Source organism: Lottia gigantea (assembly GCF_000327385.1).
Source record: "Lottia gigantea unplaced genomic scaffold LOTGIsca_31, whole genome shotgun sequence".
Lineage (NCBI taxonomy): Eukaryota > Metazoa > Mollusca > Gastropoda > Lottiidae > Lottia > Lottia gigantea.
Genome location: NW_008709027.1, coordinates 2,343,541 through 2,415,629, shown reverse-complemented (window position 1 = coordinate 2,415,629; position 72,089 = coordinate 2,343,541). Strand labels below are relative to the sequence as shown.

The 72,089-nt window shown below is 31.7% G+C and overlaps 4 protein-coding genes across 4 annotated transcripts; 2 read left to right on the top strand and 2 right to left on the bottom strand.

Annotated features, from left to right (window-relative positions):
• Nucleotides 1-23,536: 23,536 nt before the first annotated feature.
• Nucleotides 23,537-32,069, bottom strand: LOTGIDRAFT_119422 (hypothetical protein; the record flags this gene model as incomplete). Its single annotated transcript, XM_009057830.1, has 3 exons — nucleotides 23,537-23,733; nucleotides 30,255-30,453; nucleotides 31,959-32,069. Coding segments are annotated over 3 exons (507 nt in total), but the record flags the coding sequence as incomplete, so codon positions are not given.
• A 17,195-nt stretch (nucleotides 32,070-49,264) lies between these two features.
• LOTGIDRAFT_79703 (hypothetical protein) lies at nucleotides 49,265-49,465 on the top strand (the record flags this gene model as incomplete). The annotated part of the gene is made up of 1 exon (XM_009057657.1): nucleotides 49,265-49,465. A coding segment is annotated over one exon (201 nt), but the record flags the coding sequence as incomplete, so codon positions are not given.
• Nucleotides 49,466-51,204: 1,739 nt separating this feature from the next.
• Nucleotides 51,205-55,381, bottom strand: LOTGIDRAFT_232784 (hypothetical protein). The gene is made up of 7 exons (XM_009057829.1): nucleotides 55,238-55,381; nucleotides 54,119-54,208; nucleotides 53,580-53,889; nucleotides 53,242-53,315; nucleotides 52,578-52,663; nucleotides 51,822-51,910; nucleotides 51,205-51,649 (listed from the first exon to the last, which is right to left on the bottom strand). Exons 1-7 carry the CDS (start codon nucleotides 55,330-55,332, stop codon nucleotides 51,440-51,442), a joined length of 954 nt encoding a protein of 317 aa, XP_009056077.1. The 5' UTR covers nucleotides 55,333-55,381; the 3' UTR covers nucleotides 51,205-51,439.
• A 616-nt stretch (nucleotides 55,382-55,997) lies between these two features.
• LOTGIDRAFT_232783 (hypothetical protein) lies at nucleotides 55,998-65,519 on the top strand. The gene is made up of 7 exons (XM_009057828.1): nucleotides 55,998-56,545; nucleotides 59,675-59,932; nucleotides 63,601-63,698; nucleotides 63,847-63,899; nucleotides 64,110-64,187; nucleotides 64,463-64,547; nucleotides 64,907-65,519. The coding sequence occupies exons 1-7, from the start codon at nucleotides 56,491-56,493 to the stop codon at nucleotides 65,138-65,140; spliced, it is 861 nt and encodes a 286-aa protein (XP_009056076.1). The 5' UTR covers nucleotides 55,998-56,490; the 3' UTR covers nucleotides 65,141-65,519.
• Nucleotides 65,520-72,089: the final 6,570 nt, after the last annotated feature.

Here is a 72,089-nt window from a genome sequence, read left to right as displayed (position 1 = left end):
GTACAAGCCACTAAAAATTAATATAAAATAAAAACAGTATGACTTGAGAAAACAAAATTCTATAAATTTCTAGCAGATTTTAGATTATAAATGGCTAAATTAACTAGAATATCAAAAGTCAAAAAAGTGATTTACATTTAGTTGCTTATCTTGATTTTGAACTGGTGTATTAAAAAAAGGAAATAACTTCATCAACTAAATTTAGTTAGCATTAAAATATATTTTTGCTTACAGCAATAGTTGTTCTTAAAGATGTGACCATCTGGACATTTATCACCATGTACAGCATCAGCAGGGGGTAATAGAGTTGAGTTACCACAAGATTCAGTGGACACAACAAAATCTGTCGAGTTATTGATCATTTCTATGATCTTCAAACCACAAGATTTAGCAATAGTTGGTGATGTATTGCCAGAGTTTGAAATTGCAATATTTACATACATCTTTAACCTAATCTGAAATATTAAAAAATATTTTATCAGAAATAAGTTAATGTTGGTTAGCAATAGTTAGCAATTGCCAGAGTGTAATATCTCTTTATGTACAGTAGAAACTGTATTAAGAGATCAATCATGGGAATAATCCAAATCAGTCTCTTAAGGATGGTGGTCTCTAAGAAGAGTATTGGGTGAGAATAAGCGCTAAATCACTAAAATTGATTTAAAATATTGGCTATATTATCCATTTAGATTAGACTTCCTCAAAACTTTAGACTGGTATGGTTAATCAACAAGACAGTTTAATATTACAATTAATCATTGATGATTAGAAATTGTTGATAAACTATAATCCCTTTTCATCTCACCTGTATGTAAAATCAAGTGATGAGAAAAAGAGTCCCTTAATTGACTTATTTTAATTTGAAGGGAATGTAAATACATGGTAATTGGTTGTTTATCAGTAGTTAATGATATTGAAAAGTTGTACTTAATTGTGATCACAGCCGTTTTTACATTTACTGAGTTATACAATGTGTTCTAATTCAATTATTGTAAACTAAGCCTTCAAGTGTATAAATTCTGTCTAGATCTAAATATATTAGAAACTTACATGAACCTGTGATCCCAATGAACTGTTGATGTAAACAGTAATGTTTAAATCATTATTAGAACAACTTTTATTGATGGATTTCTTCAGTTCATCAAATATATCATGTAAAGTAGAATTCCAGCATCCACCATGACCATCATAGGTAAAGTTGAATGCTAGCATTAATTCATAGCTGGGGTAGATTTGTTCTGAAATAGAAATTATTTTCATGTAGATCAGATTACATCTTACTAACAGTCTAAAAAGAGGAATCATAGCCAGATATCCACAGAAATATTAAAAAAAATGTACACAGTATGTTCATATATCAAGTATCAAATATATTTAGTGGAGTGATACAGTAATTATATTATTTAACAGTTTTTAATATCATATATATAATACTCTAAAGCAACACATACCTGTACAATCAGGAACATAATTATGTGGACTCCAATTGCCCCCATAAATACAGATATATTGGTTTGGTTTATTAACAGCAAAATCATATCCAGGAGCACATCTAACATTACAACTATACCCTGTAGCATTAACACCACCAATATTACCACTACATGCTTTATCACCGTTAGTTGGTGTTTCTAAACTCCAATCAGGACAACTCTTAGCTGCAATTAGTTCATATGCAATTTAAGCATTATTTACAAAAATATTATGGAATATAAGAGTAAGAAAATGCCATGAAAATTAAAAGGCCAAAAAAACAGCAGATATAGCACCAATTAACGGCTATTAGGCCTACTCATATCATTCTGTTTTTTGCACTACTATTGTCAAGATATCTCTTTACTTAAAAAAATACAGGTTTTTGCAATAGTGAAGTCAAAATTTTTCTATACAATATATGATTCTATAACAATCACTAGTATGAAATATTCAACCTTAAGTCATACACTTCTTTTAAAATCTTTAGGGTGATACTGAATAATATTGAGTATGAGCTATTGACTGTGTTTTTGAAAACTTGTTTTAGCTCGTGAAAACTCTAGATGGCAAATATTCAATCTTCAGGGCAGTACTGAATAATAAAACCATGTTTTTAAGAACGAGGTCAAAAAGATAAAGTTTTGTCAAAATCCGTCAAGAATTGTGTCTTGTAGAATGTTTACGAGCAATTGTGGATGGACCGATGGATGGATGGACAGACTGACGGACGGACTGACACTGGTGATAGCAATATAAAAACCTCTTTCTTTAATTGCTTAAACTTACATTGTGCTTGATATTTAAAATAGCAGGTAGAATTTAAGTTATTATTATCAATTACTATAGCTTTTACTGTAATAACATCCATCATATTGATAGTAGTATTTGGTGCTGGTTGATATTTAACATGTGATATACCACTATAATCACTAGCTGTTATATTAACATCACTATAATCTAAAGCAACACTTATATCATCACCATCATAGTATACTGTATGTATATATTCTGGACATTGAACCCTTGGTGGTGTTGCATCTGAAATGTATATTAATTGGTTAGAAATGTAGCAGATTTCAACCAAAAATCAACAGTCAATCTCTTTATTTGTTAAAGTGAGAGTATAAACCAATACACAAAGATTATTTACCATTTTATCAAAACTGTGTTTAGTCCCATGATCAAGAATATAATGCAATGTTAAATTTAAGGTTTAGAACTACAAGATAGTAAGAATAACTCACCTATCAAATATATCTGTTTCTTACAAACTGCCTCATTACCAGCATCATCAGTAGCAATAACATATAGTACTGATATCTACAATATAAATTAAATTATTGGAAATAATAAAACATTTAATTTTCTCGATATAAAAAATCACATGATCAATTGTATTCATGGTAACCATGCTATATCAATCAAGGTCATTAAAATCAATCTTTAAGAATATTTCGATTTTGATTTTTCAGAATAATGAATGTTTCAGAGATAGTGCCTTCATAGGGTTTTCTACTAACATGTCAAGACTCCTTAACTGGAGCGGGTTGGAGATATTTGTCTCAGACTCGAATCTTGAGTAAAATTCAGTGTGTTTATTCAAGATTATCGTGTCACCAACAGAATTTAAAATATCAAACAAGTTTGGAAAGTTTGACAAGGTGGAAAACGACCGACTGGAGATTTTTGTCTCCTCGTGTACCCGTGCCAATCGTTGAAACTCAAGACAAGACTTGACCAAGTTTCCGACCAAGACCGCTTGTGTGACCACACCTAAGTAGACAATTGGAGATTTGATTGTATTTTCATAATCACAAATAACAAATCTGTTAAGGCTGCCATTTCTGTACCACTGAAGAGAACTGTATAAAAGTGACTTACTGGTATATCTCTAAAGGTATATGGTAATCTAAAATCAGAAGGTATAAAATGAATAGCTGGTAAATAGCCTGAATTATCATGTATTTGAGGTAAACTGACATTGACAGGTACTGGTCCATGTTCACCTAGACTGAACATTAACAATGGCACACAATTTCTCATCTCAGGTTTCATGGTATCTGAAACATAAGAGTTTTACTGGTAATACAATACTACAAAATATCATAATATCAAATCTGTATGATATGCATGTTGCTAAAGCTGTGTAGATGATATAAATCTTCAAAGGACACCCTAGATTAACAACTATTTTCCTTTTCCTTAACTGATAATTTAGACTTTTTAAATACAACAAATATCAATTGAATACTTACCAAGACATTGTGGAACAGATGAATTCCAATATGGTTTATTATTATTGAATATGACAGGTACTGATCTTTTTCCTCTCCCTTTAACTTCTGAAATTACATAAGAAACATCAACAAGAATTCAGACAGTTACTGGCAGATCCGCCCCAATTGTGAACTTGTGACTCAATTCCAAAGTGCTTCTTACCAGAGATTTGTAGGTGACCATAAGACTTTGAAACTCTTATCCATTTTAAATCTAATTTAAGATAACAATAGCTTAAAAAACAAACCAGAGTCAAAATAATCAGACACAAAAACATTACTTACTTTTAGTGTCAACCTTTTTATTGCAGGTTAAAGTAAGACTGTTAAAAACATATCCTGAGTTACACTTCCATTTTGTTGCAGGTTCTACAGAATCTGTAGATAATTTTTGACACTTTTGCTTTAAGTTTGCCAATAAAAGTCTAGCATGTGTTGCTATGGTAACATCAATATCATTAGTTATTTTATTATAACATTCAACTGTATCATTCTGTTTACTATCAACACTTTTTAACACAATTGGGAATTTCACTGTCACCTGAAATATGATACACAACAGATTCAATTTTCATATTTGTAACTGTTAGAGCTGATTGATATTGGTCCAAGTGGACATCATGATATTAAGCATTAATATATGGTTTTATCCCAATATTTCCTATTGTGGGCAAAGTCCCAGTTTGTTATCGATGCTTATTTACCGCTCGATTTTCATAGAATTTTTTTGCATTGTATTGCATAAACGTAACGTCATACTATTGCACATTCAATTATGCAAATTTGCTATATTGTTTGCAAGTTATAATAGCAAAGCCTCTCTAGCACTGTACTAAAACGTTTGCTATGAAGTCAATCGATCTGAAATTTATATGGGAAAATATTGTCATGTTGATAAACACAAATGTGTTTTCAGAAGTTTTGCATCATATCCAGTTTTTGCAAAAATTGCCTTCAAAGTCAGTTTTGCAACTTTTTACTTTTCAAAGCTACGCCTAAAAACACATATGCATATCATTATAAATGTTATTCAAAGTAAAATGAGCGAAAAAAATTTGACCGGAAGCGTCAATAAAACCGCCATTTTGATTAGCGTAATATTTCTTAAAATCGATATTTCTCTCTCATTTCTTATCAAATTTGCATGTTTTTAAGGTCATTGGAAACTTAAGACTTTTGTCAACAATTCTCTGCAAGCCAAATTTTGAATTTTGATTTTGCTTTTTTTTCATTCTTTAATGAAAATTTTCTAATTTGTTCAATATTTGAGGCTTTTTATCTCGTGACCTTGAAGTCTTATGACTTTGAGTTTTATATGGCTTAATGTCCCCGACAATACCTATCCGATGGTATTTTCATTTTTTGTTTCCGACTATAACTTCTGAAGTTATGGGCGTTTGAAAATAGCGAAATTTTCTTTCAAAGAGCTCTAGCAACCATTCTATTAATGTTATAACCATAATTTTTACAGAAACGTAATCTACGCATCGAGAGCTTTCCAGTGATATATAACATGCATATCTTACATGCAAATTCAAAACCCCATTCACTTAACATGAGGCTATTATTGTACAATCCCTGTAAACAACCTGTTGACACTTGTTAGAACTAATTAAAATCAAAAAGTCTATGTTCATTTTAAAGAAACCTTCCCTTATATATTTGTTTAATATGTATTATGTGCAGTTATGGTATATAAATAAGCCCTAGGGTAGATTGAACACTGTTATAAGGTAAGTTGAGCTTACAGCTTGAGCTTACATTAAAGGGATACCCCCACTTAATTTACCAACTTTCTTTTTTATTATCCGATTTTCATCAAACTTGGAATGTATGGGTATAATCAAATTCTAAATTTGATGGAATAATCGAATTTGAGTAGTGCGCATGCGCATTGCCAACTTTCCTATTTCTTATCCGAATTTCTTCAAACTTGGTATGTATGTGTATAATCAAATTCTAAATTGATGGATATATCGACTTTGAGTACTGCGCATGCGCGTTGCCAACTTTCTTATTTATTATCCGATTTTCATCAAACTTGGTATGTATGTGTATAATCAAATTCTAAATTTGATGGAATTATCGAATTTGCGTTGTGCGCATGCGCATTACCAACTTTCTTATTCATTATCCGATTTTCATCAAACTTGGTATGTATGTGTATAATCAAATTCTAAATTTGATGGAATTATCGAATTTGCGTAGTGCGCATGCGCATTACCAACTTTCTTATTCATTATCCGATTTTCATCAAACTTGGTATGTATGTGTATAATCAAATTCTAAATTTGATGGAATTATCGAATTTGCGTAGTGCGCATGCGCATTACCAACTTTCTTATTCATTATCCGAATTTCACCAAACTTGGTATGTATGTGTATAATCAAATTCTAAATTTGATGGAAATATTGAATTTTTGTTGTAAGCATGCGCATTACAAAATTTCTTATTTATTATCTGAATTTGGCCAAACTTGGTATGTATGTGTATAATCAAACTCTAAATTTGATGGAAATATTGAATTTTTGTTTTGCGCATGCGCATTGCCAACTTTCTTATTTCTTATCCGAATTTCACCAAACTTGGTATGTATGTGTATAATTCAATTCTAAATTTGATGGAAATATTGAATTTTTGTTGTGAGCATGCGCATTACCAACTTTATTATTTCTTATCCGGATTTCATCAAACTTAGTCTTTATCAATTGACAAATATTCTTTTATTCCTAGTAAATATACTTTAAACTCCAGGCAATTTTGGATATTTGCATTTAGAGATGCAGAAAGGTATTTACATAAAGTAATTGCAATAGATCATGTATGTACCTGAATGTCGTAACCCGCCCTGCATCAGTACTGTTATTATTTTTTCTCCGTATTCTACACACCTTCCTGAGCATAGACTGCATTAGCTGCAGCAACATTTCAACTTCTGTAGACCTTCTGTAGTGGCAACGTTGCTAATGAATATGTTTTCGAACATTTTTGCAAAACCGTAAGTGCCACAGTGCAACATATGCAAAAACTCTTAAATTGGCTCTAGAAGGCGCATTTTTGCATCGATTTTCTTCGGGTTTTCATTTTTAAAATCTGGCTGTAATTTCTGATCAGATAGCACTTGAAAAATTACGAAATTCGAAAATTTGTCGCAAACTTTTTTCGTTTGAATTTTGCAATTTTTTTCAACTTTTTTGTTTTTGCATCGATTGATCTGAAATTTAAAATGCAAAGAGACATCAATAAAATCAATGATATGATACAGTCAGAGTTTTGAAGTCACTTCCGGTTTTGAAGGTGGAATGAATTGAAAGTACAATCTACTTCCGGTCGAATAACTTACGGTGTAAATGAAATAGGTCAACGGAATTTATGCAGGTCGTAAGTAAATGGTAATACAAAAAAACGAAGAATATAAAATCCAGACTGGAAGTGATACTTTGGCCGCCATCTTGATTTTCTAATTTTCTTAAAATCGAAATAAGTCCTTAGGGATAAGGATAAGGATAAGGATAAATCTGCATAAATTTGGTGTCGATGTAATCTGCTGTCTAATGTTCACAAAACGTTGCGAGCCAATTTTTGAATTTTGCTTTTGCATTTTCGCAACTTCCGGTTGAACTTTTTTAAACTTTGAAAGCTTATTTCTTGTGACCTTGACCTTTGATGACCTTGACCTTCATACATTCAATGGTCATTGACCTTGGCTATCATTTGATACTTTGACCTTTGATCTCCGACATGTACTTCTGGTTTTATAGCTATCCGTAAAAGGCCAAATTCGCAACTTTGGACTGCTCTAGCACGTGACCTAATTAACCTAGAGGGTTAATTTTTTCGGTTTCCTAATGTGCTTCTCATGCACTTTACATAAATATATAACAATCGTTTTTTAAAGCAAAATTGAAATTCGTGATTTTTTCAAATTTGAGGGGTTTTTTTTACCATATTTGCGTCTTTTTGATCTTGGTGTATGTATATCTTATGATCTATTTTATGTAGAACCTTGATTTTTGGAATACAAATAGACACTTTGAATATGAATTCACCTATGACCTAAAAATTGGGGTGGGCGTGGCACATCCAGGTTGAATTACTAATTGTTTACATTTTGGGGCTTCGGCATAACTCGCATAGGATACGTTTGTTAAAAAAGGGACTTTGCACACAATTAACTCATCCTTTTTGCCAGTTTGTGTTAACAGCTCAGTTGTTTCAGCTTTATAGTTCCAAAAAAGGAACGGGTTTTAACATTTGGATATTTTCATTCTTCGATTTTGACCTTTGTTGACATTTGGTGACCTATATCTTTTGACCTGAATAATGTAGAAACTTGAAATTTGAAACACAATGTAACATTTGGAATATCATTTACCCCATGCAAAAACAATTAAGGTGGGCGTGGCACATCATGGTTATATTACTCATTATTGATATTTTTGGCCAGATACGTTTGTTCAAAATGGAACTTTACATACAATCATCTCATGTTTTGACCCACTTTGTCTTAGAAGTATGGTTGTTTCCGCTTCATAGTTCAAAAAAAGGAACAGGTTTTGGAAATTTCAAATTTTCAATTTTTGACCTTGACCTTTGTTGACCTTGACCTTTGTAGGATCAAACGTCATTGGCATTGGCTATCTATTTATACTTTTATATTTGCTGTCCTATGTCAACTTCCGGTTTTATAGTCGTGTGCAATTAGAAATTTTGATGACGTATATCTCTTGATCTTGACCTTTTTAAACCTTCTCCTTTACAAGATCAAAGGTCATTGACCTTGGCTATCTGCTGATACTTTCATTTGTGAGGTCTGAAGTCTACTTCCGGTATTAGAATCTTCTAAAAAATGAAATTTTCTCAACTTTAGACTGTTCTTGCACTTGATCTAATTATCGTGGAAGGTTGATTTTTTCGGGGTCTTTTGCAATTTGCTACATTTGCAAAGTCCCACTCTGTGCCACGTGTGGCTCTAGTTTTAATTGGACTAAAAATTTTGTATATGGTATTTTTCAATCAACCGATATTACTAACAATATAAATTCCTATACTGGTATTTATCCTGATACTGGTATATCACCCCTCCCAAACCACTGTTACAACTGATAAAATCAATTACAAAGCTCTCAAGAAATATTATAACAAAATAATATACTATTGCTGATTTGCTATTGATATGGGATTCTCCTTGCAAGATGTATAATGTACATTTTACAGTTGCTCAGCTGGATACTGGATAAGCTTGTTTGATATTCATTGTTAAATAAAACATATCATTGAAATTAAAATACAGCTAACTGGATTATAACAACATGGAAGAATGGAATACCTACGGAGCCCCTAAGGCGCAATTGTAAACATATTTATTTATTATTTCGTTTAAACGAAATAATTATTTCGTTTAAACGAAATATTATTTCTTTTAAACGAAATAAACGAAATATTATTTCGTTTAAACGAAATAAATGATGTTATTTCGTTTAAACGAAATAATAAATAAATATGTTTACAATTGCGCCTTAGGGGCTCTGTAAATACCACATGACTAATCACATGATTAGTTTTCACTGACACTTAAAACTATTTTATCATCATCATTTCAAGAAAGTTGCCATTGAAAGTTTGGATCATCTAAAACAAGCTCAATTTGTAGTTGTTTGTGAGTATTGTTGGCTGACAACTGTACACTTACAATCAACTGATTATCTTGTTTAGATTGTATATATTTATTTGAGACAGCTTTTTACCCTTATAGAACACCATACTAGTTTTAAAAAAATATTGCCAACAAGCACACCTATTTTATGTTGGTGGTGCTAAATCCACAGAACAGACTAAATTTGTTGAAATCATCAAAAAGAAGATATAAGTACGGAGTGCAATTTTCAACACTTTTTATTATTATTTCGTTTAAGCGAAATAATATCACATATTTCGTTTTACCTATGTAAAATATACCCTATGTTTATTTCGTTAAACGAAATAATTAATTCGTTTAAACAAAATAATTAATTCGTTTAAACAAAATAAAAAGATGGGTTAATTATTTCCTTTTAAACGAATTAGACGAAAAAATTAATTCGTTTAAACGAAATAATAATTTATTTTGTTTTAACGAAATAACTATTTCGTTTAAACGAACTAATAATAAAAAGTGTTGAAAATTGCGCTTAAGGGGCTCCGTATATAAGCAATTAGATTTATTAAGTTATTTTTGTATAAACATATTAGCACAGATGTAATTCAAAAGTGAAAACTGCGTCTATTTGGCCTTAAAGAACTTAATCATCAGATCATTATGTATATTAGATATTTGGCTAAAATAAAAAAACCTAGCCTGTTACCATTCCTTTTCCATAATATCTATATTTGAAATTTTAAAACTGCTTAGAATAGTTGTATCAGCTTGTTGCACTAGATCAATTATTATTATTCATTTGTTGATTTTGAATTTTACATGAGTAGTGGCTTTTGAAGAAACAATTAAAGGAATACTACTTCTTAGTATGACCAAATAATTCAACATTTCAAACTTGAGTATACATCCATCAGTGGACTTCCATGATGTCATAACTATACAACAGAATCCCTCTATCCCTCCAATAATAAATCTATACCCTTATTGGACAAGTTTGAGACATTGTAGTATTCCTATAAACCCAGTAATATCAACAAAACCATACTGTTACAATTTGAACAATACAATACAACCAGTTTTAACAATAAGATGCTTTTACAAAAGTTCATGAAAAGAGATTGTTGGCTAAAGAACGGTATTTATTTATTTTCTTTACTGAAGATCATGCAGAATAATAAGGACTGGTTGTTAACACAGGGGTCAAAACTTCAAATTCTGTTGGTTTTTTTTATCAAACTTACTATATACATTCCAAATTTTCTTGCATTCTGCTGTATAGTTTAAGAGCGACAGCATGTTCAATATATGCTCCTTCACTAGGGATAATATTCTGAAAGTTTTATCTTGATCTTTACTTTATACGTATGTATACACATATTAAGTTTTATCTTGACTCTTGAAAAGAAATGAAGAGTAATTGTAAAGGGACAGACAGACGAACACAGACTCCCACAGTATAAATATTGTATTTCAAAATACAAAATACATAAAAACTTACAAAATCACTTCCAGTGACCAACTGTACACTTGAAATTGGATCCAGAATAACTGAGTGAGATTGACAAAGTTGGTTGACTTTAGTTACTATCTTCTTATAAAAGCTAAGTAAACTGATTTTAGTAGACACCTCCAATGATTTACTACAAATGTTTCTATCAAAAGCTCCAGTAAATCTAACAGTATAGAAACTTTCATAGCTCGGGATACTTTCTACAAAGACAACAAGATCTTTAATTTATGAATTGTTACTTGAATATAATCTTCATTTATTTGCCAGGGAAGGTAATATACGCCCACTGGCAGCTTTTATTTTGAACATAAATATTTAGCAGTACAGTAACAATCACCAGTATGAAATATTCAACCTTCAGTCATACACTTCTTTTGAACTCTTTAGCACAACACTGAATAATATTGAGTATGAGTTATTGCCATAGTTCTTGAAAACGTGTTCAATCTTTAGCTCGTGAAAACTCTAGAAGGCAAATATTCAATCTTCAGGACTGAATATTAAAACCAAGTTTTGTCAAAATCCAGAAAGAATCATGTCCTTTAGTGTTTAAGAGCTAAATTTGAAAGCGGTTTCAAGAAAAAGGGCAATAGCTAATACTAAATATTTTTCAATTCTTCTGATTTTCAATAGGGTTCATCCTTGGGTAATTACGAGCATTCACACCATGTTTCATAAAAATCTGTCAAGAATTGTGCCTTCTAGAATGATTATGAGCTAAAAATTAAACGTGTTTTCATGAGCAAGGGCAATAACTAAATATTTTTCGATTTTTCTGATTTCCAATAGGGTTTATCCTTTGATGATAACAAACACTCATGCCAAGTTTCGTTAAAATCCGTCTAGAATTGTTCCTTCTAGACTCTTTACAAGTTTAAAATTTGAACGTGTTTTCAAGAATAAGAGCAATAACTCATACTAAATATTTTTCAATTTTTCTGATTTTCAATACGGTTTATCCTTGGTTGATACCAAACACTCATGCCCAGTTTCGTAGAAATCCATCAAGAATTGTGCCTTCAAGAGTGTTTACGAGCTAAAAATTTAACGCGTTTTCAAGAACAAGGGCAATAACTCATGCTAAATATTTTTTGATTCATCTGATTTTCAATAGGGTTCATCCTTGGGTGATTATGAACACTCATGCCAAGTTTCATTAAAATCCATCAAGAATTGTCCCATCTAGAGTGTTTACGAGCTAAAAATTGAATGCGTTTTTAAGAACAAGGGCAATAACTTATACTTAATATTTTTCGATTCATCTGATTTTCAATAGGGTTCATCCTTGGGTGATTAAGAACACTCATACCAAGTTTTGTCAAAATCCGTCAAGAATTGTGTCTTGTAGAGTGTTTACGAGTAATTGTGGACCGACGGACATGGGTGACGGCAATATACGCCCCCATTTTATGTGGGCGTATAAAAATTAACACCGGAAACCAGATCAACCAGATGATTATATTATTTGGCAAAGATTTGTTTCATAAGTTTGTGAGGTGTTTAAATTTAAATAAATTGGGTACATAGTTCATAAATGATACTTTATATAACGAAAGCATTGGAAGATCTAAAAAAAACAAAACATAGGAAAAAGTTTCAGAACTTCATATTTTAGACTCAAGACTTTTTAAATGTTTCAAAATTGCTCCATGGGTTAAAAAATATACTGTTAAATCATTGATTAAAATTTTTCCTGTACGTTTTTAATATTTCGTAGATTGATATACAGTTCAAACATATACACAATTCATCCATAACAACAACAAAACTAATTCTTACCATGTATACATTTATAATTAGTGGAATCCAAAACACAGTCCATACAACATGATACACTGGCATCATATTTATCACCTTTTAACTTTAAAGATGCTGGTGACAATACTAGGGAACTACATTGTTCATTGAAATTCAAAGGTTTGATCAAGGATAAAGAATGGGGGTCAGGATTGTTGAAAACTGACAGTACAAATAATTTACAGGTCTCCATCCTTTGACTGTTGACAGAATTAGATTGTGGATATAAATAAATATGAGCGGAGGTGTCCACCTGGAAAATAATAATTCTGAATGTGATTTTTAAATACAGCCTACATGTATGCCCTTATCTCATTCCAATTATAGTTTGTCCTCTATCAGTTACAAGCATCTTTATAATTCACATGCATGATGTAAAATTCATAAAAATTTATGACAGAAAAAACAAAAACAAATTTCATCTGTATTTAAATCATTATGTAAAATTTCAGTATGACTGTTTGAAAACAGTGTTAATTTAATCTAATTTAGTTGGAAAATATTCTTTGATTGTCCAATCCTCAGTGCTCATAGAATAGAAATATTGTCTACCTTCTTTCCATGTATCTGGACACTGATATGGTCAGCCACAGAGATGTATATATCTTTACAATTTTCGGAGGACCTTGAATTCATTACTGGTTCCAAGTTTTCAAAGATTTTCTGTAATCCTTGTTCATAATAATCACGGCAGTTATTTGGTATTGCATTGCGATTCTGTAAACCACCATTAAACTTTATTATAACAGTTGGTACTGTGTCAACTTTCCTGTATGTTGATGATGCATCTACTTCTGATCTTACAGACAGATCTGCTGCATTAGGATCTTCACAAATCCAATCCACATCATTTAATATGTAATCATCCATACAACCCCAATAGCTATCAGTAATATTAAACATGTCTCGAGTATAGTTGAGGCTAGCACAGTAAGTAGGTACCAAATTTGTCTGTAATTCTGATAGCAAGTTAGGTAATGTTACTGTCAAAAATCCAAGGAATTCCCTTGAACAACTTTGAATTCCATCACTATTTGCTGTTGATATTCCAAATATTATATCTATATCAACCTGAATATAGAAGTAGAAACAGGTAGCAGTCAACAATGTGACAGCATTTAGTGATATAGATGTACTCAATAACATCAAAATGAGATCAAAATTGTCTGCTCTATTGCATTGATGGACTTTGACAAAAGCCACAACTTCAAGTTAATTGAGATGTTATCAATACATTTGTACATTTGTATATCAATTTTCATCTAAACCAGACCTGAACTAGTCTCCACATAATTTTGAGGACAACAAAAGGATCCAAGAAAGATATATAACCAAATATATACTTACATATGTATTTCTGAAACCAGCATTTCCTGTTTGTAAAAGTAAGGTCACATCAGAAGAATTTCCACAACCAATAGTTGTTTGGAAACTGGTTAAAATAGAGTTGACTATATTGTTTAAATCACTGTGAACACGGTCAATGCACAAATTATCATCAAAAGATCCAGATAATTTATCATAAACAGCAACCAAACAAACAGGCAAACTTGCTGCAAAAAGAAAATTTCAAAAAATAATCTTATACAAAAATGTTTGCTGAAAAAAGTTGTTTTTCATTAGACATTTACATTTGGAACTGAAATCCTAACTTAAATACCATGTAAGTAGCATCCATTTATTGAATAACTTACCATTAAATGGGGTTGGTAATGTTGTTTCGGGATATATTGTAGTTTCTAAACCTTCAGTAATAAGGGGACTAGATTGATCATTTGGGATAGTTGATGTGCCTTGTGGCGGTTTTGGGGAGATTGGTGGTCCATGAGAATTTGATGTACTTTCTGAACTTGATGGATGTGGAGTAATAGGAGGTCCTTGTGTACTTGATAGATGTGGAGTAACATGAGGTCCTTGTGTACTTGATGGATGTTGAGTAACAGGAGGTCCCTGTGTACTTGATGGATGTTGAGTAACAAGAGGTCCCTGTGTACTTGATGGATGTGGAGTAACAGCAGGTCCCTGTGTACTTGATGGATGTGGAGTAACAGGAGGTCCATGTGAAGATGATGGCTCTTGTGTACTTGATGGTCCTGGAGTAATTGGTTGTCCTTGTGTAGAAGATGGTTCTTGTGCTCCATGGGTAGTTGATACCTCTGGTGTACTTAGTTGTGTTGTACTTATTGGTCTTGTAGTAGCTTCTGGTTGAAGAGTGCTTGGAGGTCCTTGAGATGTTATTGATTCATCTGTGCTTGATGGCTCCTTTGAACTTGACTCTTGAGCACTTGTTGAAACTGTTGAGGTTCTAGTTTGTGTTATTTCAGTACTTATAGGTCCTTCCGAGGATATGTCACCAGTTCTTTCAGTACTGTCTTGAGTGCTGCTAGAATATTGCAAACTTGAGTCTGTTGTGCTGAACAAATAGTCTGTGCTAAAATCTTCTACTGTGGTTGATGTAGATGATTCAGATGTTGATGAGAAGCCAGAAGTAAAATCAGTTTCAGATGTGTCTTCTGGTATCATATCTGTAGTGGTGGAACCACTGGTTGAGCTTGTTAATAAATCTTCTTCTGTTATTGATACTGATGAAGTAGGTGTAGTAGTGGAATCTTGTGTGGTATCAGTAGCTTCATCAGTTATTAAAGATGGAGATGGAGATCTGGTTGCTGTATCGGTCTTGCCAGGAGTAGTTTCACTTGTTGTTATACCTGTTAAAGGTCTATCAGTTGTTTTATCACCGGAAATTGTTGTATCAAGAGAAATTGTGGTTGTTTCCCAATCAGATGTTGTTACAAATGTTGTAATTTCAGGTTCCAATGTTGTAATTTCCAAATAACTAGTAGTTGTATCAATCTCAGGAGTAGTTGTTATATCTATACCTATACTTGATGTGGATATTGTGGTCTCTATTGGTTCAATCAAGTCTGGAAATCTTTCAATGCATCCTGAAATTTTGCAAAAAAAAACATATCTTGTGTAATTTCTAAAATCTATTTTCTGATACTCATAGATAGCTTCATGTTAGTGCAGAGTAACCCAGAAAACCTATTAATAAAAAAAACAGAACTCCTCTCACCCTGAATACAAATTGGATTTATCTCTTCGTTACAAACTTCAGAATCATTATCAAGTTGTTGACCTGGTAAACATGTCCATTTAGAATCAGAATACTTTTCAATATCTTGAAGCAATGAAGCTGTGGGACAAGATAGTTCCTTTGATTGAAGAGTTACTATATGTGGGTCATTAATTTGTTGAGCAAGTTTAGTCTTTATTACATTGCCACAAGTACAAGCTACAGATGTATCAGAATCATCTAATATTGATATCTCCAGATCTATTACCAGGAACATCTGAAGTTAAAATATCAAAGCAACATCAAGAATTTGTTAACAAGTCCCTAGCCAAACCCATCAAATACTACTAATTTTTGATGGCAACATTAACAGAGATTTTATTCTTTAGTCAGGCCACCTGGTAAATCCATCTGATGAATATATACACTTGTTGACCAAGTTTGAGACTTTAAATCTTATGTCCATTCTAAGAGGTAGTATCCTTTTAAATCATTGGATTCACAGACGTCATATATCTACATCATATTTGTGAACAATTTCAGAAGTATCAGGTATTGCACTTTGTAAACAATAGAAATAGAAAATGTCTTTACAACTGCTTCAGATAGAAAATAAATGATGATGATCACCATTACCTCAGTATCATTAATCGATGGTTTAGTTTCACCATGAAGTACTGTAATAGAAATGTGTCCAAAAGTATTACAAAATATGCCATTATCTATATACTCTTGAAGAATTAATTCTAGTTGATCTTGATAAAATATTTTACACTGGTTCAGTGGTAGGACACTATCTAGTGTATAGTGAAATTGTATTGATAGATGGTAGTTAGGTTTATGTGTGGATGGTTGATAGTTCTTCTCTGATATACACTGTAGTGGAGATGAATCTGAAATGTCAACACAAGAATAGTCTTTATGTATTGTTGAAACATGAAGTTTATTATATATACCTTAACACTTGTTGATCAAAAGAATAGTATCTGAGCAAATTAAAATGGATTTAAAAAGGGAAGACTTATATTTAAGAGTCATATCTAATTGTAGTGCTGCACAATTTGTCTTCCACCTCTCTTTGTTGAAGCTATTATAAATCAGATTTAATCAGTCTGAATTATATCACAATATATTGTACATGTGAGTACTGAGGATTTTGGTATACCAACAACAAGAGTTGAAATTCTTTGAAAAAAAACCTTTGTCGACAAGAAAGTATAAAAGTTTTACCAACCTGATAATGTATAGCCTGGTCTATCACATTGATACTGTATTATACTACCAACAGGATAAGTGTCTTGTTCATTGATAATAGAACCATATACAGGTACTTCTGGTTTTCTACATCCTACACCTTTAATTACAGTTCATGGTTAACATTGTTTGATACCCTTTTCAGTTCTGTGTCTACTGAAGTTTGACACATGGAATTTGGTCAATTGTTTGCAATTTGAGATAAACCAAGATCTTAGTTCAATGAAGAGTCTTTTGAGTCAATTATAATAGAAAGCTCACTATTTAAACTCAGATAACAAAATAGCAATTAATAGTTGCTGAAAGCAGCAAGCAGTTATAACTAGCGAATGAATTGTGTTTACAAAATCATGGATCTATTTCTTAGTATCTTGGTCTCAAATCTACTATCTAGATATCACATGGGTTGAAGAGAAATATGCATCAAAAGTTCAAAACAAGAAAAAAATTACATACTGTTACATTGTGTATTGATTCCACTCCAAGTACCATTTGCAGAACAATGTCTGATTCTAGATCCTTCTAATTCAAATCCACAATAACAATTAAAAGTAGCAACATCTCCATATTTATTTCCTGTTACTGTTACTAAACCATTAGAAGGATTGGGTAAGGTGCTACACTCCATAGCTATAAGATAAATTCAATAACAACATTAGTTATCACACAACAGTACTGTTTCCCAGTTCATGTGTGTTTGGAAAAACAGATATAACTATGCAAATAAGGTAATGTAGTCATCCACCTAAACAAAACAACATTATATCCTTAGAAGTTGGTGACTCAGTTAAAATTAAAGGTTAAGAGCATGTCATTATCACCAAAAATGTTACAAATAACATAGCTTTGATTAAAGTTTCCAGTTAGTTATCACATGAATGTAGATCTTATTTGTTACGCTCAAGGATATTTTGCAGAAGGTGAAAAGGTTGACCTCAAATTAAATAACTCCTTTCTAGAAACAGTGCATGAAATTTAAGAAAGATAGCTTGCCAGGCAAGCCCACTACCAGCTGCCAGAAATGATAACTAAGTCTTTATAAAGCAGCTAAATAATGAATTTTCAAATAATCTTCAAAATATTTGTAAGTCAACGCAAAACCTCAAAAAGAGTTCATCAAATTATCATCAAATTAAAACATGAACAAGGTCTCATCGACGTACACACAACAACTTTGAAACCGTTCATGCGCTTATTATCTATTTTGAACTTGACTGAGACCTCATCAGTATCTACATGCTTACCAAGTTTCATGCAGATCGGATATCTACTGTGCCTACAAGCAAAATTTGACTCGTTTCTTATAGAAAAAAGGGCAATAACTGCGAAACTGTTCATCTTATTTTAAGCTTTACTAAAATCTCATCAATAGGTACATGCATACTAAGTTTCATCAAGGTCCGACAAAAACTGTAGCCTCTATCGTGACTACAAGCCAAATTTGACGCATTTTTACTAAGTCAAGGGCAATAACTCTGAAACCCTTCATCTGATTTGTACCAATTTCGAAAATGAATACCAAGTTTGTTTCATCAAGTTTAGATAAAAGCTGTAGCCTCTATCGTGCAGACAAGAAATGTGAATGGATGGACGGACGATTGATGGACTGACGGACCGACGGACAGGGGCGACGGCAATATACGTCCACATTTCCAAATCAATTAAGAACTCATTTGATACTTAGTCGACTAGGGCATTATGTTGATAGGAAGTGCACTCTTTTTTTCTTAAATTTCTTGCCATTTAACCAATTTTGATAAAATATAAATCTACATCAATATTCCATTTATCCATAATGGCCAGCATCTGCTGAAATAATCTAGTGAAAAAATAATATATAGTACTTACGAAAGCAAGATGGTTTGGTACCAGTCCATCTGTATTCCAATCTATCAGAGGTGTCTATAGATGTTAACTGACAGAATCGTCTATCAATACCAAATAGTTTATAACCAGTATAACAATAATATTCTACAATACTACCAGGACTAGTTTCATATTCACGCATACCACCATTAGACATTCTATCTAGTTTAACACAGTCACTATCTGTAATCATAATAATATATCATCATATTACTCAAGCCACCATTTGATATTCTATGTAGTTGAACACAGTCACTATCTGTAATCATAATAATATATTATTATATCATTTATACCACCATTAGATATTCTATCTAGTTTAACACAGTCACTATCTGTAATCATAATAATATATCATCATATTACTCAAGCCACCATTTGATATTCTATGTAGTTAAACACAGTCACTATCTGTAATCATAATAATATATTATCATATCATTTATACCACCATTAGATATTCTATCTAGTTTAACACAGTCACTATCTGTAATCATAATAATATATCATCATATTACTCAAGCCACCATTTGATATTCTATGTAGTTAAACACAGTCACTATCTGTAATCATAATAATATATTATTATATCATTTATACCACCATTAGATATTCTATCTAGTTTAACACAGTCACTATCTGTAATCATAATAATATATCATCATATTACTCAAGCCACCATTTGATATTCTATCTAGTTAAACACAGTCACTATCTGTAATCATAATAATATATTATTATATCATTTATACCACCATTAGATATTCTATATAGTTTAACACAGTCACTAGCTGTAATCAAAATAATATATCATTATATCACTCATGCCACCATTAGATATTCTATCTAGTTTAACACAGTCACTAGCTGTAATCAAAATAATATATCATTATATCACTCATGCCACCATTAGATATTCTATCTAGTTTAACAGTCACTATCTGTAATCAAAATAATATATTATTATATTATTCATACCACCATTAGATATTCTATCTAGTTTAACACAGTCACTATCTGTAATCAAAATAATATATCATTATATCTCCCATGCCACCATTAGATATTCTATCTAGTTTAAAACAGTCACTAGCTGTAATCAAAATAATATATCATATCACTCATACCACTATTAGATATTCTATGTAGTTTAACACAGTCACTATCTGTAATCAAAATAATATATCATTATATTACTCATACCACCATTAGATATTCTATCTAGTTTAACAGTCACTATCTGTAATCAAAATAATATATTATTATATTATTCATACCACCATTAGATATTCTATCTAGTTTAACACAGTCACTAGCTGTAATCAAAATAATATATCATTATATCACTCATGCCACCATTAGATATTCTATCTAGTTTAACAGTCACTATCTGTAATCAAAATAATATATCATTATATCTCCCATGCCACCATTAGATATTCTATCTAGTTTAAAACAGTCACTAGCTGTAATCAAAATAATATATCATATCACTCATACCACTATTAGATATTCTATGTAGTTTAACACAGTCACTATCTGTAATCAAAATAATATATCATTATATTACTCATACCACCATTAGATATTCTATCTAGTTTAACAGTCACTATCTGTAATCAAAATAATATATTATTATATTATTCATACCACCATTAGATATTCTATCTAGTTTAACACAGTCACTAGCTGTAGGCAATAAAAGTTATAATTAATCGTATAACCATTTCTACCTCCTTTACAAAGCACTAAGTTACTTTGAAGAAATAACAATGAACATTACTTACATACTCAAGCACAATGAAATAATTTAGGTTTACCTCGACATTGTTTAACAATATCTGTCCATCCTCCAGAAGATTGACATTGTATTTTACTATCTCCATCAGGAATAGTATTTTTAGGACAGGTGATATAAGCTATAGTAGGGTATATATATCTTCCATCAGGTAATACAGTACCATGATAAAACACTTCACCATCTGACACATCTAGTGGTTTGCATGGAGCTAAAAGCACAAGATTTCATATGAAGATCTCTCAAGAACTTAAACCAACTTCATTTAGAACAACAAAACAACTTTGATTTGCATTGACTTATACAGCATTAGGGTATTGCCCAGTCTTAATAGAAATTCCATTGTCTTTTTAGCTATACTGAAAATTTTACAATGATTCAACAGTTGGATTGCAGTTTCGAGAGGTGCCATTCTAATAATGTTTTTCTACAGATTATATATATTGATTTGGAAAGGAAGTAGGATAAGTGGGGTTTTATTGTGTAACCACTTTTATTCCTTAGATCTTATCCTTGATGTCTTGACCTCTGTATTTCTATTCCCCTCCTTGATGTGGAAAGCTTAAGTAAAGAAAGAAAGACCCTGAAATATATGTACTTACCAATACATGTGTGTCTTGGTTTTAATAAATAACCATCTACAACAATTTCTGGTCCATCGTATAATTCATAAACAGAGGAATTACATGAACAGTAATAACTTCCCAAAGTATTATTACATACTTGATTACAATTACCATTATTTCTTGAACACTCATTTATATCTACAATATCAGGTTTAAAAAATTCAATCAAATATATAATTCTGCATCAAACAGGCAGAAAGCTATCAGAAATCAAGAAATCAAAGCAATCGAAACTAGATCATATAAAAGTGAGAAAAGGGCTATTCAAGTCTATTTTCTAATATTCAAAATTCTATAGCCTGGATTATCTTGAAACTTGCGGTATATAGCTGTACACAACAGATTCTAATCTGAGTTGAGGTCAAAAATATATATCACATTTTTTTTGCACTTTGAGTGGAGATATCCTGAGGGATATTCATTTTCTTCAAATTACTATCAAGTAGGAACCCTATATCTAAAGTGAAATGCACACACCTCTTTTCCATCCCCAATGGAAAATAAGTATTGGCTTGTGGTTTCCAAGTTTCATTTTGCTTAAAATTGAAAGTTTTTACCTTGACAAGTTGTATTTGTGACAATAGAATGTTGATATCCTGGTTTACATGAACATTGATAACTACCAATAGTATTCTGACATTCATGTTCATTACAATCATTATTATCATCATCTAAACATTCATTAATATCTAAAATATCAAACATTACAAAATCTTCATAACATATTCCATCTTAATTCACATTAAGTTATTCACATATAATTACAACTGCATAATTGGTAAAGGCATACAACGCAAAATATAAGCATAAGCATGCCCTTTTATAAGAGACAACATTGGTCATGGAATCTCGCAAAGATAGTTTGCCAGGCAAGGTAACATACGCCCACTACCAGCTGTCAAAAATTTTTAGTGGCTTAATAATGAATTTTCAAATAATATTAAAATCAAAAGTCAAGGCAAAAATCTGAAACAGTTCATCAAGTTATCATCAAATTCAAACATGAACAATGTCTCATCGCTGTATACACAAGGGCAATAACTCGGAAACTGTTCATCCGATTATTACCAATTTCTAACTTGACCGAGATCTTATCATGCATATATAGTTTCATCAAGATTGGAATAAAACTGTAGTCTCTAACATGCCTGCAAGCCGAATTTGACAAGTTTGTACTAAGTCAAGGGGAATAACTCCGAAACCCTTCATTCGATTGTTACCAATTACAAACTCGAGCGAGATATCAAGATATACATGCATACCTAGTTTCAGGAAGATCAGATAAAAACTGCAGTTCTATCATGCCTACAATCCAAATTTGATTCATTTTTACTAAGTCAAGGGCAATAACTCTGAAACCCTTCATCCGATTGTTACCAATTTTAAACTTGAGTGAGATCTTATCAATATATACATGCATACCTAGTTTCATGAAGATCTGATAAAAACTCTAGCCTTTAACGTGCAAACAAGCCGAATTTTACGCATTTTTATTAAGTCAAGGGCAATAATTCAGACACCATTCATCCGATTACCATTTTCGAACTTAACCAGGATCTCATCAATACATACTAGCATACTAAGTTTCATCAAGATAGTATAAATATTGTAGCCTCTATCGTGCATACAAGAAACAGACAGACCGATGGACAGGGGCGACGGCAATATACGCCCACATGGAAATGGCTAGTAGAAAGCACATTACATCTAAATATTTTGGCTTACCATCACATGAAGGAATAGGTTTATCATATCTTTCATTTTCCATACAAATTAATACAGGATCAGAGGAAGGTTGATAACCATTATTACATATTATCTTGACAGCTTGATTTATATATACCCAATCTGTTATATTAACATCACCATTCACTATACCTTTTATAATAGGACAGTGATAGGCTGAAATACCACAATAAAATATATGAAAATGATACATATAAACAACACACAGGATATCTTCTTTATTGATCAGATAATTATAAACAATGACACAAGCTCATTCAAAAAGTTTTATGATCTATATGATTATTGAAATCAAACAATTACACAGTTTTGCATTAATACTAGAGGACTTTAACTCTGCTAAAATAAGAATGAAAACTGTTTAAATTAAAGAATCTCTGTAGAAAGTGGAGAACAAAGAGGAATTCCTCAACAGGATTTGTATCAACACCTTACAGTGTTTCCAAGGTAATACCATTGATAATGGTGCTAATCATTGAGGTTTAGGTGTCATACCTTGACAAGTTGGTGTTGGACTAGACCAAGTTTTATCAGCTTGACAATGAGCTTCAGCAGATCCTACCAATCTATAACCTACTTTGCATTTATATATTAAACTAGCACCATATCTATTGTCTTCAGCAAAAACTATACCATTGACTGGTGGTAAGACTTTAGGACAGTAGATTGCTGTAATAATAATTAATATAGAATAGAATTGACAAAAGACAATGTACTTATACTGACACTGTGTTGTTTTGGGAGAAATACTATTATTGTAACCTTATTAAAAAAAAAAATGACAACACTATCACCATAACATTATATCTGGCACAGTATACTTAGGTATGTTACTTACTCTAATAGCTGTGGTAGGATACAAAATTGAATGTGGTAGTAACCTAATGTCATCAGATTGCTTCATGGCATAATGGCAGTTTTAAAAGCTGTTTACGCAATTGAGTATATAACTTACCATCACAAGTTGGGATTGTAGACCAGCCATTTTGATAACAGATACTATATCTATCTCCTAGTAATTCATAGCCTTCTATACAGTCATATTGCACTATACCACCATAAGTTATTGTATTTAATTTAACTATCATACCATTCTCTGGTATTCTTGGTGGGCCACAATTTATTACTAAAAAAAAATATGAAAAACAGATTAATTTCTCTTTTCAATCAAAAGACATTCCAAGAAGATAGGTCTGTAAATAGAGTTAAAATGATTTCTGCTCTCAAAATTTCAGTCGAATGATGTCTTATAATGACATACAGACATCTTTCATCAATGACACTGAAAGAAGCTCATATAAAATATTGTTTTGACTACTTAACTGTATTGTATCAAGCTAATTTTTTCGAACACATTCTAATAATGTGAAACATTGGACATATCTATACGACAACTAATTTAATCTCTTTTCCCAATTGATAATCCAACTTAGTAGCTTTAACTAAGAACATAACTTACATGAACAAGTTGGTATTTGATTTGGTCTCCATTGACCATTAATATCACAGATAGTTATAGATGGTCCATCTAATATATATCCTTTATCACAGCTAAATTGTATAATACTACCATAATAATTACTAGTAGAATTAATAATCACCGGTTTATTAACTACCAATTCATTACAATCTATAATATACAATAGCAAGATGAATTATACATCTTATCAGAGTATGACAGTCCTCGACCAGAGCAATTGAGACAAGTCAAACCACAGTTTGTTGTAATCCTGATGCATATAAATACATGTGTGTTGTATGTCTTAGGGATTGTACCAATTACAGTATGCTACCTATTTCTAATGCAGTTTTAAAACACAGATCTTTCAAAGTCAATATACTTTGATCTATTTAACATACTTTCAATTTTTTTTTCTGTCTGATGCGCCAAATTCACTATCATCTCTACATTCATTAAATTTTGGTTAATCAAATATGAAAGTAAAGTTATTACCATATGAAACAGATGCTGTCCATCCTAATCTCTGAATACGTTTATCAGATGTAAAATGAACTTGAAATTTTCCATTTTTAGAATAAGTAGGTAGAGGAGTTATCTTTCCTGAGAATACTTGGACTGGTTGACTAGAGCCATTGTATACCTGTAAAAAAGTTTTTCAGTTTCTCTCTGCACTTAAGTTTGCTTATCATAGAGATTACTATAAGTCAATGTTTATTCCATAATGGATAGATTAGACTACAACATAGCCTTATACTGTCCTATCAAGAAGACTAGTAGCTTTTTTCAATGTTTTATGTCAGAGAATGGGCATATTATATTTCATCAAGATATGCTCAAATCTATGGACAAGAGTCAAGGACAATGACTCACAAAAAGTTGATTGAAAATTTGAGATCTCTAATTCAAGACGGATGTTGTCAGTGCCATCAAGGGGAATTACTCCTAACTGTTAATCTAAAACATTGAGAAATTCAAATTCAGCAATGTATATACACATTCAAATCAAGTTTTATTCAAATCAGATCAAAACTGTAGTCTATTATTCATTTTCGTAAGCATATTATGATCAAACAGACTCAAGTTCAGTTCCAAACTCACAAAAAGTCCCTGACAATGAACATAATCTTCATTGCAGAATACTGATTTGTCAATAATTAACACATTTCAAACATACATAATGGAATATGTCTACATGTCAGATACACCAACTTCCATATCCAGTTGTAAAATACTTTTATTCTAAATATTGTTGCCAACTGCATTTTCAATGTTTAGAGACAATTAACACTCACAAAATCATTGACAAGTGGTTGCCTAGCAAGATACGCCCACTTTCCTGATACATTTTCAGTATATCAAGGGCAGTCACCTATCTGTGTCAAATCATACCAAACATCTAATTTTGATGCATTTTTACTAAGTCATGGGCAATAACTCAAATTCCGTTTATCAAAAAATTGTCAAATTTAATCTTGACTAAGATCTCATCATTATAAATGATCATACCAAATTTCTTTTCAATCAGATGACAAGATGACATAAGTCAAGGGAAATAACTCAAAAACCGTTCATCAAAAGATTGTCAAATTCGAATTTATCCAAGATCTCATGAATATATATGATCACAACAAATTTTATTCAAATCAGATAAAAACTCTATTCTATATTGTGTTCACAAGCCAATTGTGGATGACAGTATACGAAAACATAATGTGGGCGTATAAAAATAGACAATTTTAACAAAGGCTCGAAGCATTTTCAGTAAGGTTTAGGTGTGACTAAATGTTAAGAGCCAAAATGTTTTCTTTGTCAAACTTTTGAATACAGATTTCCAAAAATATCAATAAATTTAATCAAAACTTGTGTATGCTAGAAGAAGAAAATCACTTAAACTAAGAAATCACTTGATTTACAAAGTTTCTACAAAACTTGTGCCTTCTAGGCTGTTGATTAAACATGGGCAACTGAAATATGCACTCCACATATAACAAGTGGTTGACTAGCAAGATACGCCCACTTTCCTGAAACATTTTCAGTATATCAAGGGCAGTCACCTATCTATGTTAAATTATACCAAAAATTTAATTTGTGCAAGATATTGTTGATTTAAACAAAAACCACATCATTTTACAAAATTCTGACATAAACTGTCACCTCTATCACCAAAAATTTTGATGAGTTTTTACTAAGTCAAGGGAAATGACTAAAATTCCGTTGATCGAAAAATTGTCAGATTCAATGTTGATTAAGATCTCATCATTAAAAATAATCATATCAAATTTCATTGAAATAGGATGAAAATTGTACTCTCTATTGTGTTCAAAAAAAAATTTTGACTCGTTTTTCATAAATCAAGGGCAATAACTCAAAAACCGTTCATCGAAAAATCCTGAATATTGAACTTGTCCAAGATCTCATCAATATAAATGATCACACCAAATTTCATTCTAATCAGATGAAAACTGTAGTCTCTATTGCAATCACAAGCCAATTGTGGACAGACGGACGGACGGACATGGGTGACGACAATATACGTCCACATTATAATGTGGGCATATAAAAACACTTTAAAGCCATCATCACAAAGGCCACAATTTCAATTTTTATTGAGTATATAGTTTTTAGGTGATCTATGGCCTTGCCTAAATTTCATTATAGGCATAAGTTTAGTTCTTTGAACTTAGTAGTTCAATAAAAACAACAAGATCCATATCTTTTTAATTCTAATTATATACACAATAAACAAATAATAAAGATCTTCATTGGTTTGTTTAGATTAAAATAACAGTCTTCCCTCTTCTTATCACTATTACCATTTCAACTGCATCAACATCTACAAAAAATAAAATCATTTTAATCTTAAAATCAACAGAACCACACCTTAAAGGGACATTCTGCTTTTTTTGTAGGTTAAAATCTTTTTTTGCTTTAATTTGTAAACACTATATACCAAAATCTAGAGAATTGTGCCCTTTAATGTATCTGAAAGTCTTTACCCAAAAAATCTGGCTGTTAGGTTTTAAATGGCAAAAATATTTAAAAACATTTCATTTTGTTTGTTATGCTATTTGGAAGTTGTTAGAAAACTGATGTACAGATCAGAGTAAATTAAACACCTAATTGTAAACAATATGTTTCCTATGTATTCTTAAGATTTTAACTAATAATATCAAGCCATTTTAAAGCCAAACATCAAAACTAGGCTAAACTGTTAAAGAACTATCTGTTTTTAATCAACCCTTTTAAAACAAATTCTGTTTGATCAAGAAGATACATAAATATAAATAGCATACTTTAGAAATATTTACAATATAATTTACAACGTTTTTGACAATGTAAAACTTTTTACAAAAAATAAAATCAGAAAAATCAAACCTAGACTAAAAAATATTTAAAATATTTAAAATTTTCAAAATATTGATCGTCAACATTGGTTTTTGACATTTTGGAAAACAATCTCCCATTTTGGTTACCTAATTCCAAATTAAGGTTTTAGACATTATAAAATCTAGGAATCTCAGTGTAAGTATGTTAGATGTTAGTGTAGGACTAGTGAATGTTACAGGTGAATATCAAATAGAATTTCTAAATTTCACACACCAAAGATTTACATATTGTTTTATATTTCTTAAATAATTCTGAATGTAACCATGCTAGGGAGAATAAAATACTAATAAACATATTTCTTTTGAAAAAAGTTTCAACCCTATTTGCCAGCTGTGTCTGCCTCTAATTGGGGTTGTGAAATGTCTGAATGCTAAGTCAAAACACATTTTTGAAAATGAAGCCAGGACTGGCATGATTCTGTCATATAAACTGATCTTTGGAAGGTTCAAATCGACCACAGATTCAATAATTGCAGTCAAATGTCACCATCAAAATAGTTTTTAGTTGCAATCAAAATTTTCAAACTTGTTTAGTGGGTCATTTACTTTATTCCACATATTGTAATTTCAAAAATCCTATGCCAGAAGTGCCAGCTAAAAGCAAAAAATGAGCTTTTGTTTATTACATTTCTCTTTCAAATAATATTGAAATTTGTTTATCAATAGAAGTTATCAAGGCTGATCGGAAACTATGTTTCTAGTGCTATAGCACAGCACTAATTAAGGAGAAACATTTTCAAATAATTTTTATCATTATCTTATTTGATTATATATCATTTCCTATAAGCACATAATCTTTACCCATAGTTAATTTATACCTAGTAGTTTGTATAATTATACCTTACTTTATCTCTAATAATACACAGTGTCTTAAGAACTTTAAACTAAATTTACCTACCTCATATAAAAACTATTTCACTCAATCTATGTCTCAGTGAATTTAAATCTTCCTTTTCTTAAAACCAGAAACTGGAAGAATAAAAACAATGTGTAGCATACAATGTAAGGATGGCACATATCTCTTAAATAAAAATCGTTTTTTCACTCAACAACAAAATCAAGGAAGTGAATGCAAAAATCTAAAATAGTCAGAGCACTTTGATAAAACTTCATATTATGAAAATGAACAATTGCTCTAAAACACATGAAAGCTTACCTGGAAAAAATTGAAATGAATCTGAAAAATTTCAAATTCTGTTTCCAATAAAAAATTTCTTCTGTTAATTTTCAGACATGACAACAAGACGTGGTGAACTCTGGGATGTCTGCAGTCACAATGAACAAACAATACAGGTGTAGGGAGGTCTCTACCCTACACTGATTTCAGCTCACTGAAAAGCTGTGAATGTTACCTTTGTCTACATTTCCAGAAAACTCCTTTATACTCTTGAACAAAATTCATCCTTAACCCCTTAACAAAATTCATTCTAAATCAAGAATTATCAAACATGGTGAAAGTTGAAGTAACTCAAATAGATTCTTAGTTGTGAAAGGTGGATAATCTGTCTTTTTCTGAACTGTTTTCTGAGACTTTCAAATTGTTCATAGACCTACTTATCAACCTGTTTTCCATATTGACTCAGATAGCTAGTCAGCCCCAGAGCAATAGTCTTGCAAGACAACATACACCATCTATATGTCTGCTATCAACAAGTAAATTAGTTAGGGATATTATAACTTTTTATGGTGTAGTCTCTAGTTTCAGAAAGACATATAAACCCTTTTTTGGTTTTATTGAATACAAACAAAATACTAAAGAAATAATGACATCAACTTACAGAAACTATATCAGACTTTTTCTCTGTATTAAAATCTGTGTTAAAACTTAAAGTAAGATGTCGTTGGTTAGGATCAGCTATTCTCCAAATACAATTCAGATTATTTGGGTATTTAGTCACACCATAACCAGGAGATTCAATCTTACCAAAACCATTCATAATATCTATATCACAGCCTACAAATCACAAATAACGACAGGAATGAGAATTTCATGTCCTATTTCTCTGCACCTGATAAGGAAAATGAAGTCAGGCAATGCCATGCAGTTTGCAATGAGGGAACTTTCACCAGGACAGACACATTAGCCTAATCTTTTTCCATTTCCAACTGTTGCGGGGTCTTTAAGTTGCTCAGTCTGTAGCACACAAAGCCTCAGTACCAACTGAATGACTATACACTTTTTCCATGCTTTACAAATCACAAAATAATTTGTTCATGGTAATTTTACCAATTTACCAAGTATCCAATGCAAATAATGTCATCATAACCCAAATTGGCAGAAACCTGAAAACACCATCAAAAATTGTACCTTAACATAATATTCATAACAATACTTTACTTACCTATCTTATATGTAGCATTAAAACCTTTCATACCATACGAAAAATCAGAATTCATCTTCACAAATAATTCAGATTCAGATGAAATAATAACTTTAGGTAAATTATCACCACTAAATCTCTCAAATAACTCAGAGGAACTGGAATCACCATTTCTTACTTCTATCCAATCATAGGGATTTTCAAATTCAAAATCTCCAAACTGTATATACAGAAAGTAAAATAAATCCTTAAATATGTTATAGATAATGATCAATGTTAAAAATCATTTATAAGACGAACCGTAACATTTGAGCTGACACAACACATAATTTGCTAAAAAAATCAAATTCACAGTTTCACAGTATAAATATATCTCTTTTACACTTTGGATAAATAGATATCTCTATTCCACTATTTTACACTTTTGTGGTCTAATGAAGATGAACAATCAAGGTTATAGCATAATGGCAAATGTCTCACTTTTAAAACAACAACGAAGTGTATGTATTTTTAATCCACCAAACCTTCTCTGCCTCATTTGAACTTGGACTGTGCTACAGCCTTGACAATATCATGCAATTTACAATAAGAGAAACAAGAGGGCCTCAACATGGAAAGCTCAAGAAGCTTAAAAGAACTGTTGCATGCAGGGTTAAGGGCCTTAACTTAACATCAAGCTGTTTAAATGCTTTAAGGATGTACCTGTAAAGTTATAATATCATTTTTATTTTGAGCCGTAATGATCCAATCACAGACTAAGTTATCAGGATAATACTGTGGATATCTTGGGGATGTGAACCATCTTGTATGATCATCAGCTGTTAAACTTCCACCACAACTATCTTTATCACCATCAAATAATACTAAAAAACATAAAGATACAAATGTATCAAGCCAATCCACAACCAGTATTATGTTACAAAACTAGAATTTGGGATTCATTTGATGGCACATGCATTCAGCTAAACTACATTTGTCAATGGAATCATTTTACGCTCGTATTATTATGAAATGGCTTCTTATATTAGATTCACACAACAGAAAAGGAGGTTCTGTTTTACTAAACCTAAGTTAATTATTTTAAGCATTACTATCACATGTTTATATATCACAGTGGAACATTATCTTACAATATAATATTTAGTATTGGCTGTAAAAGATCTGTTAAAGTCTTATACATTACCTGTATGAAATGCTGCCTGAAATCCTTTTTTCTGTTTGGAATGGTCAGATTTCATATGAATAATAAGAACATTAGATGATGAGAGAGGTACTGTAGGTAGATCATTACCAGTATAATGTCCCAGTTTAGTAGAATCTGTGTTGCTACCATCAAATATTGTAATATAATCATACTTAGACTCCAAGTTGAATTCATTAAACTGTAAATAAACATCAAACTTGTTTTTAACAATTTGTCCACTAAAAGATAGGATATTTGAAAATATTTTCAATTCAGTGCATAAACTTTTTACTGAGATCTTGTTTCAGTCAATTACATATCACAAGTTAATTAAATATACATTAAGAAAAACAAATATTTGTCACATAATAATGTAGTATTAAATTGATGATTATGCATCTGGCCTCATATTTTTGAAACAATCTAAGAGCTAAGATGTCCTAAGGTCTTAACTGCAAACACTGTTCCTGGGATATTCTAGTGCTAAGATCATTGCTGAAATATATGGGGCTGAGATATTGGTTTATAATATCAAAACTTACTGTCAGCTGTATTTTTGATCCCACAACAGTTTCAATTCTCCACTGACAATCTGTATATTTGAGATATTTTTTAGGATAATTAGGAGAATTAAAAATGCCAGTTAATCCTGATACTATTCCACCACACTGTACATCTAAAATACAGAGCAAAGAACAACTTCTTAATGAGTTGGAATCCCAAAATGAGTCATTTTGAATGTGATTTTTTATATCTTTCTGGTGTATTAGACAATTACAGCATCAATTTGCACCATTCCAAATTCTATAGTGGCCACAAACCAATTTTGACGCGATTTTACTAAGTCTAGGGCAATAACTAAACCGTTCATCGAAAAATCGTCAAGATCTTATCAATTCCAATGCTCACACCAAGTTTCATCAAAATCCATTGAAAATTCTAGCTTCTATTGTGGCCACAAACAAATTTTGACCCGATGTTACGTATTCAACGGCAAAAACTCAAAATCCGTTTTATTGAAAAGTCCTTGCTCACACAGAGTTTCATCAAAATCCATTGAAAATTGTAGTTTCGGACAAGAACGACGGCAATATACAACCACATTTTCATGTGGATGTATAAAAACTCAAACAGACAAAAAAAACAGAAAAAAACAGAAGGTCTGACATCACTATATGTTGCGTCTAAGTGGTGTATAAGTTATAAATTATAATATAACTGCAAAACAAAAGTTTCTTTCACTTTCTAAGCCAGATAAAATAGAGGCATCAAATAAAATCTCCTTATTGACTATTTCAGGACAAACTGTAAAGATCTTTGGTACATCAGTCTGCAATAATGAAATATACTTCCAGAATATAAAGAGAAAAAAATATATATTCACAAATTATGTGTTTAATTTCCACATACCTGTATTACAATCTCTTTCATCAGATCCATCTAAACAATCTTTCATACCATCACAAATCCAATTTTTACAAATACACCCTCTTCCATCAGCACATCTTTTCTCATGACGTTCACATGTTCTTATTTCACATACAAAAGGTCGCTTCTGTTCACATCCATGTAATATCCATCTATATTTACCATATTTTGTTTCATTTAAACCAATATCACAACATTTCTTTTCTTTAATACCTGTTACCAAAATACATATTATATTAAACAATGGCTAGAGATTTTGAAAAAAGAACAGTGACAAGGATATCATTTAACTGAAATTCCTCATAAACATTAGTAACTTAGGTTTTATAGTACTACTAAGATACCCACAAATATCACTTTCATCACAATATAGGCTGATTCAGACATCACAAAAATAAAGATGTAGTGTGGTACCAGGTTTACAACACATATCACAAGCTAAAAGTATATTCTAGACTATCAAGAATGAAACTTACTTGAAATAAAAGGGGGATTATTTGGTGACCAAAAGCCTTCCTGTTCTGTACCCGTATCACCATTAGACCAGTAAAATTTACCATCTATTTCTTGGTTGAAGCCTTAAAAAATTGAAGAAGAGGTCTTACCATGATGATTGATATCACAATCATAATTGGATATTAAGTTTCAAAATCAAGGGAATCCTTCATTTTCAATTATTCAGATTTTAATTCTGAAATATAGCTTGCCAGGCAAGGTAACATACGCCCACAGATAGCTTTGATTGTAAGTATTATGAAATTCAATATATTTACCATCTTCATAATGATATTGACACACAAAATCAAAATCAAAAGAATCTAAGAATGTACAGAATTGTAGCTTGTAGAGTGAGCACAAGTTGCACAATATAGCTAATAGAGTAAAATTTCAAGTCAGACAGGATATTTTGGTGAAAAACTATCTGATTATCACAAAAATCGATAGGGATCATCTTCATAATGACATTGACACACAAAATAAAAATCAAAAGAATCCGTATAGAATTGTAGCCTGTAGAGTGAGCACGAGTTGCACAATATAGCTAATAGAGTAAAATTTCAAGTCAGACAGGATATTTTGGTGAAAAACTATCCGATCATCACAAAAATCGATAGGGATCATCTTCATAATGACATTGACACACAAAATCAAAATCAAAAGAATCTGTAAAAAAGTGTAGCTTGTAGAGTGAGCACGAATTGCACAATATAGCTAATAGAGTAAAACGTCAAGTCAGACAGGATATTTCCGTGAAAAATTATCCGATTATCACGAAAATCAATAGGGATCATCTTCATAACAACATTGACACACAAAATAAAAATCAAAAGAATCCATAAAGAACTGTAGCCTGTAGAGTGAGCACGAGCCAAATGTGAACAGACGGACGGACCGACGGGGTGATTACAATATACGCCCATCTTACGTGTGGGCGTATAAAAATACTACAGGTAGCTGAATTTGAACTGTGCTCAACCAACTATTTAGACGATTATACCTCTTTCTGAATGGTTTCAACTGTTCTTCTACAGAGGTGGTTTCTTTTAGCTACAGGTGTAGATAGATGTAGAGAAAATTGTCCAAATTTTCGAATGGTCAAAATCAGTGTAGCTATAAAAACATGGTGAACTTTAAAAATGGTGAAATTAAGAGCTTACCAATCCATGAAAATAACTGTGACTGTTTACCCACAGGAATTTTAACATTTTTATCATTTGAGGTATCTTTAACAAAAAATTCTTGTATAATTTTCCCTAGACCTCGATTACTGTTAAAACCATTAATGTGTGCTAAACTTCCTCCAAAGCTGAAAAACAAAGATAGTTAAACTTGAATATACATGTATATAACTGTATCCTCTATTTTATATACAGAGATTAGTATTAGTCTAAATGTATAGAGAAATAGCTTCTATCCTATTTAGGTTATAAATGGAATAGATATATCAACCTTCACTAAGGGCATTTGTTTAAGTATTTGTTTTAAGAATATTTTATAGCTAAGATAAACTGGATAATTGCATTCAAAAACACACAAGAATGATTGGTTTTTAGCTTTGGGTAACTATGCTGTTGATTGTTGGCCTTTGAGGACAGATGTAATCCAGATAGAGCCGAAACTTATGTGAAGAAGATGTGTTTTGCTAGGGATATTGACATCTTGAATTCTTTGCACTGTATTCATGGCTACATTTGACAGTGAGTATGATGTGGTCCTGACAACACATAGTTATGTCAAGAACTGTTCAGGATCGAACATGCTGCACTAAATATTCAATTTTCAATTCAATTCAATTTGGTCTATTCCCACTTTTTTAACAGTGAAACTATTTTGTTATTCTACATGATTATATATGGATGTAAGCAATATAACATTTTTATAAACATTTGACCTATCTAATATGTAAAACAGGTGGAGAACAAATTATTTCTTTACATTTTTTCTTGGCCAATTAAAATAATAAAAAGTATTAGATAATTAGAATAAGACTGTAGTGGTAAAGTAACACCTGTTTTTATTCTTTCATTAATTTTATCAGAAAATGTACATTGGCAACGCCCTAATTTTCTAATATAATCTTAATTTTTAAAGCATAGATGTAGATAGAGCTGTAATTTAAAGAGTATGTTATATGAACATATGTTTTACACACTAGCTATATCATCAACTTTGAGACTTGAGACTATACTTGGCAATAAATTCAAACTCTAAAAAATAAATCTAACAAAACTTGACAACTTTATCACATTTCAAATTCTTCTTGATATTTTCATAAAAATTACAGTATAGTATCTATCAACTTTCAACGGAAAAATAGACTGTTTAATCATAATTTTAAGACAGACAACATTTACTAAATTGAACAAATTTATGTCATTTTATAGGTATCGAGCAATTGATTACCAAACGCATTTCATGGATAACAAACACCTTCACACATTTCCACAAAATATTCAAAATTCTAATATTTTCTAATCATATCTATTACATACCAAATTATTATGATTATTTGGGAAATATCATGCCTAAGTAGAAAAGATCATTTGTGAACTAAAGTATTTATCTTATAGTTGTTTTCTTTTCATTCTTTCTTTAAAATGTTGCTTTTGGTGGATGTTTTCACTTTTATTGAAAGACAGAAATTATATGAAAATGAACTAATGAGGACAGACAATGCGGTTCAGTGTGCGGTGAATAAAATTAAGCTGCATTCGATATCTGCTTTGAAAATAGTGTTTACGACTCGCAACTCTGAAATTTGTGTGCAAAGGTAGAGACTGTACGCGCCTTGATTAATCGTCCCATCAAACAACTAGGCCCTTTTGTTTGAGGGGAAAACATGGTTGAAAAATCAACTGACTTTTTAGGTAGCAAGCAAACTCAATGAGCCATTGCTACTCCCAGAAAATATATAATTAAAATTAACCATCTTAATTGGTATTTTCATCAAATTGAATTGAAATATGCAGATTTATTTGAATAACATCTTAATTTGACTTGCACATTAGCTAAAGGCTAAAGGTTGATGATATCTGACTATGATCAGGGTGTGGTAGTGGAAAGACTATAAAAATATAACCATATAACCATATAATTCATATATATCATCATAAAATAGTAATTTTGCCCTCAGGTACTGTCAATCTCAAAACTTGATAACAATTGAATCAAGATAAAGTTTAATATGAGACTACATGTACAATATATGAATATCAAATTCAATAAACAATCACATATGTTTATTATTGGGTGTATATCTTGGGTTTTAAAATAAATTCCTCATCTCTTCATTACAGAAGCAAAATAACTCTTTTAATCAGAAAAATATCTTATCTTCATTTAGATTAGCATTTATAGGTTTAAAGGAGCAGTATGCAAAATTTTTCATTATCAAAAACATTGAAAGTTAAACTTAATAAATATTATTAAAACTATTTAAATAAAATTATTTTAATATTTTTAAATATTTTTTATATACTGTATTCTATAGTCTACAGTCTTTATTGACAATTAGTAGGGCTGCAACGATTCGATACGCTGTACGCTACACATCCAACGATACCATTTATTGCGATAACTATCAAGATTCATGAAAGAGAAAAAATAGTAGAAATTTGTAAAATTATTAACAAGTTTATCACTATTAAGCACTTGAGAACATTTAGAAGTAAGGAATTGTGAAAAAGATTTCAATTTTTTAAGTCAGAAATAAATTTTCGCAAATTTTGATGTGAAAATCATACTTGGAAAATGAAAACATGACACAATTTCTTATACACACAAAAATTCTGTGTCATTTGTTATTAAAGGGGGCTAAGAATTACGATTATTTTTATCCAAAGCAATGCATCAATGAGATGGAAAGAATCGTGATTTATCGATTCATTGGTGAATCGTTGCAGCCTTCACAATTAGGCATTTATTTTGCTTAAATCAGCACAATATACTTTTCTAACACATCCCCAAAAGCATATCAAAATCTTACATAAACTTTTTAAATAGATTTGGCATTAAAATGATAACCTATTAGCTAATACCTAGTATATATGACATTTCAGAAGAAAGTAAATCAAGTTAGGTGTATGATTTGAGGCTTTGGTCATAAATAAATATTAGGACAAAACATCATAATTTTATGTTCTCTACTAACCTTTGACAAAATTTATCAGCATCATTCCAGGAAACTGCTTCAAAGAAGACTTTATAACATCTACGTTTGATTTTTAACCAACCTAGAAATAAACAACAACATAAGACATGATTATTTCGGATACAAAATGTTAGAGGAGTCATGTACAAGACAATTTATAAAAAAAATAATGCCCATAATGGTGATTTTCTGCATTTGACAGCAAAATATTTTCAACCGAAAAAAATTGCATTGAAAAATCAGCTATTTAGGACTAAAATTTTCTCATCCACAAATCAGACTTACTATTACTAACAACTCGCTATGTTTTATGTCTTTCAAATACAGATTATTTATATTCCTATTGCCTCTTTTGTAGAATGATAAAACTTAGATCAAATGTATCAATATATGTGCAAATAATCGAATGGTAGAATCTGATTCAAATATTCATAAAAGATAGCTTGCGTTGCAAGGTAACATACGCTCACTGGCAGCTGTCAGAAATAATAAAACAGTCTTTAGTGACTAAAGTACGAATTTTCTCATATTGAAGAAATTATTCATGCTGAATAATTCCACAAAATTTTTTAAAATCAATATCAATAACCCAAATACAACAAACAATTAAATCACACAGCTCTAATCAAGGGCAAAAAACAACTTTCGACGCATTTAAACAAAGTCAAGGACAATAACTCAAAAACCGTTCATCGAAAATGTGTCATGTTATAACTTGTCCGAGATCTTATCAATTCCAATGATCACACCAAGTTTCATCAGAATCGGTTGAAAACTGTAGCTTCAATCCTGCTCACGAACTATTTTTAACAAATTTCGACGCGTTTTAACAAAGTCAAGGGCAATAACTCAAAAACCGTTCATCGAAAATGCGTCAAGTTAGAACTTGTCCGAGATCTTATCAATTCCAATGATCACACCAAGTTTCATCAGAATCTGTTGAAAACTGTAGCTTCAATCCTGCTCACAAACTATTTTTAACAAATTTCTATGCGTTTTAACAAAGTCAAGGGCAATAACTCAAAAACCGTTCATCGAAAATGCGTCAAGTTAGAACATGTCCGAGATCTTATCAATTCCAATGATCACACCAAGTTTCATTTCATAGAATCGGTTGAAAACTGTAGCTTCAATCCTGCTCAAAAACTATTTTTAACAAATTTCGACGCGCTTTAACAAAGTCAAGGGCAATAACTCAAAAACCGTTCATTGAAATGCATCAAGTAAGAACTTGTCCGAGATCTTATCAATTCCAATGATCACACCAAGTTTCATCAGAATCGGTTGAAAACTGTAGCTTCAATCCTGCTCACAAACTATTTTTAACAAATTTGGACGTGTTTTTACAAAGTCAAGGGCAATAACTCAAAAACCGTTTATCGAAAATGCGTCATGTTATAACTTGTCCGAGATCTTATCAATTCCAATGATCACACCAAGTTTCATCAGAATCGGTTGAAAACTGTAGCTTCAATCCTGCTCACGAACTATTTTTAACAAATTTCGACGCGTTTTAACAAAGTCAAGGGCAATAACTCAAAAACCGTTCATCGAAAATGCGTCAAGTTAGAACTTGTCCGAGATCTTATCAATTCCAATGATCACACCAAGTTTCATCAGAATCTGTTGAAAACTGTAGCTTCAATCCTGCTCACAAACTATTTTTAACAAATTTCTATGCGTTTTAACAAAGTCAAGGGCAATAAATCAAAAACCGTTCATCGAAAATGTGTCAAGTTAGAACTTGTCCCAGATCTTATCAATTCCAATGATCACACCAAATTTCATCAGAATCGGATGAAAACTGTAGCTTCAATCCTGCTCACGAACAATTTTTAACAAATTTCAAGGCGTTCTAAGTCAAGGGCAATATCCGACCGACAGGGGTGAAGACAATATAGACATATTCATGTGGGCGTATAAAAAGCATTCAAATTTGAATATTCAACTATTCGTGAGAGCAAAAACTATATATTGTTTTTTTTGTTTAATAAAACTCTGTTGAAAAAAAATATAATAATTGAAATGAATGAACATACTTTGGTAGTTTGCGAAATTTTCCAAAAGCGTCAATCAACATTTGTGAAAAAGCTTTGTTTTCAAATTCATATTAGGTCTTTACTTCAGTGTCATCAGGTCAAGTCATTGTTGAAAATTTAGGTGAATTTAAGCCAAGCTCAGCTCTGTGTATGTCATTTCTTGTTTATGGGGCAAGCCAACTCTTAGCTTTTTAAACTTGAGATCCATCAAGTTTTTATCTTGAGAACCCATCAAGTTTTTAAACTCTAACCTATTACCTCTAACTTTTGAAGCATTAAAAACAAGACATCACTGTGATTCTGTCATTCAACTTGTTGTGAATGTTTGTATTTAAACAACTATATCAAATGTAGACGATATTCTATATTGAATTTGGGAGGCAACTTTTAATTCTTAAGTGGAAACATGATAAATTTATAGTAAATGCACTCAAGTTTTTTACTTTACACTTTATAAGTGGACCCAGCGATAACTCACTATTTGAACAAATATTTAGAGAGATCAAATGAAGTGAAACATTAAAGTAGGATTGCCTGCAATCATACAATCTTTTTATTGGTGTTTGATGTCTTCAAATTTTAATGTAATATAAAAAAAAATGGACGGACAGTCAGATGTCAGTATCTGTAATCAGAAAGCAAAAGGGTACACAGTCTAAATATTAAGTGTTGAAACGGTTAATCCGTTAACCGATCTTGGTAGAATTTCACATGTAACTGGGTAGGATTTGGGATTTGTTACATTGTAACAATAAAAGCTTGATAATGGTGATAAAAGACGAAACTTGTTGAGTAATTAACAGGGATTAACTGGGTAACACAAGGTTATTGTCGAAAATTACCCGGTTTGTCAAAATCACGAAAAGTTTCAACACGACTAAATATGTAGACCATTTACAGCAAACTCATATCCATTTATTACCAATTGTATCAATAATTGACTTTATAACATTTTCTGATACTGCATGCTATAAAAACAGCACTATGTTAAAACAAAGTAATCAATCGAAGGGCAGTCACCTATCTGTGTCAAATCATACCAAACATCTAATTTTGATGCGTTTTTACTAAGTCATGGGCAATAACTCAAATTCCGTTGATCAAAAAATTGTCAAATTCAATCTTGACTAAGATCTCATCATTATAGGCTAAATGATCATACCAAATTTTTATTTAAATCGGATGAAAACTGTACTTTCTATTGTGTTCACAAACAAATTTTGCTGCGTTTTTTCATAAATCAAGGGCAATAACTCAAAAACCGTTCATCGAAATATAGCCAACTTCAGACTTGACCAAGATCTCATCATTATAAATATTCACACCAAATTTTATTTAAATTGGATGAAAACTGTAGTCTCTATTGTGTTCATAAACAAATTTTGACGCTTTTTTCATAAGTCAAGGGCAATAACTCAAAAACCGTTCATCGAAAGATCGTCAGATTCGAACTTGTCCAAGATCTCATCATTATAAATATTCACACCAAATTTCATATAAATTGGATGAAAACTGTAGGTCTCTGTTGTATTCACAACCAAATTTTGATGCATTTTTCATAAGTCAAGGGCAATAATTCAAAAACCGTTCATCGAAAGATCGTCAAATTCGAACTTGTCCAAGATTTTTATTCAAATCAGATAAAAACTGTTGTCTCTATTGCGTTCACAAGCCAATTGTGGACGGACGGACGGACCGACAGGGGCGACGACAATATACAACCACATTATAATGTGGGCATATAAAAACAATATCACCAGTGGACATCAGTAGGCTACTTAGTATTACAAATAGGTATACTCACCTTCTGGGCACCTATGCCAAGCTATAGGTCTATGTTGGAATTCAATTTCAAATTCATAGCTAGGTATCTACAAAAGATTAAAGATAAGAACATACAATTGAAAAGGGCCTATCATAAAATATTCTATATAATTCTGATATCACGGAATATACCCAACGTACCCTAGTCAGATGATGAACCCTTCAATATGTGACACTTGATTTGGCCTTCCAAGATATTAGGTCTATCGCTAGTACTCCCCTCCCACCCTTAAACGATGGGATTTTCTGTTACTTTTAAATCCGATAAATCTTATTACATAACGATTGGGGATCATTATATCAGGTAGAGCATAGTGTACAGTTGTATGCAGTATACAGTTCTATGGGTAGAGTTATCTTTCCTGAAGCTTAGTAGGGTACTGCAGATGTTTCCGGCCAGGCAGACCTCACTGCTGCCCTTCCACCCTTCTACTTAGAAACAACGTCTTTGAAATCCCTTTGGCCTTGCCTAGACATTTTAAAGACTTCTCTTAGAATCTACTGTAAGACACCTCACATTTGATCAAATATCAAAACATAATCCCATGCAATCATCACATTTAGGAAGCACAGCCACATCACGCACGTTCTGCCCCACCTTTACTCATGAACCAAGAAGCTCTTTGTTATGAACCATTCAGTGGCGGCACCAGTTCAGGGGGGTACGGATGTTTTGCACCCCAATTGTATTCACACTTGATTTTTATTCTCAAATTTAAAAATATAATTTTCATGTTTTTACCCAAAATATGTATTGTGTAACATTTTCTTTGGGCAGAACTTTCTTAGGCGCTCTATGAGTTGCATGTGTCTATGCACTTCCACAGACTATCCCATAGTCTCAGAGGACTGACGCTGCCACTTGAAAACGCCTTAATTCCAACCATGCCGCGAATCGATATGAAAATGTGACCAAACGGACCGACATAGTTGTTGTGATTTGGTATGAATAAACTTTATAGTGGCCTAATATATTATATAGACTTAAGTTGAATGTAAGAATTATGTAGAACATAACATAGATTAAGACATGTTAAACATAAGGCACTGTGTTCAACTTTTGTTTTTATCTGATAGCAATATATATTATCATTTAATAATATCTTTTAGTAGATATGAGCTTTGTAAAGAGGTTTTCTAAATTTCGTATGTGTATCGGGGACAATAATAGCACCAATTTGCGCCATTCCAATTTTCAATCAGGCGTCTCTGGTTTTAGCAATTCTACTATAAGTAAGTGTTTTATGTCGCCACCCCAATGATACAACCAATATTGCAGGGGTGGTGTCATACATGTCACTTCGTTTTAGTGGATTTGCAGGAACCACAGACGTCTGGTTGAAAATAGGTGTCCCCGATAAACATATAAAATTATAAAGATTAATATTTAACAAGGGACATGAAACACGAGTTGCTAAAATTGAAATACAAGTATATCACGAGAGAGACCCTTACACTGCATTTTCTGCCTTCAATGAATCCTACACCTCGTCATTCGGATCGTTTCAAAAGTGAAAACTGTAGACAAGAATGTCTTTAAAAACCTTATTTACAACTGTATGTTTTGTATACGCTCCTAAATGAAGTCCTTTGAATGAAAAGTAATTTCTATTACTGACTAATATTGATCTCTATAATAAGGTCTATTTCGTGTGAATATAAAAAAAAACTATTTTGACCTTTTGAATAAGGAAGTCACTACCTTTGTGAATTGCTAATATTTCACGGTATTGTACTATTTGTAACCACACCCAAATACTATGAGCTCGAGTTACCTCGACCCCATTTTAACTTGTAATTCAATATTCCAATGCTAAGCTATTTTACACTGTATATTTGTGAATAAACAAGCTCAAACTAAAGCATTGGTAGTCCGAATTGTCATACCAATCTTTGTTAGGGTCTGAAACTACTTTTTACCGGGCATGTACAAAGGGTTTGTACAAAGCTGCTTATCCTACGAAAAGATCGAAAAAGAGTTGCTTTCATATTCTTGACAAAAAAATAGCACACAAAACGTAATGGCATTTCATTCTTAGAACCCCTCTTTCATTTTTTTATTCACTTCACAGTCTTTTGCGTTATTTTTGGGGATTGATTTGGTAATGTTAATAGTCCTAACAAGTACTAAAAATATACGAAAATCGTATAATTTCTTTATAAATGTCTCAAATTAGGAATTTCGCTCTCTTCTGTCTATATGTAGAGTCTCAAGAAGAGACGAGTCGTCATTTTCACTTTCAAACGATGATAATTTTGGACCCACAATCACTAAAATCTTGGCAATTAAAATTCCTGTTTCTGAGTCGAAGGTACATCTTCACAGTGCCAAGGACTAACATTGGTCATGTTTCTAGTATCAAGGAACTTTGTAAATGCAGAGCTTTGATTGGATTGTAGGCTAACGTACACAGCCAATAAGAGCAACCGTGGAGTCATATTTTTAACAGTCGTTCTGGTATATTTATATTTTTTATACTCAAGAGAAAAGGCATTGGCATGCTCTCTGGAGATATGATAGGGAACATAAAACAACTCATCGCGCATGACAACCTATGTTTGAGTATAAGCGTATAACCAGTTCTATTTTGAAGCCAATATTATATAATTTTTCATCATTTTCAAACTAAAACGCACATGAATAGAATCGTATCTTCATTTATAAAAGTGACTTTCTTCCTTCTAATCCAACGCTAGAATATATTGACGTTCTGATACGCAGTGTTATTGCCACCAGATGTCTTCTACAGCGACATAATGCAATATGATACCAATTTTATCCATTGTACAAGATTGTGCAGTCGACCTTTCTATTGTTATACCAGACAGTGTTTTGAATCATATACATGTAGACAAAATTAACCTAATGTAAGGTTAAAAATTCTATTTTATCTGTAAAATTGTAGTAAAATATCATAATCTGACGGTATACACACTTATAACAGATTTATAGAAGCTTACCATATATCATATAAAGATAAAACCTCATATATCACTGTCAGAACTGAAACTTGCACATCATAGTTTTAACCAATATCTCTTTCTAATGCCAAGATATAAGTTTATATACATTAATTGGCATTATCAGACTAAATACCAAGGACTTATCTTCTCCAGAAATTAAATCATACGGAGATGGTTATATCAATAGGTGAAAAGAATTATATTACGTATAATCTGAAGACTTTGATACAAGGTCATGGGTGGTCAATGGTTATTTTTACCCCACATTTTAAAGGGGAACAGTCGGCATTTTCGGGGACTGATTTTGGTCTTTATTGTGCTTTAATAGTCTTAAGAAGTACTGAACGCACGGAAATCGCACAATTCCTTCAGATATAGCTCCAATTAGAAATTTCACTGTCTATTCCTATATATGTGTTTTCTATGTATGGCATATTAGTCTCACTAAAATTCTAGTCGAATTTGTAACTTTCAAACGTGAATAATTAGGGATACACATGGATTTGAAGTCTCAAAATTGACGATGAGCTGTGAACACTATTACTGATCATGTAAGCTAAAACAAATCCTGTTTCTGAAACTAAGGTATGCTTGGTCGAACGGATAGTGAAGGTGTTCCTTTAAATTGCAGTTCACTTGTTTCAATATTGCATCAAATGTTTAATACAGTTTTCGTTCATATAACCTAGTTAAGCTCCGAAATTGATCTGAACTGGTACCTTATGACATTTAGTCATTCAAAAGCTTCGTCCGCATAGATTCAAGGACAAGGTAATTAGGGCCGAAATATCTGTCTTATGCTTATGACAAGAATATGAGTTCTGAATCTATAATATTTCTGATTTTAACGACATTCGTCTTATACCTAGACTGCAATAGCTGCCTTTCTTGTAGCATGGAATGTATCGATTTGATTGGATTGTACGCTAGCGAATAAAGCCAATCATAACCTTCGCCAGACAGACTTTCTTTCAAGAATTCTTATTGGCTATACTCGATAATAGCTTGACATTGACCATCTTCACAATGTCAAGCTATTATGAACTTCGTACTTATACCTTGATTGCAATAGTCACTTTTCTTGTATCACGGAATTCAGCGATTTGATTGGGTTGTACGCCAGCTAATACAGCCAACCAGAACCCTTGACAGAAAGGCTGTAGACATCATGGCCTTTCTGTCGGGGCCTCTGATTGGCTTCAACCTGTATATTATTTATATATAATTCATTGTCACATGCTGTGGGCTACATGCTATAGAACTTGTATAACTTAATGTTTCGTAGTGCATAAATTTTTTACATATTATAACGAAATAAGGTTGACGTTTTTTTTACCTTTACATTGTATGAATTTATAGTTTACACGTGACTAAAATTGAGATCTTGACTTTTTTTTCCTGTTGCTAAAATTATCATCCATGATCTGAAGAATTTGTTATTTTCATTTTGTTCAGTCGAATTTTGTAGTGATATCTTCGTATCATTATCAGAATCAATCGAACATTTTAATAATAATTATAGTGTTGAATTGAATCCGAATGTGTCGATTTCGTTTTCTATTTAGATCATCATTTTACCAATTGCAAACGGCGATGTTTCACGGCTCATTTGGTTTAAATTAGTAGTGTCCACAGCTCGTCGTTGAAATTCTAGTACTTCTAAAGACTATTTACATATATTCAAGATCCAAATTAACTCCGAAAATGTCGAATAATGGCCTTTAATCAGGTATCAGGGAATGAAGATGTTAAATCAATTTAATCAATAAGCTTATTGTATCAAACCATATCCCACCTGGATCTCAGATAAAGTAACAAACGCTTAGAACTGTCCAGTTTATCTATTCAGATTCAGCAGTAGTTCCCTTTTCTTAACAAAATAAATCTTTTTTCTAAAAATTTATCCCATTAGATTGAGCCAAGAATGATTGGCGTTCTGAACTGTTTTCTTTATTTGTGTAACACCTGTCAGTACCCTTTCATATCTGACATTTAGGTCGATTCTTCGGGCCAATAATCTTGTAATTTTATTCATAGGCGGTGTAGTTATAGAAACTAGTGGTGTACTGGGTTTTGCATTTTGACAACCTAACCGTATATCCAAAGAATGGTGAATATTTCATCAAATGCTTTTCTTTTTAGATTTCATTATAAAGTTGGATCAATTTAAGTCAATAAGGATCGAATACGGTACGTCATATCACAGGGTCTAAACTTTTTATGTGTATCAGGGAGACTGATAAAATCAATTTGCAACACTCCAATTTTCAAGCAGACGTCTGTGGTTCCTGCAATTCCACTAAATCAAAGTTTTTTATGACGTCATTAATCGCAAAGTTTAAGAGGATTTGCAGGAACCATAGTCGTCGGATAGCAAATTGAATTAATTCAAATTGATGCTATCAGTGTCCTACATACACATACAAAGTTTAGTAAACCTCTTTACAATCCCTTTAATGGCTTATATACATGTAGTCAATTATTATCGTAATCAATAATTATTCATTACTGTGGCCTACCGTTGAGAGTCTATTAAGTTACATGAAATATTCCATCGACAAATTAACATTTCTACTATATATGAGAGTGTCACTTCCACTGTCATTATGGCCAGTTAGTATATTATAGAAATCTGTATCTTTTATAAGATATATCTATTATAAGGTATGATAAAGATAAATATTATACCTATAACGTAGACCTACTTACCGTTATATTGTCAACAGGTCTCAATACATTTAGTGCACATATTAACAACACTGCACCAAGTTGGTATAAAAGTCTAGCCATACCCCCTTAAACCATTTATTATCAGGCTCTTACACCTAAGGTTTTTATTTATCAAATTGTCTGTTTGTAACATAGAACTCAACATGAACACATTTATATCGAAAATAACACTCAAACTTCATCATATATTTCATACACATAAAAATGTCACTTAATAATTCCATAACGTAACTTCATTCTTATCGTCATTAGCAGGGACAGTAACATTGTTTAATTAGGTTACGTCCACGCCAAATAAGTGCCATAAATCACAAATCGAACTTTCCACTCATAATCCATTGACTTAAAATAAAACTTTATTTACACAACTCTCACATAAAGCCTGAATACTAGAAATTTAAACCGCTCCCAAATCTAACCAATAAAATGTATAGTGTTAACGAAATAAAGAAACACGCGAATTTAGTAGAGTAGAACACCATTGGTTCAAACAAACCTCACAACATTCATAAGAAAATATCATAAGAATCAAATTATAATCTATTCAGTTTTAGAATAATTTGTAGAAAGTATATTGAACGATCCTGTGAATAAACAATATAGATTTCACTATACAAGTTTACACTGTAGTATGTATGATGTTAATGTATTGTTTGCTTATGTCAGGGCGTGACGGTTTATTACAATAGTTTATGGCTGTCATACTTGTTATTTTAGATTACCTTTCATAATGATAGACATACTGGCAGTATGCAATTACCATTAAAGTGTCGATTAGTTAAGTTAAATAACACTTATACAACAAAGGAATATTACAGACACTCGGTGTTAATTTCCTTCCTGATGATTTTGACGACTAGGTCAGATTTTCTTCCTAATTCACAGTTTTTATACTACTACATACTTACTATGTATGGATGTTTTTTATAGACCCAGTCTTCTACACGTCTGATTTGCTAGAAATATGACATGACCCCATATATTCGCTACTTTTGACGATCATAACTTTACTAATTATTGGTCCAGAGAATCAGGAAAAGCGCCCACAACAAGCTGAACTTCATGAAATAGGACAAAAAATAGTTATCTTCTCGCACAAAAAAGGTAACGTTCCTTCTGCTGAAATACATTGAAACACAGCTTTGAGCCTTAGAATTTTTTCATAAATAATTTAACTTATAATTGTTACGATTTGTGTATTTAATGGTGTAAAGTATATAATTTTCGTAGAATTTACTACAATGTCGTCCTTGAATTGTCGTAAGGTGGGCGTATGTGTTGTTATTTTGACTTCATTTTATCGCATAGGCATTAGGTGGGCAAGCCACCCACATTGATCATGATACAATCGTCAAATTCCACATTATACCTCATTGATATCCCTCTTAATTTGTAAGCAAAATTGGAGTTTTATCAGAGAATTAAAGATGTACTTTTTGTATTGTTTCAGAAATGATAATGTAAGCTGTAGATGTTGTAAAATGTATGATATTGAAGCTGTAAATCGAAAACTTTGTCATGGAATAAACTTTTTGAACTTTATCTGTAGGATGAGTAGTTTTGGTCCCTACACGGTTCTGATCGTTTGTACTTGGTATTTATTTTATTCCAGATTTTACCATGAAACTCTACTTTCGATTTCCCTAACAGGTCCAAATTATAAATAAAAAGAAAATCGATGCGGGGCAACAGATTAAAATATTTCGTTTCATGTGAAACAAATGGTCATTCCGGATTTTATCAAAAACCTTTAGTTTCGTTTTACAAGTCGTTTTTGTGCAGTTGGGCACGATGCGGCTAGTTGGGCAATGCGGCAAAACGAACCCACCGTGGGTTAGGGTATAAAGGAAGCTACAGGTTCATGCTTTTCCCTTATAGCTAAAGAGACGTAACTAACATTTGACCCAAGTAAGGATAAAATATTGTGAACTTCAACCTATGACCTTATGACGTATGCACGTGCATCCCACATGACAGAAGAGACCAATGAAATGTTAAGTTTAACTTAGCGGGGAAAGGAAATTTACAATAAGGATTGAACAAAATAGTTGGGTATTTTCTTATAGAAAAGAAGAAAACCATGGCTGAAAGTCGAGAAAATAGTGATAGTGGCAGTAATATTGACGACGGAAGTGGTGGTGATACAGAAAAGCCAGTTTCTAAACCTCAATTGGCTAAAGCAAAGGTTACAAAAATGAAGATTGTTAAACCTCCTACATTTTATTTGATGGTAATTGATGCATTGAAAACACTTGATAATAAGACGGGTGTCTCTGTCATTGCTATTCGTTCTTTTATTCTTGACAAATACCCCACCGTAGATCCTAATAACACCAAAAACCGACTGAAAAAAGCTCTAGCGAAGGGGTTAGAAAATGGAACCATCATGAGACCAAAAAAATCATCTGCAGATCTCGAGGCAAAATTAACAGGAAGGTTCAGATATGACCAGGTATCAGTTGAAAAACAAGAAAAATTGGCTAAGAAAGAAAAGGCAAAAGCTAAAGCAGTGGAGTCCAAACCAAAACCCAAGTCGAAACCCAAGTCAAAACCCAATTCAAAAGTTAAAGCCAAATCCATGTCAAAAACAGCCTACAAGAAAAATGAAAAATCAGCTTTGAAATCCATAAAGCAAACCCCAGCGAAAACCAAATCCAAAACACCACTGTCTACTAAGAAAAAGTCTACCAAGTCGAACACACCTAAGAAAACTGCTCCAAAAAAGAACCTTATAGAAGTAATGGAGAAGGCAAGATTTTTACATTTTTGAATGAAGGAATCTATGACATAAAAAGCTTGAGGGTAAAGAATGGGTAAAATACCACTAGACCTACAAATTTGAATCAAACAAGGGTCAAACGCAGCTTCTTAACCAACTTTAGTCTTATTATTCAAATTTATCTCAGAATAATTCAAATTTTCTCTCACTGTTTTACAATTTTAAAGAACACTGCCTGGGTGCTTAATATGGTTTTTAGTGTATGATTGTTTGAAAACTATTCATTTACTGAGTTTTATATCTAGATTGTCACCTTTATTTCTGGATTTAATTTCAACAAATTAACATGGTTATAGTCAACATTATTCAGTACTTAACAAGCAATCAACTGACTTGAGTTTCAGTTGTAGTACACCGAAACATCTGTCTCTATTCAAGCCTCTGATAGCTATTTGGACAGATGTCAGCTGATGCAGAGACAGAACAAATAGGCCCTGTAAAATGGGTTTTAAACCTATATAGATACCTAATAATATTTAATATTTTTGTAGTTCAGTCATACTATCACTTTCTACCTACACTACCTACATTTATGTCATGTCTCAAGTTCCATCAAAGTTTTTTTTAGGTGAAGTCTTTTTCTTCTGACTCTACTCCAGCTGACAACTGTCAAAATATCCATCAGAGACGGTAATAGAGTTTCGGCCTACAGTTTTAGATGTAGGCCTACATATATTTTTCTATTTCAAATTTTTCAGGAAAATAAAAAGAAAAAGGTTTCCAAAACTTCACCTAAAATAAAAGAAAAAACTAAAACAGCAACTAAAAAGAAAGCTACCCCAAAGAAGACAGTTTCCAAAAAGAAGGCAGAATAAACCAAACTATAATACTTTAGTGCTTATCTATTATATGTTCATGTCACTGTAATATTTTCACTTGTTTAATATCACATTTTAGAAATTTGTATAAATAAGATTTTTAATCTTCCATTTTCTTTTCTATGAAAATTATTGGCAGAGGTTGAGATTGCTCAGACTGGTCATAAAGTATGCTAAGTTTCTTTATAAGATGAAGTAATGCATAAAACAATAGTTTCCGAGGATTCTCCAGTGCTTAGGCAATCTATTCAATATATTTGCATCAAAAATGTATAGAAGGTATTCCCAGACAGAAACAATTGAAGACAAGAAATGTTTGTCACAGATGTGAAATAATGCCCGTAACTTTCTATTTTGTGTCAAATCTGAAGAAATCCAAACTCCTGCATCAAAGCTCTCTATGTATCCATATAAAAACATAATAGAATTATTTCACATCCTGAATGGCCTTCTTCCATTCCATGAGAACATAACTAATTAATAATATTTAAAGCCATGATTTTAAATGGGTATTTGAACAAAAATTACACTGGACTGAAAGATAATTAATGTTTTCTTCTTCAAATATATGATTTATTTACACATATAAAGTATACATCTTTGAACTAGGTATTATGTATCTTATGTTCTCTTCTGGTGAAAGTTTCTGTTCTTGATACAGCTGATCAGCATATTAATTTGGAAGAAATTATTTCCCACTGCCAGTTTAATTGTTTCTTCAAAATTGTCTTAAAGCTCTATCTTTAAGGGGTTTTCTACATTAATAATGGCTTATAATTACATGTTGATTTTATTTTTTCAGTTTTGCTTCTTTCATCTGTCTATACACATCAATGACTCTATCTCTCTCCTTATCTAGAATAACTTGCTGGGCTGGAGATATCAATTTTCTCTTTAATGATTGTCCAACTTTACGTTTTCCTGTTGTCCTTTCACTATTATTGTTACTTAGTTTATTAGATATCAGAATGTCTTTCAATATCAAAGACTTACTGCCAGGCTGTAAGAAAAATTACATGTATAATAAGTAAAGTGAAATCACTTTAATTTGGTACAAATATTGAGTCAGTTTTGACACTAATATATGCTCAGTTATAAGCTTTTGATTTTCAATAATGTTCTACATATTTCATGAATCCAAATATCTTTATAGTTAAAAAATAAAAATGTACCTTTCTAGCTCCATTATCTTTATTAGCTTTTCTTGGTAATGATGACAGAGAAGGTGGTGCATGAACTACTTCACCAAATTCAACATGATCTACCAAGAAAAGAAGTTTAGGTTTATAGGATATATACGGGACAAATGGAGAATGGAGAAATGGGGTATGTCTTAAAGTTAGGCTGTGATTAAACCTTCTCCCTCTGAATGCTTTTATTTTCAAGACTGATATGGAAAGCACTTGTTGGATGAACAACAAAATTTGCATCCTATTTTATTTTTGTTAAAGCTGACATTAACCGAATTGCTAGTCCAATAGCCTCTATCATCTGGTCTCTCTTTGTCTCACACAGCTGCAATAAAAGATTGCCTGGAACAGTTGCTTAAAATCTTAGTGATTTATCAAGTCAACAGTGGCTTACGAATCTGATTAGCTGTTAATCTAATCCGTTTTGGTGATGGAAATATTATTCAAAATCAATTCCGTGGTTATGACAATCTCTGCGGAATTAACTGCTGGAGAAATCAATAAATTAAGCTGCAGCTAAAATGTCAAAGATAAACTGACAACACTTGTGGGGATTGCCATTGTGGTTCTGTTGTAAACAAGTCGTTTAAGTCTTGTAGACTGAATATACTGAATTGAGATCTCCCTTGATGAAGTTTGAAGCCTTGTTACACTAAATTCAACTGTAACTCCCTATATCTTTATCATAGACAGGAGAAGTCTGAGCGTCCGATACTGGTTCATCTGATTCCTTATTACCTTCAAAAGTTTTGAATTCTTGATAATCATCAATGAACTTCTCATCTCTTTTCTGCCTTTTTTCTTCCCTTTTTTCTGCTGCTCTCCTAATAAGATAAGTAAGTTTGATGTCTAAGTTTCATACCCTTGATCAAGATAGACTATATATAACATTTTATCATTGAGGTAACAAAATCAAGATCACAGTTTTCAAGCAATTACACCATAAAAAATATGAGGAGTTGGTGTTGATCCCAAATGACACCCTATATTCTAAACTGTATCCCAAAAGAGAAACTGTCAAACTTATCTTGACTACCCTTTTATAATATATGCCTTTCTTTTTTTCATCGATAATGAAAGGATTTACTGATCATTTTTGTTTGTAAAACTAATTAATTTTTGTTATTCTTTTAACAAAGTGGTTAAGAAAACAAGAAATAAGGCAGTCATAACCTCTTTCAATCATTAAAAAGTTTTACTAACTGTCCGTAAGACTTTTCAGTTTGAAAGATTGTCAATGTCATACTGTTGAATTTTGCACGACGTTATCTAAGCTAAAACTAACCAATCAAAAACACTTTTGAGTAGACATACAGGAATTCCCTGACCCAGAATATGAGATGCATAACAATTAGTTCATGAATATTCAGATGAGTGAAACCCTTGAAGTATTAGAAATTACCTTTTCTTTTTCTCGCTAGGTTTCTTTTCTTTTTTAATCTTAAATTCTCCATCTTCTGTTTCAACCACATCTGCCTAATATTTATTGACAAATGAATTCAAAAGAAAAACACTATCTAAAGGCAGGTATTACTGATATTAATAGTAATCAGAAGCTATTGTTGTTTCTCTTTCTGTTCTTGAAAAAGTTTTATAGTATAAATTTGCAACAAAACAGGTCTAGACCAAATAGAATACTAAATAATAAAAATGATAAAATATATAAAATGATGTAAACATGATAACCATCTCAAAACTATTTGATGTTATATTTAAAGAACAAGGCTTGAATATACTTACATCCCACTTATCAGCCAATTTAGCCATTAACATAGCTTTTTTTGACTCTTCATTTAATCTGTGTAAAAACCTTCGATCAGTTTCTCCTGGTTGTTGTTTTAATGCATTACTTATACCTAAGTTATTATCATTGTTTGAATTATTCACAGTCTTTCTGAACTCTTCTGGTTTCATACTGACTTGATGTTTGGCTTTCTTCTTTTTCTTTTTCATTTTCTTTGTTTCTTTCATCAGTTCTAAAACTTCTAATGCTTTCTTCGGCACTTCTTGTTCTAATGATTGGGGTTTCTGATTAATACCTTTAAATAATCTAATGAAAAAAGTGAAAATCATGACAAAATAGATGATAAAATGCATATAACTTTTCAGTAAGAGTATATATTGATTAACTTGGTATTCTCCACTTTTAAACACATCAAATGTTAATGTTAAGATCTATTTAAAAAAGTAATTTTTCAACAGAAATTTTTGTATAATTATGCAAAAGCAATTGAAACGGAATCCAAATTCAAATTAGGAATACAATATACTGCACTTACTTATCTTTTCTCTCTCCATGATAAAAAGGATCTACTGCCTTTAACTTTTTATGTTTCTTACTTTTTTGAGGTTTACCAATTCTTGGAGCTCTGAAAACAACAACTACAATTAAATCAAATGGTTGGTTGAGGATTATAGAAGACAAAAACCTCCATGTAATATACTAGCTTTATTTCAAATTGCCTCGTGTATTACTGGGTGTCCTACTTATTTTTTGATTACTAGTAAGTGGTGTTCTACATATCCTTAAACTGAAGTATCAGAACTGATGTGAACAAAGATGGGCTTAGCTTTTAGAAGTAAATACAGTTTGCCCTCTCATAATTTTGACTCAAAATTGCCCTGGACATCTTTGCCCATTGGAAACACCACCATATTTTTTCATAGAGCATTAATTGCAATGGAGCTGTGAGGTTTTATTTTAAAGACTTCCATTTAGAATTAAAATTTTGCTTAATATTTCAAAAACAATTCATTATCATTATCTCAAAAAACATGAGTCATTAAAGACCGTAATATCGGTCTCTATTCAAGTGTTGAAAAACGCATCCATGTTTTATGGGAAATTTTTGGCACCTTCGAAAGTGCAGGGGTTTTAAACCTATTTATTCAAATCTGGCCCACCAAACCCAAATATATTCGGAAAGATGGATATTTTTGTCGTCATGTCATGCCATCATACTCCCCATACACCATTCATGTCACATCTTCATTTATCTTAACAATCTACAGTCAGCCATTTAAAACTGTTGAGGGGCCAAATTTTCACAAAGTCACATGATACTGGCAAAAGTTACACTGATATCCAACGATAATATACACTTTTACAGTCATCATAAATATAAAGGTAATTTAATTAATATAATGTCAGAAAAAATTTATTTTCAAAGATATGGAATAACCCCATAGCTTTAAACAGAGTCTAGTTTTACTGCCTCTACTCCAGTCGATAATAAATATCTATCAGAAGCTGGGGTAGGGGCAGATGTTTTTACTTGGGTCATTATTGCAATTTTGCTGATGAAGGCTGATGCTGATGACACTATTATCATCATCGACAACTTGTGACTTATCCAGTTGAGATAACCAGGACAATGTCAATAGACTATTACCATTACTTTTTAGCATTTAGTTGTGTTTCTCTGAGTTTCTTCCTGAAATGTTCAAATTTTTTATTTTTTTTTCTACGTTGTGTGTTTGAGATCTTAGACATTGTTGACTAATTACAAGAATCTTCAAACAATTTAAGATTTACACATGTGTAGGGATTTCCTTAATTTGTTGTTATAGGTGGCGCTGTTTTATACGTCATTTCCGGGGAATTCTTGTCAAATTCTACTTTCGCTTTGTAAAAATTGGGAAGAGAAGGTTTAGTATTGGTGCATACAGAGCTGACGAATTTTCTTGAAGAATATGTTCGTGTATATGAAAGATCAAACTTGTTGCCTTTGACGGAATAAAGAGGAAATAGATTTTATTAAAGACATGAAATAGCCTGGTTAACTGCCTGTCTCTGGGATCTGCTTTGGTGCTGACTGTCACTAGACTGTCTTGCTCTTAGTCTTGATTCTGTGTCGATCGAGAGAGGCTAGGATAAACAGAGAGTTTTTCGAAAAGTGGAAATGAAGACTAATTTAAAATTGTTAACTTTTTTGCTTCGTCTACGATATAATCTTAGTTCTGTGAAATTTTATCATACATCAAAATTGTTAAAATCTGAAAATGGTGATGAAGAAACATCGCATTATTTAATTTCAGAAAATACTAAAACAAAATCTTTGAGTTATACCAGAAATGTAATTCCTGGGAAGGGTCCACCTCCCGAACCACCAATTGACTGTTGCATGAGTGGTTGCGCAAACTGTGTCTGGATAGCTTATGCTGAGGAATTAAAAGATTATTATAAAGATGGTGGAAAATCTGCTCTTGAAGCTTTAGAACAGATTGATAATCCGTCATTGAAAGCATTTGTAAAGCTAGAACTTAATTTTAAAGGCTAGCCTTTGTAAAGTGTATTGAGGGTATAAATTTGGGATTTGTATGAGCTACAAATAAATGACATTGGTGTATGAAGACATGATGTGTACTTATGTGTAGTCTGTAGTCGAATTTGTTTCTTTGGAGTTACCTCCCTCGTAATTGTGCGTATGTATACAGTAACCAAGGGATTTATTTTTTAAAGCACAGGGATAATTTTATGATCTATGCCCCGCATGTTAACCCACTAAACAGTTTTCTAATATATGAAATTAATAAAAATATATCAGTAGGAATGCATGTTACTGTTTTGTGACGTTTCTGTAGAGAGAAGACAGCACTCTTTTCTTTTGCACATAATAACATTTCCGGTGGCTGTTGAGCATAAACAAAAATGTCGGTAATCACAAGAGTTCCTGAACCCAACCTTTGGGAATTGATTTGCAAAGGTAACAAATATCTGCTTTCGTTCATTTTTTAAGGAGAATTCGTTCAGCCACGTTCTGAACTTTGTATGGGCAATGCCACCATTTTTGCTCTTGACAAAGTTATAATGTATTATTATACGATTTGTTATTGCAATTGTAAAATTGTTGTTTTGATTTTTTGCTGATAACTTTTGCATGAGTTTAAAATTATCAACATAAAAATACAGTGGTGTAACCTATTTTTGTGGATATTAAGATTTAACACCGAATTTCGTCAAAGTTAAAAAAACGAATTTTTTTTTTTATGTCTTATATGTTTCCTCAGATATTCTACAAAATAATTAAAATTGGTTTATTTTGATTTTCTTTATGAATCCTTCACTTTGACCCATATTTCATGAGCAACCAACTCGACAACGGCGGCAGAATGTGTCACCTATTTTTGTGTACAATGTTTGATCTATAAATAAGTCTAGAAAAACACGTTGTATGGATACCGGGTGGTATAATTAACTTCTCTTAGTATTTATCTTTAATATCAATTCATTATAACTATTCCTCAAAGAACCACGATTTAAAAAAAAAATAGTGGATTGGTCACTAAACACATAGNNAATATGGTCCACTTTGTGCTCCATAGAAATTTTCTGCTGACACGGAATCCGCTAGTTGATCACGTCAATTCATTCGTTGGACTACATTCTAGCAGACGACACTTGGGATCCAATTACCGCTTGGGATTATAAGGAAATTTGGCGGATAAAAAATGGTGACGTTTGGTAATAACTGAAATCCGCCATTTTGTATTTGTCAAAGTATACATTAATAAATTTTACCCTGCTTGAAACTACTGGATTCATTCTACTAGCAGATATTGTACAGAAAACCCATGTTTATCAAAACAAACTAATGCGGAGGTCGCGCAAGGTCACTCATGTAAATTATTAAACAGTTCCGGAAATCCATGAATAATAGGTTTCCACGAAATTAGGTTACTTGACTTTACTACAAAATAATTGAAATTGGTTTGTTTCGATTTCCTTTATGAATCCCTCACTTTGACCCATATTTCATGAGTAACCAACTCGACAACTGGGCGGCAAAATGCGTCACCTATTTTCGTGTACTATGTTTGAACTATAAATAAGTCGAGAAAAACGCGTTGTATGGATACCCAGTGGTATACTTCTCTTAGTATATCTTTGATATCAATTCATTATAACTAGTGACAATTCCTTCAAAGATCCATGATTTGAAAAAAAAATAGTGACTGACAAAATAAGATACATTGGGTGATTTATTGCTAAAAGTCATTGAAACAACATATGAATATGGCCCACATTGTGTTCCATAGAATTTTTCTGCTAACACGGAATCCGCTAGTTGATCATGTGATTTCAATCGTTGGACTACATTCTTGCAGACGACACTTGGAATTCCGATTACAGCTAGGGATTATAGATAAAAAATTGTGACGTTTGGTTATAACTGAAATCCGCCATTTTGTTTATGTCAAAGTATACATAAATACATTTTACCTTGCTTGAAAGTACTGGATTCATTCTACTAGCTGATATTGTACAGAAAACCCATGTTTATCAAAACAAGCAAATGCGGATGAAAAAGTATTACTGGCACTTGGAAATTCGATTTTTTTTAGATGTAGGCTAAATATCACTCAGAATAATTATTGTTAGTCTTTCAAGTATGAAATATAGGCCTAGTAGTGCTAGGCCTAGTAGTGTGCCTTTTGTTCAAGGGACAGAGCCCTTAGCCTCAGAAACTGTAATAATTTAGTTAAAGTTGCCTTTACTTATTTTTCTTGGTCAAATCATGCTTATTGTTTGATTAATTGATGTTTGTAATGAATAAATCAATTACTCTTGAGATTGTGTGAGGATGTAGAAAAGCTTGGGGATCAAAGTTACTGAAATCTGATTGAAAAAGCTAAAAATAGATTCCCTGTTTACTCCCTGACTTAAATATATTGATTGTGATAATCTAGCCAAAATTTCGTATAAAAGAATTATTAGCCAAACCATGTTTAAAAGACATTTTTGTAAGTTAGAAATAATGTACCGTAATTTAATACACTGTGTTTTTAGAAAATAAAAAAAAACATTGTCTTTTTCCCTATTTTGGAGACATAACCATTTAAATTTTAAAAATTTCAGTTTGTATTTGGCTGTTTTGGTAATGTTTGGCTGTGAACAGGCACACATAGAGTTACCCTTATGAAAATTGCGAGACCTGATAATCTTTATTAAATGACCGCTCGATCATTGGAATTATCTCGTAATTAGCTAATTAAGAGTTAATTATTGACTTAGACCTATGACAAACTAGTATTTTTCCCAAACATTAGAACACCTCTGCTTTCAATTTATATAAGTATTAGCTGTCCAATAATGGGAAATATGAATAAATGAAAATAAGGGAACAGAACTTTTAAAAGCTAATCAGTAACAGTATTCAAAGCTCACAGTCAAAATTTAAGCTTTCAACTTTGTGAGTGTCCAGAATCATCCATGATAGAAAAGTTAAAATAAGTCATCTTTTCTTTAGTGAAATTTCTAGTTACTCTCTGATAACATTGAGCCTTGAAAATAAAATTTTCATTTGTATACCCTTTATCTGTAGAATGTCCATAGAAATATAACGTTCAGAATTTTTACTTTCAAAATAGACATACTTCCCTCCCAGAAAATTCACGTTAAAATGACCTACTTTTCTCCTGACAATTTAACAAATAATGATGACATAACTCAATCCACCAATTCTCTTGCAGTGCTTTTTTTCATTATAGTTTTCTTTTGCGAGGACTGTTGGCAAGTTCAAAATCAAGCAATCAATCCTGGAATTGGTAAAGAAAATACCTGATTTCTCCCTGACAATGATAAAATCATAGAGATTGACAGTTGACATGGAAAAAGCAGCCAGTTATTTGGATGAGACAATCATGTGTGTTACATGCTATGCATGTTAAGGGTAGAAATCTGTCCTGGCAAACAGTCCCTCATTAACCATTTCATGGCATTGTCATGTCAATCAAGTGCAGAAATAGGACGTAAAGCTTCTTTCATTTCATTTCTTTTCTTTTTAAGTAAATTATTAATTTGTATATTCTTCACTTATTCTTTTTTTCTTCAGAATATGAATATCAAAGAGCACCTATAACTAATGATGATGAAACACAATCTGTTCACACAGACTATCAAGACTATGATCCAAGTAAACACAATCCAGTCTTTTATGGGAAAATGCATGAACGTGTTGTAACTGATATAGATGATATTGTTGACGTAGATGTTACTATTAGTCATCCTTCATGTGCAGGGTTTGCTTTTACTGATAAACCTCCGTGTAAATCGTCACCCATCCCTCCACCATTACCCTCCCCTAATACATGTTAGTAAAGTATTGTCTTTCTTGTTTTATTTTATCCTTTAGATCACATTTTAATGTCTATAAGCTTATGTGACAAATGTTAGTTACATCTTCGAGTTGTTTAAGTGTATAAATATCGTTATTAGTTATGTTTTTTAGTGGGTGTTTGTTTTGTTGTATTGTGTTGTGCCTTCTATTAATATTATTTCACTGTGGATGCCTTAATATTAAAAAGAGTTGGAAAATCTGTGGACAGAAAATCAATTCTAAATTATTTAGTTATCCCAGTTGTCAAGAGGTGTTAGGAAGTTTGCACAAAGAACCATATTGAAGATAGGATTCTATAGAGCATTTAGATTTTATTCTTTGCCCACATGGAAATGTGGACGTAAATTGCCATAGCCCCTGTCCGTCTGTCCGTCAGCCATTGCCCTTGACTGAATTTGTTTCACAATAGTGAACTACAGTTTTGGACTGATTTTAATGAAATTTGGTGTGATCTTTTATATTGATGAGATCTTAGACAAGTTCTGATGAAACTTGGTGTGATCATTGGAATTCATAAGATCCCGGACAAGTTCTAACTTGACGCATTTTCGATGAACAGTTTTTGAGTTATTCCCATTGACTTTGTTAAAACGCGTCAAAATTTGTTAAAAATAGTTCGTGAGCAGGATTGACGATACAGTTTTCAACCGATTCTGATGAAACTTGGTGTGATCATTGGAATTGATAAGATCTTGGACAAATTCTAACTTGACGCATTTTCGATGAACGGTTTTTGAGTTATTGCCCTTGACTTTGTTAAAACGCGTCAAAATTTGTTAAAAATAGTTCGTGAGAAGGATTGAAGCTACAGTTTTCAACCGATTCTGATGAAACTGGGTGTGATCATTGGAATTGATAAGATCTCGGACAAGTTCTATTCTGACGCATTTTCGATGAACGGTTTTTGAGTTATTACCCTTGACTTTGTTAAAATGTGTTGAAATTTGTTAAAAATAGTTCGTGAGCAGGATTGAATCTACAGTTTTCAACCGATTCTGATGAAACTTGGTGTGATCATTGGAATTGATAAGATCTAACTTGACGGATTTTCAATGAACGGTTTTTTGAGTTATTGCCCTTGACTTTGTTAACGTGTCGAAATTTGTTAATAATAGTTTGTGAGCAGGATTGACGCTACAGTTTTCAACCGATTCTGATGAAACTTGGTGTGATCATTGGAATTGATAAGATCTCGGACAAGTTCTATCTTGACGCATTTTCGATGAAATGTTTTTGAGTTAATGCCATTAACTTACAAAAAACGCGTCAAAATTTGTTTGTGAGCACAATAGAAGCTACAGTTTTCAACCGATTCTGATGAAACTTGGTGTGATCATTGAAATTGATAAGATCTCGGACAAGTTTGATTTTAATTTTGTGGAATTATTCAGCATAAATAATTTCTTCAATATGAGAAAATTCGTACTTTAATCACTAAAGACTGTTTTATTATTTCTGACAGCTGCCAGTGGGCGTATGTTACCTTGCAATGCAAGCTATCTTAATGAAATTTGGTGTGATCCTAGTCAAGTTTGAATTTTTGAGTTGTTGCCCTTGATTTAGGAAAAAGGAATCAAAATTTGTTTGTGTAAGCTTACACAATAGAGACTACAGTTTTCAAATGATTTTAATGAAATTTGGTTTGATCATTTATATTAATGAGATCTTGGACAAATTCGCATTTATTGATTTTTCGATGAACATCTTTCTATGCGGACGTATACTGTCAGCACCCCGGTCTGGCCGTCTGTCCCTCCGTCCTTCCGTCAATATTTGCTTGTAAATGCTCTAGATACTAGATTTTTTGATGGAATCAAAATGAAATTTGGTATATGTATACATGTTCATAAAACGAAGATCAAGTTCGAAATGGTAAGATCTGAATGAAAACATTATAATAGACCTAAAGAGTAATAACAATATTCTGAGTTGAGATTAGGTAGTTGTCAAAATCGGAGTCTTATTTCATGTCCTTTACAGAGTTATTGCCTTTGCCCCTAACTCTTGAATATGCCAGGTATTACTCTGTTAGTTTTCAACCGATTTTGATGAAACTTAAAATGGATGTTATCGAAAGGTTTGAGAAAGTTTAGTTTACTTCTGATTAAATTTAAGGCTTTTTCAAGATTTAGGCCTCTAACGTCAGTTTTGAGGAGTTATCGCCCTTTAACCTCTTTACAGTAAGTGCTTCTTTCAACATCAATTGCTCGTAAACACTCCGTTGGTCTGTTGCTCCGTGGGTCCGTCAACATTTGCTTGTAAACGCACTAAAAACCAGATTTTTTGTTGGAATCATATGAAATTGGGTATGTGTATACCACCATCCAACTGCGGGATCAGAATTAGCATACCGTTTATTTGATCAAATTCCTACCAGATTAAAAGACTGTTAACGGAAGAACTTCAAGTAGATATTAGTTTTAAGAAAGGAAGAACGGTACAGAATATTCTTAATGCATATGGAAAGTCACCATCAACGACAGCACCACAAGCCACAAGGTTATTTCATACCAAGTGAATATGATAATATCATTTAGGGAATAAATAATATGATATAGAATATCAGTAAGAAACCATAATCCACAGATTAAAGAGAACAGATCAAAAAGAACATATATATATGGCTATTAGTTGTTGTTACTAGCTCTCTATATATATATATGCCTAATGTTTTGCTTGGTAACGGTGAGAGAACATTCATTGAAATTGAAACGTCGCAGTCAATAATTGTAGTAATTTTATGTCTATAAAGTTTTTTTTACTTACATTGATCAATTACTAAATGCCTTGGAAAGATATGTGTATACATATTCATAAAACAAAGGTCAGGTTCGAATTTGAGCTATTTTCGACCGTTAGAAGCAGAGTTATTACCCTTGCCCCAAAATCTTGAATAATATGCTATTACTTTCTTAGTTTTCAACCGATTTTGATGAAACTTAAAATGGATGTTTCGTTTTTACCATCTGCATGCCATGGTGGGCGTATATGGCTGTGGTAGTTATTGCCCTTGACTTAAGAAAAAAGGGTATAATTTTGTTTGTGAACAGTATGGAGACAAGAGTTTTCAACTGTTTTAATGAAATTTGGTGTGATCATTTATATTGATGAGATCTTTGACAAGTTTGAACTTGATTATTTTTCGATGAACAGTTTATGAGTTGTAACCCTTGACTGAGATAAAATGCTTCAAAATTTGTTCATGAGCACAATAGAGACTACAGATTTCATGTGATTTTTATGAAGTGTGGTATGATGATTTATATTGATGAGTGAAATGAAATGAATGGAGGTTTATTGAATTTTCAACAGTTTCACTCAACAATTTTTTGCCCCTGATATTAGAGCTGTTTGATTTATTTGGGTTATTGATATTGATTTTAAAACATTTTGTGGAATTACTCAGCATTGAAAACTGGCAGTGATATATATATCATTCAAACTTATGAAATTTATTTAATATGAGATAATTATTACTTTAGTCAATAAAGACTGTTATATCATTTCTGACAGCTGCCAGTGGGCGAATGTAATCTTACCTGGCAAGCTATCTTCCTTATACAAATTACATTTTTCCTTTCTTTAAATAGGTTTCTTGCAATGAGAATTTAGACCTTAGTTTATTTCATTCAATTTTTTAGGTCCACCGAAAGAATATTTAGAATGTTATATTTTCCCTGTTTTATTACCAGCATTAGCTGATATGTTAAAACAAGCTAAGATAGAAAAATGTTTTGAGGTAAGTTCTAAACATAGACCTCAAATATATATTGGTGTTTATTAATGGAATGTAGAATGTAACAGATTTACCAGGATGTACAAATATTTTTATTGTTCATAGTTTGTCAACAATTATATTCAGCCACCAAATATTTTTTTTTTTACAGAGAAAAAGAACAAAGTTTAATGCATTAGATTTTATCACGGAATGTTTATACAGGTAAATGTTCTTTTTGAATAAGCTTATCCTTGTTGGTTACATGCTACATTACATACAATTTAGGCAGAAGTAAGTCAGTTCGTCAGTTATTATTTTTTTTATATATATAAATGATTAAGGTAATGATTAAGCTTATATTTATAAACAAGTGTTGAAATCTTTCATAATAATGGACATGGCATGTTTATCAAATTTTAAAATTTATTGTAGAAACAATAGAAGTAAACCCGATAGAGAAAATGTACAGTTATTAGATATACCGTTTGTTAATCTATGGTTAAAAGATCAGTAAGTACTATTATATTGTCGTTATATATTATCATTATCAAAACTGTCCATGTGATTCAGTGACACTAAGAATGATAATTAAAGATTTTAAAAATAATAAGTTTGTTCAGCAATTTCTGAACTGGATGAAAACGTTTTATTGTGGGCATTTTAGAATATGTCTTGTGACAAGTTGTTCATATTTGAATGAAAAAATGTTTTTTCTTTAATTTGTGATGAAATCAATTATTATATTAGGTAGTTTATGTTTATTCTTGATTCAATCTCTTTTTCAGTCCTAGACCACCATTACCATTATCATTATTGTGGACAGAAGAAGAAGCAGGATTGATTATTCAATCACATTGGAGAGGATATAAGGTATTGTTAATCATTATGAATTGTTAATGTGAAAGACATGTCCTACAGTAAATGCTTCCTGATGTAGAATAAGCAAATACTGCAGGGGTTTTCAATCTTTTTCTTTCTATTACCCCTTTCGGGTTCCTTGATCATTGCATTACCCGATCCCCTTAAAAATCTTTAGTATTTGGTAATTTTCTCTTAACCCTGTAATGTTTTTCAAAATTATCCCCAGGTTGAAAACCCCTGAGATAGTGTAAAATCATGATAAGAATGTTAGTGGATCTGACAGACAATTCTGACTGACATATGAACACTATAACATATAGGTAATATATTGGATGCTTATATATGTAAGATATCAAATTTGATTTCAGGTTAGATGTGATCCAAAAATCCAAGAATTACGTCAGTGGCAGAGAGAATGGAGAGAAGAAAACAGAGGATATGATAAAAAAGTAAATGAATTTTGGGAAGAAAAAATGCCTCACGACCAAAGTTCTGATAATGTAGCTACTAATAACAATCCTCAACCCATCATTGACAGTGTTCCATCTGCAGAATTAAACACTCCTCTTCAAACTGACAATAATTCTGAAAATCAACAGTAACAAAACATCTTAAATTTTTGAGTATACTTGAGAGAAAGGAAATCATATAATTGTAAAAACTAACAGTTTCCTCGAGAATTTTTTTATCAACATTACTTATGATTGGACAAAACTGCTCATTCAGTTAATTACTTGTCTAAGCTGGCCATACACAAAGTGAATCCCACACACTGACTTGATTACTATAAATTTGAATAGACTTCATTATATTTATATTTATATGTTTTTTTATTTATAATTAAGTACATGTACATAATAAACAATGAGATTATAGAGTTCTCTGGAGAATAATAAACTTCAAGACAATTCTATCAGATTGACAATGATTTACCTGTTATGTTTAAATATCTTGATATCAGTGATAAATCTGATATTTGCATGTCTTTACTCTTATTATGATGGACACTGTTTATAATTACATGATGTAAGTTCCACTGATTTCAGTCGATAGAATTATTGTTATGGATTTACTATTTATTAGGAAGAATGTTAGCATGGATTTGACTATGATATTTATTAATGTTTTATTTATGAAATGGCTTTTCTCTGCCTAACTGATGCAGAATCTGCACAATGAGGATCTGGATTACAGATGCCCATGGCACTTTTCTATTATAACTGAATCAGATACCTTCGTTTACAGCAATACGCTCTCTGATGGAGCTCATCTTCTTAATTCTTGAATGTTTCATATCTTGCATTGATTCATATTATTAATCAAGCTCAATCTACCCAGAAATCTACGGCTTTGTCTAACGATTTGACTGGAGGTGTTTGGTGCAACAACAGTTTTCTGAAACAGTGGTTGAGGTTTGACCTGATCTTGAAACCATGATACCACAAAAATTACTCTCCGATCATTTTTATACGCCCACGTTGAAATGTGGACGTATATTGCCGACGCCCCTGTCCGTCCGTCCGTTCATATTTCTTGTAGGCGCGATAAAGACTGCAGTTTTTATCAGATTTTCATGAAACTTGATGCATGTATATATTGATAGGATCTCAGTCAAGTTCGAAATTGGTAATAATCGGATGGACTTTTTGAGAGTTATTGCCCTTGACTTAGTAAAACGCGTCAGATTTGCTTTGTAGGCACGATAGTTTTAATTCCATCTTGATGAAACTTGGCATGCATGTAAACATTGATAAGATCTCAGTCAACCTCGAAATTGATAATAATCGGATAAACTATTTCAGAATTATTGACCTTGACTTAACGTCAATTTTGCTTTAGAGACTACGGTTTTTATCCGAACTAGATGAAACTAGGGATGCATGAATATATTGATGAGATCTCGAGTTAGTAATTGGTAACAATTGGATGAAGGGTTTCGGAGTTTTTGCCCTTGACTTACTGAAAACTCGGCAAATTTGCTTTGTAGGCACGATAGAGACTACAGTTTTTATCCGATCTTAATGAAACTCGGTATGAGATCGCGATTAAGTTAGAAATTGGTAATAATCGGATAAACAGTTCTTTGAGGTCTTTGGTTGCTGTCCGAACAGATAATATTCTCCTATGCCCATGGTATCTTCACAGTTAAAATTCTTATGAAGGATGTATATGGCGGCCAGGTTTAAGATGTGTGTATATCAAAACAAAGTTCAAAGAGACTGAACCAATAATTAGATATTTGTTACTTCTCTTGTACAAATCACTGAATTATTTATAAGACTTCAACATCAAGCAATATCTCATATAAGTTTATAACAAGAGAAACACAGTAGTTCTTTTTCATCAATTTTATATTCAAGTATTGGCTGAAAGAAAATGGTGAGAAAGTAGTCTGAATTAAGAAATGACTAAACATCTTAAATGAGCCGTATAATACTCGGGATAAATTCATGCGCTTTATATGAGTACATGATAAATCGATAAATAATGTTGTATAATTGTACAATAATAGAGAGGTTTCTTGTCGCGATTTATGGATTTTCAGTCTAAATTCAACCACCTATATAGCAGACTTGTGTCATACAAGCTAAAAATATTGATCCCAATAATATAAAGTAGAATTGCTATCAACAGAAATCATTTCATTTGTTTACACATATTGATTAATTAAGGACTGCACGCAATTATATTATCTTGATAGTTATAAGTAATTCATATCCAGCTATGCATATGATAAGAATGTGACATTAAAGAAATCAATAAGATGTAAAGTATGATAGTCGTGGTCATTGATATCATTGATCTAGAATGATTATATTAGTACTTAAAACAAATGTCCATTGAATTTAGTCCCACTCAAACCGTGTTTTTATGATTAATTTTCATAGCAAAATAGTAGGCTATATTTTTAAAATTTCTGAGAATATTTATAAAGATATAGTGGACCAAGCTTTAAAAAGTTACAGAATGATGATCTGTAATTTTTACAGGTTTTCGTTTTAATCATAGGACAATTTACATCTGTAATTAATTGAAAAATTATATCAATCTTCCATAATTATATTCATTTATATAAAGATAGACTACCAATCCCGTATGTTTAAGTTTTGAATTATACAACGATAATTACTCTCTATATTATAAGATATAAAGTATAATTTACCTCCCCCCTTAATGTAAATCATATAAAAATAATATAAGATGATGTACTCATCCTCCAAACGTAAATAATATATATACCAATCGTCTACATTCAATAATATAACATAGTTTACCCACTCTCTTAATGTTAACGAAGTAATATAATATACCAACCTTCTAAATACATGTATACATAGTATAACATAGTTTACTCTCTAAATGTAAATGATATAGCAAAGATTACCCACCCTCTTCATGTAAATAATATAACGATAAAAAAACCACCCTCTAAATAATTCAAAAAAATAATGCATGAATTATTCACAAAGCCTCTAGACAATTTATAAATAATTTACCAAGCCTCTAGATTTAATAATAGAACATAGTTTACCCACCCTCCAAATATAAATAATATAACATAGTTTACTAACCCTCTAAATTTTAATAATATAACATAGTTTACCAACCTTCTAAATGTAAATAATATACGATAGTTTACCAATCCTCTAAATGTAAATAATGTACTGTAAGATTATCCATCCTTTAAATGTAAATCATATGACATAGTTCACAAACCCTCTAAATATATACAATATTACATAGTTTACGCACTCTCTAAATTTTAACAATATATGATATTTTACACAATCTCTAAATGTAAATAATATATGATAGTTTACGCACTCTCTAAATGTAAATAATATAACATAGTTTATACCCTCTAAATGTAAATCATATAACATAGATTACAAACCCTCAATATAAATAATATTACATATTTTACACAATCTCTAAATGTAAATAATATATGATAGTTTACTACCCTCTAAATGTAAATAATATACGATAGTTTACCACCCTCTAGATGTAAATCATATAACATTGTTTACAAACCATCTAAATATAGATAATTTATATAGTTTACACAATCTCTAAATGTAAATAATATACGATAGTTTGCCACCCTCTAGATGTAAATCATATAACATAGATTACAAACCATCTAAATATATATAATATTACATAGTTTACGCACTCTATACATTTTAATAATATATGATAGTTTACGCACTCTTTAAATGTAAATGATATAAAGATAGTTGACCAAGCCCTAACATTTAAAAATATAACAAGTTTACCCAACCTCTAATAATACAAAGCCTATCAATCTAGTAATTCAAGATCTCCACAACAACACATAGGTTTTGTATTGTTTTATTCTAAATCACGATGATAATCATTCCTGCTTTATAATATTTTTTCTTTGAAAGGATATAACACCGCAAGGAACTAAATTTTAAAAATGTAAATAAAAGTTCGCCTTAGATCTTATGAAATGTTTAATGAGAATTCATTGAAGTGAACAGCTCATTATAACTTCTAAGAGAAATCAACATTATATAGTTAATTTCAATCTATCAATCTATTTTCTTAAAGTAAAGTCACCGTTGCAATTTGTTTGAATAGTGCCTTTATAACAATTCTCTTTTATTTATTGAGTGAGATGACAGCATCGAGCTCAATATTCAATATTGTTATAGATTTATATAGACTAGCTAACATCTCAATTACGTAAATATCATTTTATTGACCCGATATTGGATTTCTTAAACATAAAAAAACACTCGAATACACTCTTTAACAATCAATAATGAGGACATGAATGATTAAAAATTGACGTCTGAAATTGAATATTAAACCAACACAATAACGTTAAAAAGACAAAATGTTTAATTATTAATATTAAAATAAGTTTTAGTATAATCATTAAACTGGATATTTTCAATCTACTAAAGGTTGAAACATGTGGTATTAAAAATTTTGACAGAAAGTTCTAATGAAGATAAAAATGATTTTAATGTTTATGTTAAAGGTAATAGTGTGTGAATATTTATATGAAAGGTACTAATAATAATCAATCAATTACCTTCAATAATTATTCAATATTATGTGGATCAATATTTACCATATTGAATTGTTGTACATTTCATTAGACATGTTGAATATTTGATAGAAGACATAGTGATACGTTACATAGATAAGAATCGAGGAGATGATGTGTTTTGTTTTTTGTCAAAAAATTATCATGTATATTTATAATGATTATTGGAATAGAGATATGGAATATTGAGAGGTAAAGTGACATTAAATCATTTTCTACGTATACTTTTAAAGGATTTCTATAATTATTTTCTACTTATACTTTTAAAGGACTATGATTCCCTTTGTTCTTCATTGGAATAAATCAGGTAAAATACACTATAAAATGGATGGATTGATTTCAAATCAAAATGGTAAGGAAATATTGTTTTTTTCCTTGTAATTAAAGTTAGATTAGTATTATTTCTTCAGATGTATCATTTTACCAATAGGAACATTAATTATGTTTTGTGATCCAGATTGATTTATATCAATGGACTGTGGTATAGATTTTGTTCTGAAGAAAAACTCAATTATAATTTCCTGTTTTTTTGATCTATCTTTGATAATGTAATTTTGGACTATTTGAAACAAATCATAAACGAATCCACTTTCAATCAGAATGAACTGGTATTTGGAAAATTACTTTGCTGTTTCTGTGCTATAAATGTTCTAATAAACCGAATATGAATAATATCAGGGAAATTTGATTTAGTCTCTGCTATTGTGAGAAATGGTTTAGAAATAAAAATTAAAAATTAAAAAAAAAACAATAAATTTCTGAAATGTAATATTCCTACATCCAAATTAAACACGGATCTTCATTCCATTTTGGAACTTATCAAATTCAAATCAATCTATCTTTTACACATGCTTTCCGTTCTTATATTTGAGGTTAACCTTCCGAATAATAAATACTTTTCATTTTAGCACCACTATATAAAGTGGGTCGCATGCGAGTCCGGATATGCTCACTCTTCAGGAACACCTGATGCCATCTGCAACTGGGTTGTCAATTCGACATCTCTTTCCACATACCTAAAATTTGTAGCTGTCATAATTCAATTATTAACAAAATACCAGTTCAAATTGATTGATTATCTAATGTCTGTGTCACAATACTGGTGACCCAGGAAAATTCTAGACAACAGAAAATAGATAAAAAAATACTTGGGATTCTGAAAGCGCTAATGTATGCCAATACCAGCTACGTGTTTACTAGATAGAAGCCGATAACTTTATATGATCAATCATTTAATGAAACTACAAAGCCAGATATCTGAATGAACGATGAGTATTTTTTCGATAACCACCAAGACAGCTTCTTCACTGACATATGACTCGCCCAAGAAATAAAAACCTACACAAAGAAAGTTTCTAATACCTCAGGAATTCCTATTAGGAATTTATGTATCGGCGATGGTCTGCGATAGTCGACGACTTGCCGATTTATTGGAAAATATTCAGCAATGTTTAGCGAAGGTTCGCAGAATCTTCTCAACTATTTGGCGACTATCCGCTAACCATAGCGTAGTCGAATGTCCCCCGATATGTTGACATGTATGTGTATGTGTAATGGGGGGATGGGAGGTGCGTAACTTGAGTTGTCTGGCCATTCTTAGAATGGAAGAACAAGCATTAGCTTTGTATAGAGAAGACAGCAAGAGTTACAAGCTTTCCTATTCCTGTTATTGGTGTTTTGGAGAAGAGCAATAGCCAGGAGGCGTTATTGGATCTAGATGAGACCATTCTCAGTGGCCTAACTACCACAGGAACTGGTTGAACCGGACCTCAACCCTAAGGGGGTTCCCGGCCCCAGATAAAATTGCACAAGGCATATTTTAAAAAAAAATTCCCAACCCACTCATCTAGTTGAGCAGCTGTTCATTCTCATTGCGTGGTGGCAAGCCAGACAAATGTTTTGAAACGTTTATAGATCGTCACTTATGGTTGGATAACATTTTAAAAATGAAAGTCAGCGACGAAAACATGTCTTAAAACGCTCGGCGGCGTGTAACAGATGAAACGGCAATGTCGTCAAGTCGCCGTTATAATTTTAATGGCGAAGGGTTATGGGATAAAAATGTTCACAAACGATCTGCCAAATTGAATTTTTTTACACACTTTCGAAGATGTCGCGATTCAATAAGAAGGATGCTTTGCGATCATCGCAGATGCACGGCGAACATTCTGCGTATATCATTGCAAAGCATTGAGATTGTCCACTTTTTCCGTCGCCAATGGTTCGCAAACCATCACAAAGCCCAGTGGGACTGAGGGATTAATTGAACAGTCTTAATCCAAGTTGTCAAAATTTGCCCCTCTCACAAAAAGATGTAGAGAACAATGAAATACGAAATCTAATATGAATTTGATCCTAGTCTGAAATGCAAATCAAAATTACGATGCTCCAATTAGACAGAAATCTTCAATCTATTAGTGTGATAACTGAAAGGTTTAGATCAATATTCTATTCAAAAACTTAAGTGG

Coding starts and splice junctions, on each gene's coding strand:
- LOTGIDRAFT_232783 (XM_009057828.1), top strand. CDS start 56,491: ATGTCGGTAATCACAAGAGTTCCTGAACCCAACCTTTGGGAATTGATT. Junction 59,933..63,600: donor ATTACCCTCCCCTAATACAT/GTTAGTAAAGTA, acceptor TCAATTTTTTAG/GTCCACCGAAAGAATATTTA. Junction 63,699..63,846: donor AGATAGAAAAATGTTTTGAG/GTAAGTTCTAAA, acceptor TTTTTTTTACAG/AGAAAAAGAACAAAGTTTAA.
- LOTGIDRAFT_232784 (XM_009057829.1), bottom strand. CDS start 55,332: ATGTCTAAGATCTCAAACACACAACGTAGAAAAAAAAATAAAAAATTT. Junction 54,209..55,237: donor ACACAACTAAATGCTAAAAA/GTAATGGTAATA, acceptor TGTTGTTTTCAG/AGCTCCAAGAATTGGTAAAC. Junction 51,650..51,821: donor AAGATAATGGAGCTAGAAAG/GTACATTTTTAT, acceptor TTTTTCTTACAG/CCTGGCAGTAAGTCTTTGAT.